Source organism: Zonotrichia leucophrys, unplaced genomic scaffold (assembly GCF_028769735.1).
Source record: "Zonotrichia leucophrys gambelii isolate GWCS_2022_RI unplaced genomic scaffold, RI_Zleu_2.0 Scaffold_355_52791, whole genome shotgun sequence".
NCBI classification, from domain to species: Eukaryota; Metazoa; Chordata; class Aves; order Passeriformes; family Passerellidae; genus Zonotrichia; species Zonotrichia leucophrys.
This window is the reverse complement of record NW_026992560.1, coordinates 1-52,791: the sequence shown is the minus strand read 5'-3', so window position 1 is coordinate 52,791 and position 52,791 is coordinate 1. Positions and strand designations below refer to the sequence as shown.

At 42.4% G+C, this 52,791-nt stretch overlaps 1 protein-coding gene across 1 annotated transcript; it reads right to left on the bottom strand.

Annotated features, from left to right (window-relative positions):
* Positions 1-7,484: 7,484 nt before the first annotated feature.
* LOC135441584 (unconventional myosin-VI-like) lies at positions 7,485-34,707 on the bottom strand. The gene is made up of 18 exons (XM_064701142.1): positions 34,686-34,707; positions 32,740-32,884; positions 26,831-26,988; positions 26,188-26,279; positions 25,656-25,728; positions 24,679-24,806; positions 23,535-23,630; positions 21,918-22,091; positions 18,176-18,214; positions 16,450-16,543; positions 14,956-15,086; positions 14,766-14,843; positions 13,720-13,849; positions 12,875-12,965; positions 11,495-11,645; positions 9,922-10,130; positions 9,474-9,552; positions 7,485-7,760 (listed from the first exon to the last, which is right to left on the bottom strand). The coding sequence occupies exons 1-18, from the start codon at positions 34,705-34,707 to the stop codon at positions 7,509-7,511; spliced, it is 2,142 nt and encodes a 713-aa protein (XP_064557212.1). The 3' UTR covers positions 7,485-7,508.
* Positions 34,708-52,791: the final 18,084 nt, after the last annotated feature.

Below are 52,791 nucleotides of genomic sequence, written 5' to 3'. Positions count from 1 at the left end.
CCCTGGGCTCTCTCCAGCACTTTCTGCTGCAAGGCCATTCCCCTCTGGAGCCCACCCACAGCAGCCCCACTCTGCCCACAGGGGCTGGGGGCAGAGGCACAGCCTGGGGGGGCTCCCCTCTGGCCAGCCCTGCTGGAGGTGGGCACGGGCCAGGCCAAGAGCCAGCCAGTGCTGCTTCTGGAGGCGCTGGGAGCAGCCAGGGAGGCAGCACCAAACAGACAGATCTGAACGTCTCTTCTGGCCTGGATGGATTCAGGAATTGTCCCCGGCCAGGTGCAGCACCTGGCACTTGGCCTTGTGGGACCTCGTGAGGTTGTCAGATGAGGCTGTCTCCCACTTCTCAAGCTTGTCCAGGTTCCTGTGCATGCCCAAATCTTGCCATGGTGCCCCTGCCCCACTCAGCTCCCCCATCCCCTGCAAACATGCTGATTGAGGCACTGCCTGTGTCATTGGGGAAGCCACAAAAGAGCCCCAGGGCCAAGGCAGAGCCCTGAGAGAGACACTCCCCATGCCCAGTCTGATCCTGCACACGGAGCCACTGCCCACAAGTCCCTGGCTGCGTCCATCTGGCCAAGGGCTCGTGCCCACAGCAGCCCACTCTGCCAAGGCAGGGCTCTGCAGGGTGCAGGTCAGGCTGTCAAGTAGGACCATGACACAGTGGGTGCACTGTGGGACTGCAGGAAGGGCCTGGGCTCCATGCAGCTTCCAGTGGGCTCAGCTGCTGAAGGGGCACTGGGTGTGGCCCTTGATGATGCAGGACATGGTGGTGCCCAGAGACCATTGTGACATCAGAGGGTTCCACCGTGGCTGAGGGTGTATGGAAGGGGCGCGGAGCCCTGGGGTGCCCAGTCCCGTGAGAGCCACTCTCATCGAAGGAAGCAGCTCCCGGGATCTGTCTCTGTCTCTGCTACAGGAGCTCCCTGTACAGCAAGAAGACAACAAGAAACCTCAACTCCTTCCAGTCACCCAGCCCCCTGTCCAGCTGGGGTCAAGACCAGGCCCTCAGCAGGCACTTGGTGGGGGCACTGGGTGCCTCAGTCTGGCCACAGCCTGACACTGAGGAGGAGGAGAGACCCATCACAAAGAGAAGAAACACGACATGGCTGACAAGTGGGGAGATGTTGAGGCCCGAGAGCTTCATCTGAGCGAAGACATGAGAAGCTGTGAATTCTACCCACTGGTACCAGCAATGACAGCAAAGGAAGCAGCTGTGAGGGTGCTCTGGGGAGATGGGGCAGAGCAACAACCCTACCAGGTGACTGACCCAGAGCTGACCCAGCAAGGGGAAGGAAGCGTGAGCAGCCGGGAAAAGCAGGCACATTCTCCTGCCCCCAGTGAAGAGGTGCCATCAGCAGGGACACAGAGCCCAGTCTCCGCTCCCGACAGCCCCTGCTGCCCCCCCAGCCCCTCACGCAGCCCACTGGGAGCCCAAACCCCCAGGGAGCAGCTGGAAGAGGCAGAGCAGGGGTCGCTGCTGGCAGAGGAGGAGAATGAGGACGGGAGCTCAGACTGGGAATACTGCAGCCAGACTGAGCTTTCCGAAGACCGCCAAGGTGAGGTCGAGCAAGAACCATCCCAAGGAGAGTTCAGCAGCTCCCAAGACCTCTCTAGCTGGGACGACTGCAGTGAACCGGAGCTCAGAGATCTCCGAGACTCCGTGGAGGAGGACAGCACCATCACAGACCTTCCACAGGACTGCAGTGACCATCTAAGCGTCTTCAGCTTCGGGCCCACTCCCTTGCTGTGGGAGGAGGAGGACGAGGCCGACTGGGATGAAATCAGCGTCCTCGAGATGTATGAAGCAGAAGGCAGGGCCCAAAGGCTGCCAGATCCTGCAGCAGATGAGCTGCCCGCCCCTCAGGAGGTCTGGTTTGAGAGGCAGGCACCGGAGTTCCTGTATGGCTCGTTTCCCTCCCTGTACAGCGAAGCCTCCGTGGGCCAGCAGGGGCCCGAGGCAGGGCCACAGAGCCCTCGCGGCGCCCCAGCTCCGCAGCCGGGAGCGCAGGCCCGCAGGCAGCAGCCGCCTGCCCCGAGCAAACGGCCCGGCCGCCTGAGGCGGGCGCTGCGGGCGCTGCGGGCGCTGCTCTGCTGGCCCTGCCTGGCACGGCAGCTGCAGGAGTAGCGCCCGTGGCCCTGCCCAGCCCGCGCCGGCCGATGGCGGCTGCTCCCCGCGCGGGGCCCCACGGAGCCACACGGGCGGCCTCGGCCTGGACACGGCCCCGCAGCCTCGGCTGCCCTCGATCATCTCCCCAACAGCCAAAGTCGCTGCTGTGACCAGCCCCAAACAACACCCATGGGACACAACTGGTGCCAGAGCGCTCAGCAGTGAATCCACAGAGTCATCGAGGTGGGAAGAGACCCTGACGCTCACCCAGTGCCAGGACTTTGACTCGTACCATTCTTCCAAAACAAGTTAAAGTTCCGTTTAAGAAATGGTAGTAGTAAAAAAAAAAAAAAAAAAAGAAGAAGAAATAGTAAATTTAGTAAGAATAAGAAGAATAGGAATAAGAAGATGAAGAAGAAATAGTAGTAGCAAATTTAGTAAGAATAAGAAGAATAGGAATAAGAAGATGAAGAAGAAATAGTAGTAGTAAATTTAGTAAGAATAAGAAGAGTAGGAATAAGAAGATGAAGAAGAAATAGTAGTAGCAAATTTAGTAAGAATAAGAAGAATAGGAATAAGAAGATGAAAAAGTAGTAATGAATATAAGAATATTAAGAAAATAAGAATGACATAGTAAGTAAGCATAACAAGTGAATAAGCTTCATTAGAACGAAAATAAGAATATTTTAAAGAAGAAGAAAGAAGAGAAAGAAGAAGAGAAAGAAGGAAGAAGAGATAATAAGAAGCTCTCTCTCTCCAAGACCTCTTTTGTACTTCTATCTCCCTAGCTCCCATTTCTTGTTCAATAAAATCCATGTCCAAAAAAATCTGGTTTTGTTCTCCTATGGTCTCATTTGTGCCTTTACTGGGGCAGAGGCACCTCTCCCTCATGGCACCTTAACCCTGGATGGAACCATAGCCAGGTTCCTTCCAGCCACAAGCATTCCAGGATTCCGTCAGGGACTCCCTTTCCTTCTTCCCTCTGCTTTCCAGCTGCAGAATGTGCAGCAAAGCCGCCTTTGCTGTCTGCAGCTGCTGCAGCCTGACCCTGCCCTGCACAGCTCCCTTGGCTGGCACGGCAGGAGCAGCGCCCTGGCAGCCTCAGCAATTGCCCTCTGACATCTCTGGCACTCACTGCCATGGGCTGCAATTCCAGCTGCCAGCAAGGAAAATACGTTCCTGCCCTTCAGGGCAAAATTCTGAAGGGGCCAAGACACAAGTGGAGCAAGATAATACAAAGACATTTCACTGCCAGCCTCCATAATTTCATCCAGGGCTGTTTTAGCACCTGGATTGGGAAGGGAAAAAAAAGTCAGGGGAGGGTCTTTGGCTGGGAGCTGCCACAGGTAAAAAGAGACCCTGGAAGGGAAAAAGAGCAGACAAAAGAAGGCACGAGAGACAGAAGGACACAAATGACAAGCAGCAGAGAAGGTGGCACTCTGAAAACTAAACCTGAACTTATGGAATACAAATGGGACAGAAATGAAGAATTCTGAAACTTTATTTACTATGCTTCTCTGAGCAACCTGTGCCAGGACTTCACCACCCTCACAGGGAAGAAGTATTTTCTATATCAAACCTGAATTTCATCCCTTTTACTCTGAGTCCAGTAAATCACAATGAACTCATTTGTGCTCATTTTCATAAAGGTCCCAAGCTCTTTGTTCCAGCACATCCACCAGGCAGGACAGCACGGGAACCCAACTCACGGCTGAGGGACTCAGAAAATCTAAACACCAGCAGGGCACATTTCTCATTTTTGCTACAATAGACAGCATTGAAAATGATAGGTAATGACAGCCTCCTTATCACCCCAATCCCTTCCCCCTTTTAAACTTTCTCTGAAATAACCGAAACAGCTCTTAAAATTTCTTTATCGTTGTCAATCCCAGATCTTTTGAGAGCAGACTCAGGAAGAGAGCACAACATGAATATGTTGTTATTCAGACATGGCTTGTTGTCCATCTTTCCCTACTAAATGACAGCAGTAGATATTGAGAATAACCAGGTATCCTGAGAAATTTTTCCTGCAGCAAGTTATTTTGCTATCACGGTCCATCTGTAATTTTATTACTTTTTAAAAGTCCACTATAAATACAGTACAGCACCTTGCAATTACTCCCCCTTATATTTGTAAACCTCAAAGTCTTCCAGGTCTTAACAACAGGAAAAACCCTGTGTCACCCTTTCGGGATATTAACATATTTAGGGTTTGGACACATCCTCTGCAGGACTAAGTAGGAAAGCAGCTGAAGCTCCAGCAGATCCTTAATAAACTTTTGCCTTCTGGGTAGCAGGAATAAAACTGTGTTATTTCAGTCTCTTGATTTTTTATGAATTTAGTTATTATCTATTAATTTCTTTTCTCTTTCTGACTTTTCAAAAGCTGATGTTACACAAAAATATGAGCTGTGGAAATCTGAAGCAAGCGGGGCAATTAGGGCTGAACTGCTCCATCTGCTTCACAGAGAATTTTTATTTGACCCCAGGAATGCTGGTTACTCACGCAGACTAAACAACTTTGATTCATTTCAGCATGTGAGGAGTGGGGTGTGCAGCTCCAGTCCAGGCTGGCAGGGTTGAACAGGAATTCCCAAACAGCACTGGAGTCATGATTCCCTGAGCTTCCCCTGCTCCACCCGACCCCAGCCTGCTGGGAATCAGACTCAGCAGTAAAAGCAGGAATTCTGAATATCTCAGGATTGCTGTACAAGGCAGAATGATCAAGCTCTCTGATTCCAAAATCCCATCTCGGGTTCTGATCTGGGCTAAAGGCTGTATTTTGGGTCAGGAACAGGCTGCCTGACCTGGTCCCAGCTATCTTTGATAGTTATCAGCACCTGGCTGCTCTCGGGGTCCACAGGAGCACAGAGCCACAGATAAACCCGGCACCAATCTGTTTGCCTAGAGACAAAACTTATTTTCTTCTGCACACCGAAGTTCCTTTCATGCCACCTGGTTTAGATAAGCTGCTCAAGTTTTGCCTGGTTGGATTTGAACAGCTGCTCCCTGAAGATGAAGGGACAAGGCCAGGAATAGTTAATAACTTTCTTAACTGGAAACACTGTTGAATCATTCGTTTCCCTCCCCACAGATTGCGTAAAGCCTCCTCAGTGTTTGAGTCCAACCAACCTTTTAACTGGAAATAGCAACCCTTTGTGGGATCTTCCTGTCCTGGCACCAGTTTCTCTCAGAAGTGTCCACCTGGCTTCTAGCCAGAGGTATAAACTGCATTTATTAAAGCCAAATTTTTAGATAGGGGAAGGTGTGGGTGGAAAATTCAAGACAACAATTGAACTCTGAGTAGGTTTAGACCTACAAAGCACTAGGGTCATCTCTGTTCCCTAATTCACATTATTTCCTATCCTGCCTTTGACTTCAACACTCATTCTCTATACCAAAAATATTTGTTCTCTGTTGGCTTTTATATATACTTATAGAAAAGTCAGTGATTTTAGTGTATCACATGCTAATATGTCAGTCTCAAATGTAGAAGACCGTAGACTATAACTTCTTTAGACTCCAGCAAAATTTTGATTGGTATAATATAAAAGAAGTCCTGAGACTTTATGTTTTAATATTAGATTACATTATTTATTCTAACCAATAGTTTGCATTTCACCAAATTTCTTTAGCTGCTACCTTTAAGGCAACTCCTGAAATTATATGAAAATCCTCTGATTTCAATAGAAGATACTGGGGCCTGGGTAAGGTTTTAGTCTGATTTTAAACAAACCAAATAAAATCAAATATTAAATTAAAAGCATTCTGTTCAGGTTTTGAATGTGCAATGAACTATTTGAAGTAGACTTTGGAAACAAGGGAAAAAATTTGCCAATGAGATAAAAAAGATCTCATGTAAGCAGGAAAATCTATCACTTCTTTTCTAGATTTAGGTATTATCTTGCTCAAGAAATTATTTCCATCTCTATACTAACATGTTCAGACCACTGAGTACTTTCCAAACACTTAGAAGGGTCTTCAGTCACCTACCAGCTGCACAGCAGAACTGGGCTAGCTACACAGCAGAGAAACTGGCAGTCAAAGAGTTATGATGACAATTAGCTCATCATCCATTCTGGGATTATACAAGAAAGACCAATGCCAAAATCACCTATGAGCAGTAGGAAACCCAGTGGAGGTTAGAGCTTCACTGACAGAGAAGTTACTGAATTCTCTGAGCTCTTGACTACTGCATCCCTTCTTTCATATTTAAGAGAACTCTGCCAGGTTGCAAGACTAGAGTGACTTTGTGTCTACCTTTAAAGTATTGCACCAAAATCCAGACAGGGAGAGTGGTGAGGCACTGGAACAGCCTTCCCAAGGGAGCTGTGGCTGCCCCATCCCAGCTTGGATGAGCCTCTGAGCTACCTAGTCTAATGGAAGGTGTCCCTGACCATGGCAGGGGGCAGGAAAGAGATGATTTTCAAGGTCCCCTTCCAACCCAAACCATTCTGATTCTGTGAATGGAGCATGTCAGTCTCAGTCAGAGACAATTTGACAGCTATTGCAGTACCGAGGGAAAAAACACAACCATTTCAGTGGAACTGCCCAGAAGTCAGTATTGAACATGACAAAAAATTACCCACCTATCTCAAGCAAGCATACAGTTATTAAAAAAAGTATACATTTAGATGAAATTTGGGTAGCAAAAGAAATACATCTAGGAGCTTGAAATTTCATGGCAACACAAGGGATTTTCTTGCACTCATTTCAACAACAACAACAGAGTAGAGTCATATTAATGAAGTCACCAAGTATGTGACCATGTTCACAGGTCCCTTCATGCAACTTGACCAGTAAGTACCATTTTTACTGGAACTTCTAAGTTGCTTCTAAGACATCACCTTTTACACATGAAGAGTTCTTGCTCTGCAGACAGGCAGTGTGGTTCTGTGTATCAAAGGTTAAGCTCATTTTATCGCACATCAAAAATTGACACAAAACAAGACTAACATTTAACATTTGAACTCATCTATGTTAGGTATTTTCATTCCACTTGAAAAAACTTACCAGTCAGGGCCCAGAAATTACTTTTATTTCTGCAGTTAAAGAGAGCTTCTTCTTTAAAAAAAAAAATCCCACACAAATTCACTGTAAAAATGGAACCACCATCAAGACCTAGCAAAGATGTATTTTATTATTACTTACCACTGAAGAAATTCTATTCCCTACTTTAAATGAGTCATAAAAATCAGAATTCTAAGTTGGCCATCCTTGTTAGAACTCAAAAAAAGAAAGAGACCTGCAGTCATGTCCACAAGCACCTACAAAATCACTGATGTAGCAAGACGCAAAATGAAGAAAGTCTAAGCAAAAGCAATCTAACAAATTTCAAAATTTAATTTGAAAAACATTCCAATATACTGACTTAAAAGCTCCATTTAATGAACACAAAGTTCCATTAACCAAACAAGAGCATAGTCTTCTCCAAGGGAGCAGGATGGGGAGAAAAGAAAGCACAGAGAGGAAAATGTAACTCCTTGACTCCATACCTGCGCAAACCTAAATCCAGCTGTGCCTCATCACTGATGAGCTCTGCCTCGCTCTGGGCAATCCTCATTGCCAGCTCGTGGTCACGGCGCTCCTGTTCAAGCACGGCCTGGTGCTGCGTCTCCTCCTCTCGCTCTCTAGCCAGCTGAGCCTCAATCTCAGCCTGTTTGAGAACAGGACACCTTTAGCCTTACCCAATCAAAACCAAAATGCTACATGAGCAGTATTTGAAAAAAATGCTATGTTGTGTATTAGCTTTTGGAAACATGTACAGTTTACAGAAATGAAAAATTAACAGCATTAGTATTTAGTTAGACCCAAGAAAAATGAAACAGCTACAAACTGAATCTTGGTTTTCATATAGTTTATCAAATATTGTCCACCACTTATATTAACTTTTTAAATAAAGTGCCAAGTAATTTTTTTAATATATGAATTATTTTGTTCATTATTATAAAAACTAATGTTCAGAAGTTTTCAGAATCATTAAAACTCAAATGAAACTGAGGCTATGGCTGCTTCTCCATAGCACTAACACAATACTTCCTTGATATTCTGCTCTTGGCATCACAGGACTTTGTAACAGGCACTACTTTGGATACAGGTCTGTATGTCATTTTGAAAAGGGATTAAGACAGACACTGGAATTCTCTGTGGAACTGATCTAACATGAATTTAAGCAAATGGTAAAACTTCCAACTTAGTGCAGTGCAGGAGCAATTCAAATATACTGCCTCTGCAGAGTCAAACAACAGCAGCAGTTAACCATCATTATTTCACAAAAAGCCTTGCACACACAGTAAATAAAACAGGACCATCCAATTCATACCTTCAAAAGGCACATACACCAAGTTTTAGCAGTGCCCCAAAATTAACAAGGAAACAAAGCTGCTTCCCACCCATCATTGTGAAGTTGCACCACTAAAACACTGAAAACTGTACCATTACACCAGTGACTTTACCTTATGAATCTTGTTTTAGATTAGCTGATAAAACCAACCAGCAGGAGGAAAGATAATGAGAAAGGAACTCTATGTGGGAGAATGAAACACCTTACAGGATTATATATCCACTTGGATCCAAACACAGCATTTTAAAGTAAAAGTGTAAATTACATTCTGCATTGCAGATATCCACAGCTCAGAACCCAAGAAACATTGATAAAGACAATCACTATAGATGTTCTTTTTTCATAAGACTGCTATCCCAGGTCACCCAAGCAATTTCCAATAAAAAAGGAAAAGAGGGATACAGGATCCAAACACACCTCCGAAGGAGAGCTCATTATGAAATCAGTAAGAATTGCCATAAATCAAGGGGAAAGGTGGAGGAGTGGGGTTTGAGCTGCGTGTATTTAGTGCAGCCAAAGGAGCTACCAAGGACAGTCCTGCCTCCTCTCATTATTACTGGCACTCTCAAAGTGTTTGCAGTTAAGCAAGTAAACAACACAATCAAAGTCAAGATGTGACTTTAGTAAAAGAATGCCAAACTTGCCTGACATGAACCACCCACCAAATCTTCAAAGGCTAAACCAGGATTCCCCAACGCTGCATATTTTTAAAATAACTTTTAAAATCCTTTAAAAACAGATGCACCTCCACTCAGAATATGTGAAGTTGCATAGGAACTAGAAATAGGTGATCTGTCTTGGCATACGCTAAACATGACATTTGCCCTATATTTACTAATAAAGCAACATTGGGGAATGACTCTGAGAAATGCATTTATAGAAAGAAGCCATTGGACTTGGTGGAGAACATAAGCTACAAAAAGCATTTATAAATAAGTAAATGAATACAAGAAAATAAACACACAACCCCAAAACCATCACAGTAACAAGAAATCCCCCAAAGCCACACACAGCTAAAGCATTAACCTGAATACGTTTTTCTTCTTCTTCTCTCTTTTTTCTCTCTTCCTCTCCCTGTTTTCTCTTTGCCTCAATCTCAGATTTCCTATTACATAAGAGGAGAAGAAAATGAAAATGTGTTATTATGACACAAATGAACAAGAAATAGTAAGAAATACAAAGTCTCTTTCATAAAACTGATTGGTACTCCACAAATCAGTACAGTTCTGATGACAAGATACTACATGTAAATTATGAAATTTTTCAAGTTCATCTGTATTTCCAGCTGCATCATATAATTTCTTCCATATGCTCTTCTGTCACTTGCCTTACAAAGGAAATGTTTCAACACTGCACAGAAATACAATCCAAATTATTCTCTAAGTGAAAGTGTATCAAAACCAACTTCATTTAAAAGCCTTTCCTGTTTTCTTCTCATTCTATAACCAGCAACTTATTCAAATTCAAGACTCACAGGCGTCTTTCCTCTTCTTCCTTCCTTCGTTTTTGGTCTTCCTCTTCACGTCTCTTCCTTTCCTTTTCCATTTCCTCCTGGATGCGTCGTAGCCTCTCTGCTTCGTCCTCTTGCTGCTTCTTCTTTTGCAGTGCACTCAGAAGCTGCTCTGAGCTTTTAACTAAAGCATCATATTCTTTCTGTATCTGTTCTCTAGTCATTATAGTGGTCTGCAAAAATAATAAGAGGGTAATTGTTTTTTATTTGTACTTCACTTCTGAAAGAACATACTTAAAAATATTAAGTGATATGAGATCACTGAGCACTATATTTAAATCATATATACACCTCAGAGCTGGGAAGCTTGAGTCCACTCTTCCCTTTTTTTCTACAATCCTGAGGACCCATTCCTCTCCCCTCTCCTATAAAACCATCCAAATTCATCTCCATATCATCAGTGAAATTAACTTAACTTCCTTTCAAAACATACCTTCACATTTTAAATCTTGCAGTTTTAAGCAACAGAAATTAATTCTTAGCATGCTAGGATGGAAATTAAAGCCTTCCCAGTGTATTTTGCATTGTGCTCTTATCTTCTTTAGTGGTTATTTACAGCTCCGCTTTTATGTCATACATGAAATAGCTTTTCTTAATATTTCTGCTAGCACTCAGAAAAAATACTGCACTGTGTTGTGACTAACTTTTTCTAAAAAGTTATTAGTAACAAATTACAGGTTGAAAATGCTTCAAAAATAGCCTTTGCTAGACACGTTTTCAAACCTTATTGACAGGTACAATTTAATTTCATTTTACAATTCACATCTTACTAATAAAACTGCAATATGGGGATTTGCTGACCTTTTCTGATAGTGTATCATGATGATAATCACATGTTATAATTTTCATTAGAAAAGAGAACCCTAAGCTGATAGGTTAACTCTACCATCTTTTCAACAGCGATTTTAAATAGAGAAGTCTTAATATGGCACACTAAGAAAGCTATAATATTGCATGAAATATGAATTCAAGAAACCAAACTTTTTCTAACATTAATAAATGCCAGTGTGCCTTCATTTTGTCTTTGTGATTCTGTGGTAAGAAAGAGAGGACTACAGACCTGAAGCATAATCAACAAGCTGAATTCTCTTTACCACCAAGTTTGAAAAACCTCATAACTGGAAATGTCTCTAGTCTGTGATAAATGCCTTGTTTCAGCCCTTATTAAGTTAAAATATTGGCAATGGTAATTGGCATTCTGATAATGGTAATAATGGTAATTGGTATTCCAATAGTGAAAGCAACAAACAACTTATTGACAGCACTTGTCTCGTAATACCAACATGCATTTTTTCTTTAAAACCTTCAGTGCCAATTTTGACACACAGATACCAAAGTCATACGCACCTATTTTCAGGATTCACTTCAGTTATATTTACAAATAGTTTTAAACAGGAATTACCCAGTGACTGAAAATTAAGACCACAATTTTAAAGTATATTTTCTGTTAAAAAAAATGCATTGGCCTTCTCCTTTAGATGAAGCTTTTAAAAGATTCCAGTACAAAGATACTTTTTCTCTCATTATTATCACATACCTTAATTTTGGTCATTGATGCATCAATAGAAGCCTCCAACTCCTTGACCTGCTTGCTTGTCTCTGCTTTTCCCTCCTTCAGAGCACTTACTACTTCATTAAATTTATCAAGTCTCTTCTTCAGTGTACGTACTTTTATCAGGCCATCAATGCTGTGAAGGTAAGACAGCTTATTTGCTTATTTGAAATAATTTTGGATGGTGATACTTTTAAAACTCCACAAATCACTCATGTAAAAAAGGTAGATGGGGAGAGAAGTTATGCCTTCTGACAAAACTCTCCCTCTTCTTTGAAATTTGAACATTATCACATCAAGTAACTAAGCAATGGAGCCTTTTCCAAGCAGTAACTAAAATTACTTAGCAAACAGTGGCTCAAAATGGAAAAATGCATTTTTATTTTGAGAATTAATTTGGGCTGGCTTTTTGTTTTTCTCACAATAATAAATGGATACTAATGATTATTAGTATCCACTAGAGGATTTTAACTGGAAAGGATAAAGGCTGAGTAGCGCTACTTATTCAAAGAGCAGTAACAGAATTAATCAGATAAAACTCTACTACACAGTATTACATCCCAGAATGAACACCGTCATTACACCCCAAAGGATTGAGAAAGCAAGGCTGGGGAGGAGTTCAGGAAAACTCAAGAGTTTTTTTAAGAACCACTATTGAAGGCCCCACACAGAAGTTACAAATCTGCAGACAACCTTCCTAAACAGATATCACTATACTGGGATTTGCAAATCAACACACAAAAGTAGAAACAAAATCAAATCATTAAAGATGAGCACCAATTAGCTAAAAAAAAAATGTCAGAAATGCCAAGATTCAAAATGAAACATAATTCTCAAAGGATGTAAAAGAATTTATGAGAGGCCCACAACTAGAACAGAGCTATGTCTCTGTCAAAGAACATTAAGGTGTCAGCAGAGCTTAATTACTGAAGTAGTTTTTCCATCAGTATTCCCTGCAATCAGATAATGGAATTAATTTCATGAGGAGATAAGACAGTTATTATTTCTAAGATAAAAATGAAAGGGAGCCTATAAAGGAAGGAAGGTGTGAACTTGTAAAGGACAACAATTAACGACCTTAAATTAAATTAGACAGACTTAATAAAAAATTTTTAAAAACAAGGTTGTCACTGAAGGATTTTATGAACAAAGAGATAAAGAAACATCTTTAGGAAAGGTTCAGATTTAGTCTATGCATCCTTGGAAAAGAGTGAAGGAACACAGAACCTCTCAGTCTCCTTCAATTGTACTCAGCATCACTCTATGATTTCAGATAGATTTAGTTAATAAAGTAAACCTCCTCTTACAGTCCCAAGAAAATATTATTTAAAACATACTTCCTTCAACCAAGGAATATCTTCTTACCGTGGTTTGTGCTTTCTCTTGCAAAGCCACATACGAATAGTCTTTTGTATTTTAATGCAGGCACTGGCTCGATATTTTATCTTATTTTTCACTGTAAACACACATAAGACAGAATCTTAATGTTTTATACAGTTTAACACAACTACTATCTTCCTTATACATTTGATGTCACAAAACTGTATGCAGACTATGTGTGCTTGAGAGCTTTTTGTATATTGGAACCACAACATTTAAGAAACAGAATAGCAGAATTCACAATCTTGTGCCAGGCACAGAGGCTCCCACCCAAACCCAACAGGAACAATGAAATGTGTGCACACTCATACACCCCTCCAGATTCACAGATACCAGTAACTTTTGTTAAAAGTTAGAGCACACCCAAGATTTTAGTGTTACAATCTATGATGTCTGAAATCTCCTAAGAATTCAGAAATTCTATTTGCTTCACTATAAACAGCAACAAATAATAATCAGTCACAGACTGTGCTGGCCCAAATGCACAGCCATGTGTGCACTGGCATAAGGCCTTTATGCTCTTCTTCCCCATTCTAATGCAGTTTTCACCCTCCATGTTATCAGAGACTGCTGACATTCTGCATCAGACCCTTCCCAATCTCCCAGGTACCTTTTCTGAAGCACACCACAAGTGCCAATCTCTATTGCACACCACCTTATTACTACTCAGCAGAGTAACTTCAAGAAAAATCCCACCAACCTTGAAATCAGTTACTCAGAGTTCAGTATGTATCTGCTATACATGTCCTTGGCCACATTTCAAGGTGTTATTAATTGCTTTGCTGTATTTTTAACCAACATTTTGAGTTAATAAAACATAAGCCACATACATTTAATCACCGAGAGAGAACACCATTGAACTTTTTTCCAACGACTGCAGATAAGCCAGCGGTTCACTCGTTTAACCAGCTCTGCCAAGTGATCCGGATCAGACTTCATTATCTGATCAAACTCTGCAAACTAAATGGCAATTAAAACAAGTTTTACATATTAGCAGGACAGAGAGTGTTAGATACTATTGTTTGAGATCAGGCTGAATTAAAATTTTTTATATAAACTGTATGTCATTATATCAGCTTTCAATTAAAGTCAGCAGATAATTTTCTTACACTTTGTTGTTTAATGATAACAGAAATTACAAGCGCAGATTTTTTATATGTTTGCTGTATGGACGTCCAACCCTTGGCATTTTGAATAATATAACCGTTTACTAAACACCAAAAATACTTATTGTCAAAATTTTTAAAAATCAATTGCTTTTATACATCCTGGAGATGAACTCTGGCCTTCCACAACTTCAAAACACATCTAATTATGTATCTGTGGAAAAAAATAAAAGCTGAAAGCACTTCTCAATTTTTAACCTTTGTATAAGTTTCCCATTGAAGGCAACGTTTTCTGAAAATCCTGCACTTCTGCTTTTCAGTAAATATAAGACAGGAAGAACATTTTTCTGGGATTACAATAATTTTCCTTTGTCATCGCAATAGCTCTCAACTTCATCTCCTTACTCTGAATAGAAGCAGCAATGTTCAGAATCACAGAAGGAGATTTCAGTTATAAACAGATTTTACTAGAAAATATTTCTTCTTGGCTCTGACTTCATCTTTTTAAAAGTCAACATAATTCTTGGAATACAAACATTGCATTAGAAATACTGCAGCATCAGCAACAAGACTATAAACCCAATTGTATCCATACAAATTTTGTGGTTTATTCAAAGAAAATGAACAAAATTATTTATACAAATCCTGGGCAACCTTATTTAGGTTGGCCACACTTTTACCAATGTGTTAAACAATGTTACTTTCAAATGTCCTTTTCAAATGGAAATTATTTTAAGATTCATAATCATGAACTCCAAGAAAAAGATTACCTTGCCAGGTCTAAAAAACACCTTGGTTAGTCCAAATTTGTAATCATTTTCATTCAGTCCCAGGGCTTTAAATAGGGCCTGAAACACAGAAACCAGAAAGGATTAAATTCTGCCTCCTTCAAAGAAACATGAAAACCAACATCACAATATATTTTCTCATGTGGATGATACAGAAGAATTATTTTCTTACTTTGCAAAAAAGCCTAGGGTCCAGTCGAGCCAATTTTTCAGGCAAGTATTTCTTGTACATATTATACAGTTCATGAAATGACGCTCGTGACGGGAAACCACCTTGCATCAAATCCAGAACTGACACCATCCCTAAATTCACAGACACATACACAAAACCTGGCATCAGTAACATGCAAATTAAGCTGTGAATTTTATGATAAACAGTAAGTAGGTTTATGACATAAGACTCAAAGACATTGTTCAGAGACTAAACCACAAAGTGCAGCTGGGATTTGATCAAGCCTGTAGCATTTTTTGATTATGTGATCAGTCACAAAAAGTTAATACTGAACACATGAGAAAAGCCCATAAGGTTTTCTCCCTATTTGAGAAGTAAGTAACACTCAATCATCCATATGATTTTTCTTCTAATATTTCTTCCAAAATCTTTTTTCTTTTTCAGCAGATTTGACAATTTCATTTTCAAAGGGAAGACAAAAAGACCCAAATCTACACCCCAAACCACCAAACAATGCCCAACCAGGCATTTATTTCAATCATGTGAATGGTATTTGTGAGACCTGGTGCAGATACAACCTCAAATACATGTGCAGGGCAGTGCTAGAACATTTAGTGTACTCGAAGTACAAAGTATCAGCTGCTAGGATGTAACATCAATGTCCCCAATAATGTTACAACATTTTGGCTGCAACTAGGGTATCAGTAAATCCCAGACACTGTCAGTAAGATTCAAATTACTTCAGCAGCACAGGCTATACCAGCTTTTACCCCTATTTTACATATTCTTATCCACGGAGGCTGCAGGTAAGATTTTAAGTTAGACCTTAACTTGTGGTTGCTGTCATAAAACTTAATCTTCTGCATACTTGCTTTCAACAGAAATTTAATTTGTTTATACTGTCTTTGTTTTTCAAAAAGTTCAGTGGGGCACGAGCAAATAAAGCTATACACTTGGAAAGCATCTAGCATTTCAAGAATAACAAAGATGCAGCATTTCATCCATGTTAGGTGTTCAGCTCCAAATCAAACTAATAGTGATATGAAGAAACTTTTGAGAAAGTAAGCTTTTGAGAAAGTAGTATAATTAAACTCAATCACAGTATCAAAAAAATCAAAGAACACTGGTGTGCATCAATCACTAGATATCTCAGCTAACAGTGACTGCCTCTAAAATCTACAGGAGTTTCTAACACTTCAACTGCCACAGAAATTTTAAATTCTATTGTTCCAGACTGAACTGGTGCCCTATTAATACTGTGGGCAACTCTTCTTTGCAAGAAGAGTCCTAATGCCAATTCAGATGAATTATTTCTAAAATGAATGCTAAGTCACTAAAAATCTAAATAGCTGTTTATAAGGCATAAATAACCTATCTTCTAGAAAACAGATCAAGCAAGGAAATACTGCTTTCATCCCACATATTTAAAGCTTACGGTAATTTTTAACCACCAAAGTAAAAATCAGAAGGAAAAATATCAGAGGCATACATTACCTGAACACTGAAGCTGAGAGAGGATCTGTCCTCCTTCAAAGTGGTGACTTGTCATCTTTAGATTAGGTTTGATACAGCGAATAAAGCTCGACCCCTAAGACCAAAGCAAGAAGTTAGCAAAATACAGATTTTTAAAACTCCTAAAATAATGGTTAAATAATTAGGACTTATGGGGGGGGGGAAGATAAAAATAATAGTATTCTAAAAGAGAAATGCTGACATTATCATAGAATCATGGAATGTTAATGGGTTGAAGTGAGCCTTAAAGGTAATCAAGTCCCAACCCCACCCTTTTCTCTCATATACCAGTTTTGCACTGAAATCTTGGTCTTTATGTAACTGATCTCAATGCTAAAACCATTAATTGGATCCTCAATTCTGTTGAATTTTCACTCAACTGTTCTCTTAACATGTATATAATCTATGATTTATGACTCTAGATCCTACTACCCTCAATATCTTCCACAGTCACAACACTAAAATGCCCCAGAGTTCACATGAGCAAACCAGACTCCTGACATCAGAATCATGCCAGATGAACCTGACCCTTAACTTCTACTTTTTACAACTTCCTTTGGCTCACAGCTGCAGTCTCCCTTCCCTGATGTTCCAGTCTGCTCCTCTGCTATGACCATGTGTGCTACAGTGCTACACCACTGCTCTCTCTGATGAGTTGACATTTAGCAAGGATAACATTTTGCCGAGCACCACCCAATTATTCAGATTTTCCTTTAACAGGTGACTGCTAATGACAACTTTGCATATTCTAAAACAAAATTGGGACTGAGAAAACATAGTATTAAGCCTGATTTGTGGCATATTCTCTCTTTTTCCATCTCTCAGTTGAGAATGAGACAGCACCTGCCAAGGGAACTCTACATTAACAATATCTCCCCAATCACAGATTAGCTAAACTCAAGAGTACAGCAAGCCTGGCCACACACTTTTTTCCCTGGACTGTATTTCAGTTCCAGAATGTTCTGGGTGAAATAGATCACCTTCAGACCAGTCTCATGACTGCAGTAAAATTGTATATGCTGGCTATACTCCAAGCACCCCACTCCTTTGTTTCCCTTAATTTTCCACACTTATTCTTTTTTTGACAGAGCATAACCTAATATCTATAATTGGTTAGAACTTGTGGTCAAGAGAAACAGCACTGTGTTCCTACAATTCCACGTTCTAAAGTAAAATGGCATGTTGTACATGGAGAATTTCACAAGCTATCTAATCATATCAGCCAAATTAACAAATATTCATTAGGGGACTCAGTTTCCTTGACCACTTGTGCATTTACAGCCTATCAAAAAAAGTAAAATGAAAAAATATTTTTAATGACTTTATGGAACATTAAAACAATAATTAATAATAAAGCATTTCTTAAATTACTTACTTCTAATAAACACTTCTAAATTTTCTATAAATTAGTCATCAATGATAACCAATGCACAGAAAGAAGTAAAAGAGACAAAACAGGAGATTGCAGCACAGACAGATTTCATACTGCTTATTCAGTTTTTTTAACTTTCATTCTACAACTTTTTTGAAGGTGGTTGGTTTTCCTTTTTCCAGTAAATATATAACCATTACATGCACAAGAAGATGTTCCAGTAGCTGCAAACTCCAAAGCAATTACTAATCACATTTATTGTAAGCCCTAATATTGAGATTATCTACTTTGTTTTACATCAGAAAACTGTGAACCTTCATCTGTATATATACTTACAGTGCTGTGAAGCTTCTCAAGAAGCAAATTTAACTGAGTCTGTAAAAGAAAACAGGTATTTCAAGAGCCTTACCATGGCATGAACAGAAATGTACACACCAAATAGAGGTACAGCATTACTGCATGCATGCTCATTGTTAGTGAGACAGAACTGATAAACCAAACATTCACCAATTTTAATAGACAAAATCATGCAAGTGTGCATGAATGGCCCTGAGGAAATTGCTTGTATTTAATTGCACAACAATACTGCATGGACTAGTCACTTATTACAACATAGTTATCACAAAAAGCATGCACGTCCTTTTGGGAAAATAAAAAATAATGACAGTGTAATAAAATTATATAAAAAATTAGACCAATCAGCAATCATTTTTAAAAAACACACTGAAATTTTGTGAAATCCCAAATTTAATCTATAACAAGCATTATTTGTGTGTTACACAATTAACACAAAGTATATTCCCAGGCTTTCCTTCTGGGTTTTTTTTTAATGTTATGTCAACATTTACCTGTAATGATCTATTTCTATTTCCAAACTTCCAACTTTTTAATTCTCTATTGATGACAAAAATTACACTTGCTGAGGTTACATTCAAATATACTGTGATGAGAAAAGCCTGTAATACTACTATTATTTGCAGTCAGGTTTTCAGGATAATCAGAGACTTAAACCTACCAGAGAAAACAATTTAGAGTTGGTATTGAAAGTAGTTGGTAGGGACTTTAAATACTCCAAAACCACATCAGAAAAATAGCAATATTTTTACTTTAGAGGTGTGTCTGGGTTTTGGTTTTTTGGGTTTTTTTTTTAATATAAATTACTGCTGGGCCAGCCTTTCTAGTTTTTTAGCAAACTTTAAGTATATAGACTGCAGCAATACAAAATTCAGTATGTCCTAACATATTCTTTTTCAGCACTGGAAGCAAAATTCAAAGATCTGACTTCTGACTGATTTTTTTAGCCAGATCTTTCAATTACCTTGAATCCAAGAAACAAGATCTGTATGGGTAGTGTGCATCACCTACAGCTGCCAGTTGTCCCTCTGGTAGATAAAATTGGTTTGGGATTTTTTTAACTTAACATGGATGTGGTTAGAAAGAGTGCCACAAGAAGCATGACAAACACTAATAACCTCCTGCTCAGTTCTCACTTATACATACTGTTTATATTTCAACTTGATCATAATAATTATGTTTTCTTAAGTCAGAAACACTTAAGTTTGCAAGAGACAGACTAATTTCCATCAACAGAATACATTTCTGCTTGAGGAAAAATACCCCTTCCTTATACTCTGTGATTTGACAAGAAATAAGCCAGAGACATTCTCAGGTGAACTTCTTCAACAAAATCTGTATATGAGCAAAACATATTGCTAAAACTACTGCTCTTTGAATTGTCACAATTTAATACATCATTAGCATAAGGTAAAATCATCTCAGATAATCTTGAAGAGATCCAGTGATAAATGAATCATTATTTTCTCAACTGATTAATGAAAATTAATTTTAATTAGTTATAAGGAAGGGATGTGTGAAGGATTTCATAAAGAGAAGTCCCTGCAACATCATCAATAATTGATATAATTAGAAGAAGTTCTAATTTCAGTAGTTCAGAAGACTGACTTACAAATTAATGCACAAAGAATTCTTATTCTTAAAGAGATGAAATATGTAGTAAGAGAAAAGACCTTATTTTGATGTCATCTGAAGTGAAATATTCAAGGCTATTAGTGTTCATCAGCATCACATGCTGTGTCTGGGAAGGTAACACTACATGAATTACTGAAGTAACACATACATTCAAAATGCCATGGAACTTGAAAACATTGAAAGAATTATAGATTGATGGGCCAGATCCAAGAAGAACATGAGTTGTGCTCTAGGTGGAGAGGGGAGTACCAAAGTAACAGAAGGAAATCCAAAAAAGTTCCCCACAAAATTTCTGCTTCACTTCAAAAATGCCTCCCTTTTAATTCACCTCTCCTTGGGCAGTGGTATAATGCACAAGACTGCACCACGGAAGGTGGGGTGCCAAATCCGAGAGAAACTGAAAATCTAGATGGAAGGAAGAGGAAACTATCTCAAAAGATCCCACAGTTGATTTCACTTTTAAAATACAGTTGTAAAAAATTGTGGATCCTAGCTTGATTTAAAGCAGACTCATGGCTGCAGGGTTTGCTCAGGACATGGCTTATCTGTATGCAACTTTTCAGACTACCTGATGATCATGTATTTTATATTAAACCAATTGCTGCACTTTAATTCAACAACTACTATAGAATAGGAAGGAGTTAAAAAGACTCATCAGAGCAAAACTCAAGAGAGCAGCCTGCCCAATTCCCAATTAAATGCCAAAACCACTACCTTACAAGTCAGGCCCTGTATTCTGCTCTTCGTGGCACCATAAACACTTTATTTCTGGCTACCTAACAAAACAACTCCAGAAAGGTGTAATGAGAATACCCTTTGTCAGACTGACCAATATCTTGGTGTTCACTACAGGAAATAAAATAGCCATAGAACACAATACAGTACAGACCTGAAGCAGAATACTATCGCTATAAAAAGCAAGTGTGCTGCTAGCATATCCTTCCTGGTTTTTAGCCCCTGCTGAAGAAAACAATTTTTTAGAAAACAGCTCCAAATGCTAGCCACAAAATGTGATTATGCAAGAAGGAATTGATCTTGCAGTCCTGATCCAGTACTTAACCTTGCTATGGAGCAGAAATGCAGAAACACTCTTCTGTACTGGCAATGTCTCACTCCATGTGCAGGTGTTTTGGACTATCTAAGATACCTGCATTCCCCAGGGACTGTGTCAGGAGTCTAGCTAGGAACATGAGGGAGGTTTTTGGTGGCCCTAGGTAAGATAGCATACCAAAACTGTTTCAGCACTTGACTTGAAGGCATATAAATCCTTCATTGGATCTGGCCCAGATGTGTTGAAAAGAGCTCTTGCTGAAATTGCTGCAGCTCTACCAACTGTAAATCCACGAGACTGAAAAATTTACCTGCAGCCCACGATGTGCCTGCTTTTCATCTCTTAATTCCCCTATTGTTCTCTTTCTAGCCATCCTGAGCTGGAATAGTCCAGCTAAAATAAAACTGCTGAATGAGAAAAGGATGCAGAAAACATTTGGAGAAGACAAGGTTTGAAGGTCAGCTTTGCAACATCAGAAGAAAGGAGAAAATGAGGAGAAGCATCAGATTCAGGTATTGGGAAGGGAAACATTCAGCACAATGAATATCTTCCTCTGTAAGCCATGACTAAGTATATATATATTTCAGAAAAGGAAAAACTATGGTTAAATTAGGTACTGAATTTTGAGAGTTTGGCCAACTGTAGGGAATCAATACATCTTCTAGAAGGTATAATTACAATAGGATGGAAGAACACATTTTGTCACATCTAGAAAATTTTAAAGTCCACCGAATCCAAATTTACATCTCAAAACCTGTTGAATAAAGACTTCTATGTGACTTTGAAAGATTCTGACCTAAAAATCCCTGTATAACCTCTGTAAGGACTATTATGGAAGATACTTTTGACAGAAACGCATAGCATGTAGCTTAAAATGCCAGTTTCTTATAATTCAACAGAAGGAAACCATCTCTTTAACCAAATTTTCTTCTGAATCTCAAATTACTGCTAGTTCTCCCAACCTTAGGTTCTATTTAATTCAAGTAACATAAAACTGGCATATATTACAAGATAGGACTCTTTACTCTATGATTTTACCTTGAATTTGTTACCCACACTGATGAAACTGAGTTTTCCAGCTTTTTGTTTGGGATCCTTGTTGTTGTTAGTGTTGGCTTCAAACAACTGTCGAACAAATTTGTCCTTGGATTCACATATAAGAGATTGAAGAGACATGTGCAAAGCATCATTGTTTTTTTCCACAAATTGCATCTGAAAATACAACCCAAGAGATAAAAACACATTTGTTTTACTGTCCAAGTTACTGCAGTCTAATTAGAAAACTAAAGGAAATATAGTTACATATTTAAAAATTAGCAAGAACACATGGGGTAAATATTAATATATTATTTCAAACAACTTTTAGCTGGATACACAAAAGTCTAATGCCAGAGAGAAAAGACATTCTTAAGTTTGAAGGATGTTGTTGGATTATGAAACCCGAAGAAAGGTTGGTGCCTTTAACAAGATCAGTTGTTTTTTTGTGGACTTCCACTTCCAGCACTCAGCACATCATCATCTCTTGGGAGTTCTGCGAAGCTTAATTCTTCACTGCCTGTAATATCACTTAAGATCTATTGTGAAATAGGAATTAATGTGCATGCTTAAACTACACAGTTTGGAAAATGAAATGAAAAACAGGTTATTTTAGAAGTACTATGACTATTATGAACACTTGATTTATTAAAACATATTGTCACTTCCTACAAACTTTATATATCTGGTTTATTTAAATTGGATCACTAACTTTGAGAAGAACAATATATTACAGAGAAAGTCAAGAGGTCAATATATTAGTATCCAATTTCCCATTTACAAAATCCTCAACAGCTTTTGGTGCAACTTAATACAGACTTTGATATTAATGAACAGAAGATGCCAGGACTGCTTTGAAGAAAATACCAGATGTCCCACAAAAGGGTGGGATTCTTCTTTGATAAGAATCAAAGGATTAACACAGGCCTCCAAAGTTTCCTTGGGCCATGAAGACACAAGAGAGGAATATGTATGCAGCCAAGTAAGTAATGCAAGTAGCATCCTTCATACATGGTGAAGTTATACAGACCAACAAAGCCTTATGGACCTTCATTTTAACTTAAACTTTCATTTTTGAAAATTGATGGTCTAGATACCGGCTTCAGGTCTTACAAATGTTTTTGTACAATAAGTAATAGCCAAAACAGCACAAGAGTCTGGAATGTATTTTGAGGGTAGCAATTTCAGGTATTTTGTATTTTTACATGAATGAGTCCATTGCCAGTAGAAATGGAAAACACAAAGTACGATGGGGACTGTGTACAAGGATAATCATGTGTCCAAATACTCTTCACTAACAATACTTTTATATCACAGTTTATTCTTCTCCCCAGGATGTAAACACCTTTTGATGCAAAATTTGCAGTAGGCTGTGAATCAATATATTTAATACTGACACCATTACCTGTAGATTTGAAACAAACTTTTACACAAAACACATGTCATTAAAATGGGCTGTAGCCTGAAAAGTTAAAAGAAATTTGTCAATTCGCAAAGACATATCAATGTTTGAACTTCTCTTTTGATCACAAGAAATTTTGTCATTGAAGCTATATGCACTGAAAACATATAAATGTTCTACAAAACACAATAAACATAGTGTTCCACAGATAAAATTACCGTCTCGTAGCACACTGCTCCTGCAAAGTGTCGGATAATGAAGCCTTCATCATCTCGGATATTTCTGTGAACGGCCAATTTAGACTTTCTTGGAATCTGGAATTAAGGAGTTGAATTACAAAGAAATATTGCAATGGAGACTAAGAAAAAGTTTATTCTTAGAACACCATCGTGATCTGCCAGGAGCACTAGATGCTAAAATCATATTTCCTGTAAATACAATTGTGCTGATCATTACCATTCCTGTCCAAACCATGATGTTCTAAAAACCCAATTTCAAACTCTTCACACACTTAAATACATTGCATTCAAAATACATGTCACCAGGATTGCTAATACCAGCCAGTTGATTTTGGTTGTGCCTTTAATCAACACTTTCTTTATCATAAATTTGACAGCTGATGAAAAACCTTGTTATGTGAATAGGATTAGACTGAAGCTCAAGATATGGCTTTAGATGGTATATGTTAACAGGCAAGCACTAGCTGATCATACACACACCATCAGAATGTTTCACTTCACACCAATTCAGGCAAGCAGGATTAAGTGGAAACTTAGCACAAGGTAAATGGATGACAATTTTTGTAAATGGATTTTAAATGATGGCTTCCTTTACTCATATTTTTAGGCATTTTTTTAAATTTCAACACAATTCATGGACATAAATTTCAACAATTTGCCTTAATCTTCCAGACAGTGCTGTATGTTAAAAAATAAGCAACAAAAAAATTTTCCTAGTATGATTCCTATATTCATCTCTGAAGTGCTAGCTAGACACTAGACATGAGTCAAACGTTCTCCAAAGCAAGAAATTTTTTAAAAGAACAACAAAATAGCTCATCTGATAGGAAACAATCTAAATTAAAATGTGTTTTTACTTCCTTTCATGTTTTACATGTTAAACTTCAAATGCAAGTCAAGAATATGGCTTTAGTTTCAGCAGGATATTAGAATTGCTTGAAGTCTTCAGTGAACTTTTCATCAAATCTAATCACCAACCTTGTCCTTAACAAAGAGGTACAGACTGTGCAGACTGGGCGGTATGAGATTTCTTATGAAAGATTTTCATTACAGTGAAGTGTTACTATCAACTGTTCCAAGAACTGTTTCATTAAAACAAGACAGACTACAAAAATAAACCTACCGAGAGCCTGAAATGGTCCTTGTGTTTTTGATGCACAACTGAAGTAAAATGCTGGTCACTTGGTTGGGGAAGACGATTTTCTTCATCCAAAATATCCAGTACACCTACTAATTTTGCTTCAATCAAATCTGTTAATAAAAAAACCCCATATATTTATGGAAATTGAATATATCAACTTGTATCACTGAAAATTACACACCGAAATGCTGCTGATCTGATTCTCTACAAAAGTACCTATGGAAAGCCATTAAACAAAATACAAGAAGTCACAGCAAATCAATTCTGTAGATCTTAATAGGTATGTATAGGATATCCATCAAATCTAGAAGTTCTACGCTTGTGGAACAAGGGAGAAAAAGATCAGGAACTAATTGTTTGATTTTAACTCTTAATCTCAAGCTGAAATTAGTCATCCAAAAAGTGCCTAAGTCTTCTTACAGTACGATCCTAGGTCTAGCTTCAATTGCTGGGGGAGATTTTTAAGCTTTTCATACACATTTTACCACATGTCAAAACTAAAAGGTTAATATTTCCATTTGACAACATGACTCAGTGAGAAGTAGAATTTGTTTTAGGAAAGGCAGACCAGCATTTAGCAGACAGTGGTGGTTTCACAGCTTTTAACAACTGAATTGCCCTGACCTCTCACACAGATATTCCGAAGCCCTTGAAAGCTGACACAGAAATTCATGCTCTTGAAACTATTAGACACAAACTTACAGTTTTGCAATTTTTTTTCATTCTCTATGAAACTGCTCTTTTAAGAGGAATTTTTACTACAAACCTTTTCCTGTGGAAAGGATGAAACTGCTATTCTTGTACTGCAGAAATGCCTATGAACTCTTAAGATTGTGAATTGAATGAGGATATATATAAAACCATATAATTACTAGTGCTATGCATATTTCACCTCCTCTGCTTGAAGGTTTTTTCCCCATGACAGCAACAAAAAGCTTGACAACTCAAGAAGTCCATACCTATACAGTCCTGATTATCTACATAACGAACTTCATTAACCCCCAGGCCTTCTTTCTGGTAAAGTTCTTGTTCCTAAAGTAATTGAACAGAGAAAACACCATTCTTAATTTTTTTTCTAAAAAAAAAATCAAGAAAAAAAATATTTTTTCTAATAAATATGAAACAATTTTTAAAAATATAGCAGGAATCAACACACATTTAAGAATTTCCTTACACAGCTTAATGTATTCCAACTTTAATGCCTTAATGATAAGCCTGTTCAATTCAATATTTTCATTAGGTATTGGGGATTATCCAATCTCTGGATACCTCATCGCTGGTTTTCAAAAATCCACATTCTTTTCTGACACAACCGGATGTCACATAATATGGAAACAGTATGTCAACTGATTTTTTTTTTATTCAAACATAAGGTGTAATCTTATGAAAAGTAGTTCTATTTAAAGTATCCCTTCAGCAAAAAAAAAAAAAATCCTCAAATATAATAGTTAAAAAACCAAATCCTCAAATATAACATTAAATATATCATACCTCTTTCAGAATTCTTTCATTTAAAAATTGCTGCAGTTTTTCATTACAGTAGTTTATACAGAATTGTTCAAAACTGTTGTGCTCAAAGTACTCTGAAAGACAGAAGTTAAACTTTTATGATAAAACAGTGTTCCAAGAGTTTAAATTAAATAGTAAATAAGAGAAGCTTCACAGTGCTAATATTTAAAGATGTGTTCAGATCTACAGTCATTTCTTTCAGCAAAATGAAATCTTTTACAGATTTCCACGTTGTACACAAGCCATCTAAAACTACTGCAGCAGATAATATTTCTGAGATAAATGACAGACAGTTGGCAGCAAACCAAAGCAAGATGCTACCAGACAGTGAAATTGTACCAATACACCCTCATGCATCTATGATACAGCAGGCTAGCAGTAGATACCAAAACTCTAAAAACCTGAAAACCAAAGGCTGTTCCCCTGGACAACCTTGGCAGGACTAGAGCACATCACAAAACATGCCCTGTTTTGAATTTTAGTGAGTCAAAGAAGCAAAAAGCAAAAGCTTTACAAGAACCATCAACACCAAAAAGAAAAACCCTCCCACTCTTCATTACAGAATTTGTTATTGAATCTTTGGTGGAAAAAAGTGACATCTAGAAATTATTTTAGGTGTACTTACCAAAACCAGCTATATCTAGAACTCCAATGAAGAAAGAAGAAGTTTCAAATGGAAAGCACTGGTTTACCCTTTTCACTACATGATCAAACAGATGACTGTACACGGTTTTAGCCAAGGCATCGCAAGCATTGTTTGCTTGTTCCACTTTCAAGGGTACCCTAAAAAAACAAGATACAAACCTTATCTTTCAGAATTCCTTACTGTGAAATGCTGAGATAAGACTCTAAACCTAAAAACAGCCTGTCCAATACCATAAATTAGGACCTAAAAAACCTTCCCCGATCTCTAGGCCAAGGCAGGAAACAACCTTGCCAAGTTAGGCTATCTTAGCTGTAAAAAACAATAATGTTTTGCTACCATCAGTAGAAGTGAGACTAAGATGCTTTCATAATTGTTTATTAAATAATTAGAAACTCTACTGACAGTTTCCAGAGAAAGATATTTAAACTATATACAACACCATCTACAAAAATATTTCTATTTACTTATGATTTGTTATGTTAGAATAAAGCCTAAAGTTCAGTTTTTGCTCTGACATCTTTTCTGCTCCTCACCCCATCACACTAGCAAGGAGGCTGAGGGTGAACAAGAAGCTGAGAGGGGGACACAGCTGGGACAGCTGACCCCAACTAACCAAAGGGACATCCCCTATCATATGGCATCAGCATCATGTTCAGCAATAAAAGCTGAAGGAAGAAGGGGAAAAGGGGAATGATTCTATGAATTTAAAATTTTGTCTTCCTAAGTAACCACAACATGTGATGAAGCCTGCTGTCCTGGGGAGCTGAACACTGACCTTCCAGCAGAAAGTAGAGAATGAATTCCTGGTTTTGCATTTCTGGCATGTGTAGCTTTTGCTTTACCTTTTAAACTGCCTTTATCAATAACCAACATGTTTTCTCATTTTTACCCTTCCCCTTTTCCTTCCACTGGCAGGGAGTGAGTGGCTACAAGGGGCTGAGTTGCCAGCTGGAGTTAAACCACAACAACAGCTTATCCATATTGCACAATTTCCTTCACTTCCCAGAATTCATAAGCACTAAACTAACTAACTAATAATTACTATTTTTTTATTTCTTCAAAGATAATACTCCTTATGGAGATCACATTCTACTGTGACTGGTAAGGCATGGAACCAGAGTCTCCATTCCCAAAGGACACTTGCAGCTACATTACATTTGATAGTAATTAGCTTTAACACACAATCTTGTCTTCCACTAAGTATCTATCTCATCTTAAGGTAATGAGTACTGACAGAAATCTCAGCTTATAAATAGAAGGAAGGTACCTTTGCATTCTGTTCTGATACGTTTAAGAGATCAGAATACTAATTCCTGTCAGCTGCAGACCTATTACATAATACAATATATTAAAATCATTTATGTTTTTCACTTACTTTTTTAAACAACATGACAAATAGTTGTACTGCTAAAGCATGTATTTACAAAATGGTCCTAGTGTTCAAAATAGCAAATTCTGCCACTGTTAATTAAGTGCAATTCTAAAGACTGCACAAACCCTTGCTGCTAAATTTCATAGTATGCAGCAAACATGCATGGAAAGAAAATGTAACCCTGCAAAGCATTTTGCACAACTGAAAGTTCAGAACCACTAAACAACGCTGAAAATGGCTGAAACAGTAGATACACAAGAGCCCCACCACAGAACTGATGTTCAGAACAAGCAGCTTTCTTTTCATGAACTTGCTTTCCCTCAGCTCCTCCTTTCTTTGGTCTGCACAAAGACAAATGAATCTCTTTCTTTCTCTTGTTTCTTGCCTGAACAGGAAAAGATAAATTCTCCTTCCTCCATTTTACCTTCTTTCCCTCTCCTGAATTTATCAGCTACTTGAATGCAATGGAGAAAAAAATTGCCAAATTCTAAGTACTTTGGTAAGGCTGCAAGAAAAACCCTTGTTGGTCTTCATGCCAATTTCTTCAGGAAGGTTTCCAATGATCTAGAGTTTGAGCCCTAGGGGAAAGCATGGATGGGGTAGATTTAGTCTGTGGACAAAATCTCTCCATGCAAACTCCATGCAGTTCCCAAATATATTCCAGAACAAATTAATTAAAAACATGTCTAATTTGCCCATGGTTGACAACAACTGAGGCAGACAGCAGGTGAAGTGATATCCATCAATTACTGTCATCCAATATGGTTACTGGTTCATAAATAAAGTAGCCTGGATTAAGTAACCCCACCTAGTTAAATACTCCACATAATTAAAGAATATAAGCAGCATATTTGTAATTTGAAAAAAGCCAAAGTTCAAAAAAGTTTTGAAAAAGTTTTTACAATGGACACTTCAGTAGCATCACTAAAAATAATGCATTTTGGTAGAAAATGTACTGCAAAAGAAGCTGGAGGAACTGGAATGACGCAAGTGAATTTTTTTCACCTTGTAAAATAATTTAGTTTGTGATGATGGAGTCCTGTGTGAAAGACTTCTTGGAAAAGAAGAAACTGAGCAAGAGAAAAGCACAGTAGCACATTTACAGTCTAAGAGAAGCACCAGATTTTTGAATCCTAACACATTATTTCTATCTGTAAATACACTTCACATGGATGGCAAAAACATCATCCAGCAAGGTAATTATTTTGGGGTTTTGGGAGACAAAGACAGATAGACGTAGTGCAGCTGTCAAGTCCCCCAGGCAATTCACTGCACATGATTATTTAATAAAATTCAGAGAGATTGCATTTAGCATCACCCTCCTACTGCTCCTTGTTGGCTCCACTGTGCCCAGCAGAACAAAGCCTTTGTTATACTCTGAGCACAGTGATTTCAGCTGAGCTATTTATTCACTGTGACCTAATAGGACTCACATGATCTACTTGCACACAAAAGGTCCCTAAGAAAGAGAGAGAAATGAGCAGCTCTTTGGTTGCTGGAACAAAAAAAACAATGTACTTGTCAAAACTCTAATACTGATAGCAGTCAAGTAGTTTCTAAACCACACTACCATAGAAAAATTGTGTCTATGTAACAAATGTCTAAAATAGTCCAATCCACTTTTACGTGCAGTAAGCCATGTGAGATGATGATATTGGTGTATTTATTAGAGTATGTCTGATTTTAGATGCACAAGTTTATAAAATGCTAGCAAAAGAGGCTTAATGCAATAATCATTGAGAGGTGTAAGAAGTCTGCTGAACTCATTTTTGACATCCTCAAAATAAAACACAGGAAAAGTAAGATCTGCTGGCATAAAAACATAGCTCCTTGTGTCTGCAGACTTCTGAAACTGCACAGTGCAAATAACACTACAGGCGTATCAGGATAAATTCACTGATCAGAAAGTCTTTACAGTTTTAATCCAAAGTAAACTCAAAGCCGTAACAAAAATTAAGAAACATTCCTTGACAGTGTCACTTGAGGAGTGAACACATGGTCTGCCTCATAAAGGTGGTAGCTTGGAATGTCCCACCAAACATTCTCAAAAGGAAAACATACAGACAAGCCTTATGTCTGTGTTACATGTACAACAGCCAAAATTAAGCTTCTAGCCTTCTCAGAGGCTGAACCAGCAGTTCCCTGAAAGCATTTCCAGTGGGGTGCCATCTGAATCTGACATGGATACAATTCATTCAAAGCCCTTCTGCTTCTAATTAACACTTTCACTTAAAAGGAATGTGAAACTAAGGGTATTCTCAAAAAATGGGCTCTAATAATACTGAAGTAACAAAGCAGAAAATCTTGTAACAAGATTAGCATACAAGATTATTTTCCAAAAAATTCATAATGTAAAAATCCACAAGACATATTTCAGTAAAGGAAAGTGGGTGGTAGTAAGCTGAGAAGAATTTAAAAATGCAAATGGAAGACGGAGAATAACCAGGTAAGCAGTAAGTCAACAGAGAAAGATCAGCAATGATTGTGCATCCCAACTTGAATTAAGTAAAAAATGTTATTGACTTTCATAACCTGTAATGTTCATATTGTCATGAATTACTGTGAGTGCCATCTGTACTGTAAAATAAGAAATTTTCTACTCTAATGTACTGATAAAGCTTCTCCTGGATGAATATATCAAAGATTTTGCTGTCAATTTAGACATGGCTTGGAAAAGAGCAAATAGTAAAAGCTGGGTCAATATTTTCCACTGGAGACACTTTTTCCTGCAAGACTGACATCTTCCTATACATTAAGCTTGTAATGAAGGGGGAAAAATTACTTGTAACACTCCATATCATCTGGATATGACAACGACAAGCAAGATGACAACGACTCAAAGTCCCCAATTTCTAGTAACTTCTGGAGGAGAGAGGGGAGGAATTTACATTGGGCAGGGAGAGAAGAATTTACTCTCCAGAAATGGACTTTTGAATACACAATTAAGAGGTTTAGATCTTGAGCTTTTAACTGAATGTAGAGTAACACATCACCCTCTCCCACTTCCCCCAACATTATTTACCATTTGGCACTGAATTAGAATTTTTTCCATAATAATAATTTCTGTAATACATTTCCAAAGAAATTGCAAATACAAAATATGCAAGGAACTCAAATAAACCCCATTAGTACAGAAAATGATGAGTTTCATATATTAAACATTTGGTGTAATGTGAATAAAGTATTTCCAATTCACTAAAACAATCACACTGTTTCCATAGATTAATAAAAAGCACACCTATATTCTTCCAAGGAGTGAATGTTTATTAGCTTCCGAATTAAAAGATTGATACATTCAGCTGAACGCTGAGAATTACTTTAATGTACACAAAACTGCTTAGTCCAAGCTCAGTCTTTTATGTGAACTCCAGAAAATACTCAACACAGAAAACTAAATATTAAAACACACAATTCAGTTGCAGGCATCCCTGACAGCTTGCATGCTAGGATCAATCTCAGCAAGAGAAAATTTGTGGTAGAAGCTAGAGGTTTTTCATAAACAAAAGGTAACTGCATTGTCATTTTCATAAAACTCCGTTTTGCAAGAGTTATAAATTTCATGGTTTTGAAATGTTATCACCAGTACCATATTTATACAGGCTCTTTGCCCCTAATTCTTTTCTATGTACATACAGAAAGGAACCATTATCTTGCTTCTGTGCCTAGGAGGCTACCTGGAGAATAGCTTCAGAAAAAAAAAAAAAAAAAAAAAAAAAAAAAAACAAAAAAAAAACCCACACTTTCTATCTGTGTTTTTGTGAAACATTATTTACAGTCAAGATTAAATGTGTGTTTACCAAAACCAGCAAAAAAGCAGCAATTTCTGGATTACCATTTGCAGGGGTGTTTTTAAAGTTAAAACTTGATTTCAGAAGAATTACGTATGACAAACACAAGGACAGTGATCACTCAGGCATTAAGAAGGGGGGGCCATCCTGCCCTCTAATTAAAGCATCCCAGCCCTAATTATTACAGGGCAGCACTCACGGGAGCACTGCGCAGCCCTCAGGAGAAAGATTCAAGCGCCTTCTGAAAGACTTCAGGCACCACATTGACATTCCTTAATAGAGTGTATCTGAGAAATGATTTAGCATATCAAATTTGCTGTGCAGGCTGTGGATTTAACTGGCTGACTGCTATACTTTCTTTGGCCACACAGCGTACTCACTAACACGAGAGATTTTATACAGCACAGGAGTTACTTATTCAAAGTGCTGTAAGCCTGCTAGCCTTCAGCTAGTGTAAGTGTACAACTGTGATTTCTTTACGACCAAGGGGGTGCACCCGTGCTCGGTGAGCCATTAAAAGAAGCGCTTTAGGGGCGCTTGGTGCGAGCGCACCTCAGTTCCGCCCGGCAGCAGGTGAAGCGGAGCTGGGGCCGATTGTGCCGGTGGGTGACCAGGGGCGGCGCGGAGCCGGCCCCCGGCAGGGCAGCAGCGCAGGCGGCCCCTCACGGGCGGCCCCTCACGGGCGGGCCCCTCCCCGCCCCGCCCCTCCCGCCGGCGCCGCCACTCACTTGATGACCGTGCCCTTGGCGCCCCCTGCCGTGGTGAGCATGACGCGCGAGGTGAGGCTCCCGCGCAGGTCGTCCTCGTCCAGGCCCAGCAGGGCCGCGCAGCGCTCCAGCGCCGCCTGGCTCCGCGCGCGCGGCGTGCAGCCCCCTGCGGACACACAGCGTCAGCGGCCGCTGCCCCTGCACAGCGCCTCAGAGCAGTGCGGGGCCCAGAGGCAGCTCACAGAGCCCAGGGAACCGCCGCAAAACAAACACAAAAATAACATCTCGCCCAAAAACTACACGTGAAATTCGGTATTTCTAGAACACTTTCCAGGCTGCTTGTAGGGAAGAACTACCCCAAAATGGAGAAGTGCTAACCCCTACAAACTAACTCTAGTGACTTAAAACTTTTGAACTTAGATATTCCTGTAATCCTCCAGGCTCCCTTGCAATGCAGCAGAAGCGGCTGCTAGGGCAGGCTCCTGGCACTTGGATTTTTCAGATAAGGCTCTGTACATGTGCCAGGTAAACAACGGGAGGTGCAGTCCTGCTGCTCTGCACCTGCCTTGGCGCCAGGGCACGGCCAGCAGAGATCTCCAACTGGCACACCACCCACTTTAATAAAATCTAGCACTTATTTACATGCGTTTGCTGTTGCTTGCAGTAGAGCAGCAACAGAACTCTAGAGGGTCTCACCAGTCTCGCTCTGGTAAGAGACTGCCTGCAGCAGTTCAAATGCACATCCTGTGTCTAGACACACATGGTGAGGGAAAAACAAAACAGGTATTTGGAATTTAGAAGTTCAATACATTCATTTACATTTCAGAAATGCCTTTACATTTTAGAAGATCTATAATTTATTCCTGAAAAAATGGGTCTGAATTTCAGTTTTTAGAGGTCATAGGTTCTCTGGTGACATTCTGTTCTCTAAACCCTGACTTTCCTCACCATCTGTGGTTCCCACTCTTCTCATTCATTTCTTCCTCAAACTCACATTTGCACCTCTTTCACTGTTTAACCTGGTTCAATGCCTACATCACAGCTCAAAAGGCCCAAACAGGGAAGCTCTCTGGGAAGCTTACTGCTTTGAGCTACATGAGGCCACTACCCATCTCTACACCTGCATCTTCCCAGATTCATTCTCATTAATCCTGTTCATTTTTGTCATCTTCATGAAGATGGCAACAGCATGAACTGACACTGGGGAGGTTGTCATTTGATCTATAGAGTAGAGAGAGGAAAACAAAAACCAAAACCAACCCACCTCTCTGCCAACCCTAAGCTACCCAATTTAAATTCAGCACTGGCCCTGATTTGACACATGAGACTGGAGCCCACCCAAGATCTCTTCTGAACAGAATGTTTTGTACAGTACTGTGCTGATTCTGTACTTGGGGTCAGGAGCTAGTGAACCTGTAAGGTTAGCACTCATTTAATTCATCATTCAGAACACTTTAAAATGTTTTTTGTTCTTTTCTTCCAAACAACTGCACCTACAGCTATACATATTTGAAGCAGGACCAGGAGAAACAAATTTCACTCTGTCTTGCAACTCATTTGTAGTACATCCAGACCCAGAGGAATCAGCCCTTCAGGAATATATGGACAGCAGTTCTCAATTTAGAGAGGCTGATTTCAGTAGTAAGGTAATAAGGACAATTCCCAAATCATTAAATCTCCTTCATCAACCTTCATGCACATTCTGCAATTAAGTCCCAAGCACACTTGTACTGCTTCACCTTGTGAGCAACGTCTTGAAATGAGGAAGTTATATTTACCTATGTTTTTGCTGTAACTTTTTTTTTCATTTCTCAAAATACTAACTGAAACAGATAAAACCTCTTGTTCGTTACACAGAAAACCTTAAAAATAGAAGATGTGATTAAGTGTTTGTCTAGCTTGCTACACAAAAAAAACCTCAAAAATAGAGGATGTGGTTAAGTGCCTGTTTGATTTATTTAACTTACATAATTCTTTTTTTGCCTGCATAATTGCGTGGTAATCATAAGATCTTAAGTAAGTTTTATAAGAGAAAGGGCGAAGCTCTTCTACCAAATATGGAATCAGGTCAAAGGACACAACCGAGGAAGACTACCAAGACCTTCATCATCGACCACCAGGAGGTGAGAGAAGACCCCCTAGCAACAATCAACGCAAGCGCAGAGTACTTCAAAATGACACAGCAGTCCGGAAGCACTAAGAACTTAAAAAGGGGGACGTTGGGGATGAGGGTGCGGCAGTTGGTGGAGCGGAGACTCCCTGCCGTCCAGCGCTGAAACTTTTGCTTATGCTGTATGCCTTGAATTAATAAATTCAAATTGGAAATTTCACTCCTCTTGAGTCTATTTATAACAAATTGGGGCCGTGACTCGGATGGGGGAGTGAATTGGAAAAGTTGTTCCAGAGAGGGGGGCGCCCCACCTAACCTAGTTAGGTGGCCCTCTGGACGACCTCCACCTCCCCCACCGACGAACCTAAACTATACTCATAAGCAAAAGGGAGACACCGGTGAACCCCTTAATCTTCTGTGCACAGGGTCTGGATGAAGACGCAGGACGCGTAAGTATAAACAGGTTGGGATCCCGGAGTCGAGGGCACTCCGGAAGAATGGGATCCGTCCGGTTGGGGTTGGGATCCCGGAGTGCGGCGATGTGATGTGTGAATGAGAGGAGGACTGGTAGCCAGATCTTCCAAGCGATTGCGGACCCTCCAGTAGTGCGGTTCCCGCAGACCCGCGAGGGCTCGGGCCACGAAAGAGGGGAAGTGAAAGATACGTGTGTGTAAGAAGGCACTCCGGAAGAATGGGACAGGGGAAGAGTAAGCCCCCTGCACAGGTTAAGCTCCCTCCATTTCAAGGGACAGCCCCCTGGGATACTTGCTTAGTAACTGGAAACACTTCCCAGGAACTGAAAGCAAAGATAGGGCTAAAATGATACACTATTGTGTAGAAGTTTGGGGCGGGAAGGAAATTTCTAAGAATGTATATTGGCCCATCTTCGGATCATCGGAAGATTGGGTAAGACAGACATTAAACATTTGGGTAAACTCTAAAGAACCTATCTCGCCAGAAGAAAGCGAGTATGCAAAAATCTGGGTGTTTAGACCAGAAGTATACATCTTTAAGCTAACTGAGGAAAATAAGGAACTGGATAAGAAAAAGGAGAAGAAGGGAAAAGGAGATGAAATTATAATAGTACCCCCTCCTTATGTCCCACCCCCACCTCCTCCAGTGCCAAATGCACCGGTGCCCCCACCTCAAAGTAATGATAGTGACTCTGACCAATCAGATTACCGGAGTCCAATCACTAGGAGTCGGACTAAAAAACAACAGACGGGGCTTTTTCCCTTAAGGGAAATGCCGATGGGGGTCCGCAGGCAGGAATAGGATTTATTTCAGTCCCCCTGAGTTCGACCGATGTTCAAGAATTTAAAAAAAAAAGAAATGGGACATTTACTAGAAGATCCTTTAGGAGTAGCTGATAAGGTAGATCAATTTTTGAGTCCAAACATGTATACATGGGAAGAACTCCAGTCGATTTTAACAATTTTATTTTCGGCTGAAGAACGAAATATGATTAGGAGAGAGGGAATGCGTATCTGGGATGCGCAACACGCCCAGTGTCCCGCCGCGGATACTAAGTGGCCTCTGCAGAATCCGCAATGGGATCATCAAAACCCAGCCCATCGAACGCATATGCAGGATTTGAATAATCCAAGGAATTAGGGAATCAGTCCCAAGGGGCCAGAATATAGATAAAGCTTTCAACGATAGACAGAAAAAAAGATGAATCACCCACAGATTGATTAGAAAGGTTAAGACGGAACTTCCAGCTATACTTCAGTATGGATCCTAATGGACCAGCCGGAGAAGCTCTTTTAAAGGTACATTTTGTTTCAAAATCATGGGAAGATATAAAAAGGAAAATACAAAAGATTGAAGATTGGCAAGACCGAGGGCTGGATGAACTTTTAAGGGAAGCACAGAAAGTGTATGTTAGGAGAGAGGATGAGAGTTATCGGAAGCAAGTTAGGCTGATGGTGGCAGCAACGAGTGGGAATAGGGGGTGTGAAAGACAAGAGAGGAAGTTTGGGGATCCCAGAAAGGGAGAGCCCAAAGAGACAGCAAGTCAGAGGATTTGTTTCTATTGTGAAAAAAGAGGGCATTTTAAAAAGGAATGTAGGGTTAGGATTAAAGATGAGAAGGAATTCCTGATGGATTAGAGGGGTCAGGGGCTCTATTTATTGGGGACCCGAAAAACACCTAAAGAGCCCTTGATAAAACTTAAGGTGGGTCCCCAACACCAGGAAATACCTTTCCTGGTAGACATTGGGGCCGAGAGATCAACTATTCAGTTTTTACCAAAAGGATGTAATTTGTCTAAAGAAGTTGCAATCGTCATTGGGGCAAAAGGGGAACCATTTGAAGTAAAAATTATTAAGGGTGTAGTAATAGAAACAGATTCAAAAATAGGGATAGGGGATTTTTGTTGGTTCCCGAATCAGAATATAATTTATTGGGTTGAGACATGATTATTGAACTAGGAATTAGGATTGATGTAGAAGAAAAAGAGCTTAGAATAAAACTTTGTCCTCTGTGAGTGGAGGACGAGGCAAAAATCAATCCCGAAGTATGGTACACTCCTGAGAGTGTTGGGCAGTTAAAAATCACTCCTTTTACGGTAACTATTAAGAATCCAGATGTCCCGATTAGAATAAGACAGCACCCTTTGTCTCTGGATGAAAAATTACTTTTAACAAGTACATTGAAGGTAATGTCTCCCCATAACATTAGGGGGGGGTGCTTCAGCAAAAAGCTGACAAATGGATATCTGATGCTCGACTTCTCAAATACGAAGGAATCCTAATAGAAGCCCCAAATTTAACAATTGAAACCACAGCCTTGCAAAACCCCGCTGAGTTCCTATATGGAGAATGAGGCGCAGAACCATTAGAGCATGATTGCATAATCACTATAGAGGAACAAGTAAAAATAAGACCCGATCTGAAAAAAAAAAAAAAAGAAATTAAACACAGGAGAAAAGTTATTCATAGATGGGTCCTCAAGGATTATAGAAGGGACGAGAACATCAGGGTATGCTATCATTAGGGGACCTGAGTTGCAAATACTAGAGTCAGGGCCACTAGATAGATCTTGGTCAGCCCAAGCGTGTGAACTATACTCCTTACTGCGTGCATTAAATTTTCTGGAAGGAAAAGAGGAAACTATCTTTACAGATTCCAAATATTGTTATAGAATAGTACATACATTTGGAAAAATATGGGAAGAAAGGGGGCTGGTCAATTCTCAAGGAAAAGATTTAGTTCACAGGAATCTTATTACGGAAGTTTTAAAAGCACTAAGGAAACCCCGAAGGTTGGCAGTAGTCCATCTAAAAGGGCACCAACGGGGATTAGATTTACAGAGTAGGGGAAATAATGCAGCGGATCGAGAAGCAAAGCGAGCAGCACTACGAATCCTGACCCTGAAGGGAGACAAAGACATCACTGATTTAAAGGGCCAGGACCAAATTATAAAATTTAGGGAAGAAGAAAAGAAAAAGCTGCTAGAAATTGGAGCAACCGAAAATTCTGAAGGGAGGTGGTTTCTACCCGATGGGAGGGAAGTATTACCTAAAGTTATGGCCTATAGATTATTGGAAAAAGTTCATCAGAAGACCCATTGGGGATCACAAGGATTAGTAGATTATTTTGCCACCAAATACATGAGTATGGGGATCTGGGACATGGCTAAACAAGTAACTAGAGGTTGCCTTCTGTGCCTACAAACAAATAGGAAAAACCTAAGGAAGTTGCCAGAGGGAGGGCGACCTCTGGCAAAGAGACCTTTTTCGCATATTCAAGTAGATTTTACTGAACTCCCGAAGGTAGGAAGGATAAAATATCTATTAGTCCTGGTCTATTAGACCACCTTACTCACTTTGTAGAAGCATTCCCAACCCCGAGGGAAACTGCTAAGGTAGTTGCGAAAGTATTACTAGAAGAAATAATTCCTTGATATGGGGTCCCAGAAGTTATAGATTCTGATCGGGGACCACACTTTACATCTCAGATAACCCAGAACCTATCCAAAGTTCTTGGAATAAAATGGGAACAACATACTCTGTGGCATCCTCAAAGTTCAGGACGAGTAGAAAGGATGAATGGAGAAATAAAGAAACAACTAACTAAGTTAGTAATGGAAACAAAAATGTCCTGGGTAAAATGTGTCCCTTTAGCCCTATTAACTATACGGACCACACCTAGAATAGATATAGGGATATCTCCCTTGGAAGTGCTGTATAGAATGCCATACAATCTTGAGGGACCTCAGGAGCACCCAGTTATTAATGATCAATGCATGAATAAATACTTAGCAGAATTGAACAGGTTTAAAAAGGCTTTATGAAAAAAAAAAAAAAAAAAAAAGGGATGCTTGCACAAAAACCCCCCTTAGATTTTACCTTACACCAGGTGCAACCAGGGGATTGGGTGTTGGTCCGAAGCTGGAAAGAAAACCCCTTGATACCAAAGTGGGAAGGACCTTACCAGTACTTATTGCAACAGATGCAGCAGTCCAAACTGTTGAGAAAGGGTGGACTCACGCTAGTCGTATCAAGGGACCAGTGAAACCCCCGGACAGCTGGAAGGTCTGCAGTGTCCCTGGAGAAACCACAATCAAATTACAGCGAACTTCATGATTTGGATAATAGTCTGGGTAGGGGACAATCAATATCTTCAAGACCTCTTAACAAGAAACGGGCGATCACCGGGATATTGTAAAAGATTAGAGGATGAACTGGGTAAGCCTTACTTTAAGTCTCCTCGCCTCAAATATAAAGGACAAACCTGGGGAGGGGAGTCAGCCAGATGTGAAGAAATAAGACTAAAATGCAATTATTTGGACTGTGATTGTTACCCATTTTTATGCTTTTCTTGTAAGCTGTGTCACGAACCGTGGTGGACTCATTGTCGGAGAGGACGGGTTCCTAGGGGCATTTGCGGCCCCTGTTATACTAATGAAAGGAGACTAACTTCTATGATCCTTAATTATAAAGTAGACTCGGGAGAAATAAAACTTGGGTCAGATCAGTGGTGGGAGACCTTCTCAAAGGGTATAAACCCCGAACGGTTCTGTTATCACTCAAACGAACCGGCCCCCTTCATCCTCGACATTCTCGAAGTGGTGTGCAGGAGAAGTATTCCCACCATACGGTGTGATATCCCACAAATAAAAGCCTCCCACAAATAAAACTGGGCTGCTAGCACAAGGAAGTGGGAGCGAGATTACCAAAACTGGGCTGCTAGCCTAGAGAGAAGGTGGGGAAGAGACAATCATAATTATCCAGCTCCTGAAGAATACCCCTGCTGCCGAGAAGATGGTCATCCTCGAGGCTCGCAGCAACCGAGTCGTCGAGCGAGGCAGAGGGGTAATGGACCGTGGAGACAATCGGAAGTCTCGACCCCTCTGTGGGAAGTCCAGGAGATGCTGGCAGTCCTACCGCAAGATTGGTGAGCCACCACTAAGGGGAGGGGAACGGGGAAAAGAAAGACAACAAAAACAAATTTTTAAGTCCTATTCCAACCATGTGGACCACCCGGTTTGGACAAAGCTAATACTGATGTGTGTAGTGATTAAGATATCCTATGCTCAGACCCATGAACCCTTTAAGTGGTCCCTAATTAGATGGGAAGATCAGAAAGTTCTAGAAACAAAAATTACTTCAGGAAAACCTAGCTTTTTGCTTACATTGTGCGACATTATACCTGTGGAACCATGTCTGAATCGAAATAACTATTACTTCTGCCCAAGCTCAAATCCTGGAAAGAGTTATTGTAATTATCCTGGGCATTATTACTGTGGTTACTGGGGTTGTGAAACTATTTCTTCAGGATGGGGTAGCACTGATAAGTTTATCACCACTGGATGGGGACCTTTTTGGTGCACGACATCAAGTCTGAATGCAGAGCCTGGCAGAATAGAAGCAGATGACAGCATAGAAAACGGTAACTGCGATCACATTTACATCAACATTACCAATCCCGATGATTCTGTGTGGTTACTAGGGAAGATGTGGGGGGGGCTAGACTTTACGAGCCAGGAAGAAAAGACAGAGGGGGACATTTCCTGATAAAGAAAAGTCCTATACCGAATGACCCACCAGAAGCTGTGGGACCAAATCGGGTGATAAGAAATAAGATGGTTAAAGAGCAGGAAAATTATTCCAGCATTGATGTAAATTTTACACTTCCAACCCCTACATCCAGTTCAACAGGAACGGGAGATGACAACTTATGGAAAATTTTGCAAGCCACATTTAAAGTACTAAATGAAACCCACCCAAATTTGACATCAGACTGTTGGCTATGCTATATACTCAAACCCCCTTTTTATGAGGCAATAGGATTCACGGCAAAGGCTAAGAGAATAAATGGCACCAACCCTGCGAGATGCCTGTGGAAGAAAGAGAATACTCAGAAAGGAATAACTTTAGCAAAAGTCACAGGGAAGGGGAGATGTATAGGACAAGTACCCCCAGAAAAACACCACCTGTATGCTGAGTATGGGAAACTTAGAGATCCAGCAAAGCCAGCACAATGGCTACTCCCAGCAATGAACACAAAATGGGTTTGCAATACTTTAGGAGTTACTCCTTGTATAAATATAGAAAAATTTAACAGAACCAGTGAATTCTGTGTTCAAGTGTTAATCGTGCCCAAGATAACTTACCACTCACCTGACTACGTTTATGATCAATATCAGGGGCCAGAGCATCATTTAGTAAAAAGGGAAGTCTTCACCACTCTCACGGTAGCCATGTTATTGGGAGTTGGAGCAATTGGAACAGGAACAGGAGTAGCCTCATTAGTACAACAACATAAAGGGTTTCAAGAACTTAGACTATCTGTAGACGAAGATTTAAGCAGAATTGAAGAATCCATAAGAGATCTCACAGAATCCTTAGATTCCCTGGCAGAAGTAGCACTACAAAATAGGCGAGGACTAAACCTTCTATTGTTACAGCAAGGAGGGCTATGCATGGCCTTACGAGAGGAATGTTGCTCATACGTCTACAAGAGTGGGGTCATCCGAGACTCAATGGCAAAACTTAGAGAAGGGTTAGAACAGAGGAAAAAAGAAAGAGAAGCTCAACAGAGCTGGTATGAAACTTGGTTCAATTACTCTCCCTGGCTTACTACTTTGTTGTCAACTATTGCAGGACCAGTAATACTGTTAATGTTGGGACTTACGTTTGGACCTTGCCTTTTTAATAAAATAGTGAATATTGTTAAAGGGAGGCTGGAAGCAGCTCACCTTATGGTGATACACTCAGAATACGAAGCTTTGCGGGGAGCCGAAGGGGGAGAATACTTAGAACTAAGTCGATACGCATTGGCTAGGTTTGACGAACAAGAGGATAAAAGAGAAAGGGGGGATTGAAACAGATAAAACCTCTTGTTCGTTACGCAGAAAACCTTAAAAGTAGGAGATGTGATTAAGTGCTTATCTAACTTGTCTAGCTTGCTACACAGAAAACCTTAAAAATAGAAGATGTGATTAAGTGCTTGTCTAGCTTGCTACACAAAAAAACCTCAAAAATAGAGGATGTGGTTAAGTGCCTGTTTGATTTATCTAGCTTGCACAATTCTTTTTTTTTGCTTGCATAATCGCGTGGTAATCATAAGATCTTAAGCAAGTTTTATAAGAGAAAAGGCGAAGCTCTTCTACCAAATATGGAATCAGGTCAAAGGACACAACCGAGGAAGACTACCAAGACCTTCATCATCGACCACCAGGAGGTGAGAGAAGACCCCCTAGCAACAATCAACGCAAGCGCAGAGTACTTCAAAATGACACAGCAGACCGGAAGCACTAAGAACTTAAAAAGGGGGACATTGGGGATGAGGGTGCGGCAGTTGGTGGAGCGGAGACTCCCCTGCCGTCCAGCGCTGAAACTTTTGCTTATGCTGTATGCCTTGAATTAATAAATTCAAATTGGAAGTTTCACTCCTCTTGAGTCTATTTATAACAGTAGGTGTGGCCAGTCCATGGTTGTCCAAAGAACTCTAGGGAGGGTTCTGCTGCTGCCCAGAGCTTTCATTGCCCTCCTAATTGCTGGGCCTTGTCCTGGGGGGCCTGCTGGGGCTGCAGCCAGTGCTGGCTCCCACTGAGGCTGCCTGGCCAAGAGCAGCCCCAGGGGCACAGGGCAGAAGAAAGCACGGTGGGGTGGAGAAAGAGCAGGGACGAGATTGCCCTTGAAAGGCAGAGGCGCTCTGGGGCCCACTCCTGGCCACGGAGCCTGCCCAGAGCCGTGCCCTGCTGGCCGGGGCCTTGAGGGGCAGCTGTGCAGCTAGGCCAAGCTGTGCCGGCAGCTCCAGCCGTGCTGGGGAGCCTTGCCAGCTCTGGGCCCTGCTGTGCAGGAGGGTCCCTGTGTGCCACTGGCAGCTGGGGCCTCAGCCACCTCCTCTCTCCACAGGTGCTCCTGTTCATTGTCAGAAGAAGAGCCTAACAACTCAGGCAAAGTTCTTCCGACCTCTTATCCCAATTCTCCATATCTGCCCCTATCTGCCCTGCCATGGCTCCAGCACCATCATGAACCCTTCCCAAAACCCACCCCTCCCAAACAAGACCCTCTGCCTTTGAGCCCCCTGGTCCTGTTCCCCGGCCAGCACTGAAGCTGGCCAGCCCCTGTCTGCCAGGGCAGGGCTTGGCCCACATTTGATGTTTTAATAAAGAAATGGAGTTGTCACAGCTCTGTCCAGGTGGTAGCAGCAACAAAGCCCACCCAGCGGAAGCACAGGCAGAGATCCATGGCCAGGAGCGGCCGTGGATGCCCACGGTGTGGGCAGGCAGGAGCCAGGCAGGGGCTGCTGTGACCAGCGGTGGGGTCCCGAGGGCTGGGGGAGCCCATGCTGAGCATCCCTGGGCTGAGGGCACATTGCCTTCTGGGGGATGATCTGGGCCTGAACCTCATGAGGCACAGTGTGATATTTTGGGATCTGTGCTCAGAGGTGAAGGGGTCCCTCATGAGGCACACAGTGATATTTTGGGGTCCCTGCCGAGGGGTGAAGGGATCCCTCATGAGGCACACATGGATATTTTCGGGTCCATACCGAGGGGTGCAGGGATCCCTCATGAATCACAAAGGAGTATTGATGGCCTCTCCTAAGGTGTGCAGGCATCCCTCATGAGGTGTGCAGCGGGGTCACATTTGAGGGGGTTTTTACCCTTCTCAGCACAGCAAAGGGTCACTTGGCTGAGGTTTTGCAAAGCTGGGAGAAAGCCTCTTGCAAAGCCTTGGGCCTGGCTGCGGGCACAGCGGGCGGGCGGAGCCCATCCCCTGGGGCCAGGCCGAGCCAGGCTTTGGTCTCGGAGGTCTCTGGCAGGGAAGGGCCGTGGCCCTGGGCTCTGATGAGGCTGCTGAGCTCCGCCCTGGCCCTGTGCTGCAGCCCAACACATTTACAGCCGGAGCCATGCAAGGAGTCCTGCCAAGAGCAAATTGTTCTAATGTTGTCTCTAGGACAAAAAAGGAGCAAACCAACCCGGCTGATAGGTGTGGAAAGAGAATTCAAGTTCATTTAAAGCGCTGCTCAGTTCAGGGTTGGCTTTCGTTTGACTGAGCTGATGCTAAGAACTATTTTCTCACATATGGTGGCGTTTCTCTGCAAACAGGCTTTGATGAGAAATTTCTGACCACATTTGCTTTTGCTCTTTAAGATAAGTCATGACCATGAGTAGCTTTGTTGAGGAATGGAGAATTGTTTGTAGCTCAGGAGGAACCTTACATTTTAGCACAGGAGGAAGGTAAGGCACAGGTTTAAAGGCTTGCTCCTCCTGGAGTGACACACTTTCAGGAGAGTCTGTGAGGAGAAGTCCCCTTACAGCCACTGCCAGGGCTGTCTGCCTCCTCTGCAGGCTCAGTATTCTGGGAGTTCCACGAGCCTCAGCTGCCAGTGAATATTCTTCTGAATATTTCTTGTTGTGCAGTACAGAGGAAGAATATTTGGTGCTAGATTCCCCTCTGGGCTTTGAGGTAAATCTCAGTAAAGCTGGTGATTTTTATGTCCAGATGAACTTTTTATGGATAGTAAGGAAAAAGGGAAGAAGTACCGTGGAAAATTAATTGCTCAAAATGTGAGTGGCCAAATCACACCAAAAATGAAATCAAAACTGAAGAATTTTTTTATTTTTTTACCCTTGACAGGTAAGGCAAAACATGCAGTGCTAATAAAGTCTTTAAGAGATGCAACGAGCTCCCAACTGTATGAAAATCAAAGAGGTAAAGGATGAGAAAGGGCATGGGAAGAATCTTCAGCCCTTCCTGTTGAAGGTCCAAGAGTATGAAAACGGACTCTGGCTGTTGCCCGTAGGGAACACGGGCTAATTGTAGAGGAGGGCAGGTGCCCAAGCTGTTGGTGGCCCAAGCCCTGCGTGGCTAGCCCAGTTGCAGTCCTAGTTGGACCAGGGCGGCGGGCTCGGGAGGGGTGGAGGTGGGGGGACCTCAGGAGGCTTCCGCTTCAAGGCCGGGCTGGGGGGCCGTGGGGGAGGCACGGAGGGCTGGTGCTCTGCTTTCTTGGGCAACTCCTGCTGCCGAGGCCTCGGGTGAGAGCTGTCAAAGGTGACAGTCTCTGGGCTCTCTGGGGGAGAGGGAGAGGCACGCCTTCTCGGCCGGGATGCTGGAGCGGCGGCAGCGCGACTGTGGAGAGAGGAGGTGGCTGAGGGCCCAGGTGCCAGTGGAACACAGGGAGCCTCCTGCACAGCAGGGCCCAGAGCTGGCAAGGCTTCCCCAGCACGGCTGGAGCTGCTGGCACAGCTTGGCCCAGCTGCACAGCTGCCCCTCAAGGCCCCGGCGAGCAGGACACAGCTCTGGGCAGGCTCCGTGGCCAGGAGTGGGCCCCAGAGCACCTCTGCCTTTCAAGAGCAATCTCGTCCCTGCTCTTTCTCCTCCCCACCGTGCTTTGCCTCTGCCCTGTGCCCCTGGGGCTGCTCTTGGCCAGGCAGCCTCAGTGGGAGCCAGCACTGGCTGCAGCCCCAGCGGGCCCCCCAGGACAAGGCCCAGCAATTAAGAGGCCAATGAAAGCTCTGGGCAGCAGCAGAACCCTCAGGAGAGTTCTTTGGACAACCATGGACTGGCCACACCTACACTGCAGCCTCTCTGTTCCCTGAATGTTCCCTGACTATGTGCAGCCTTTAAAGAAGCTGGAGGGTAGAGATGGGCCAACACTTACCGTTTCTTTCCCTTCCACAACCGGAACCCAGCATAGCACAGTACCACGGAAATTGGAACAGTGAACAGTATCACTACCGTGCCTATCATGCAGGACCTGCGTACGTCCTGGGGGCAGATAATTCTTGGTGTTTTCCGTGGATTCTGGGCGTCAGTGTCTGACTTGCCAAGCACTTCTGTGGGAGCAATGGGGAGTGTCAGCCCGTGCTGTGCTGCACTGCTGAGCTGGCAGCACGGTGGATGCGGGCAGGACGTTCTCCGTTTCCCCCACAGCTGGGGCCTGCAGGCACCTTGCCACCCCTTGGCACAGGCTGTGCCACCCAACAACGCCCAGCAGGCCAGGAGGAGAGCCCGGGGCCAGCGCAGCTGCTTGGGCAGTGGCTGCTTGGAGGGACACGGGCCAAAGCCATCCCTGAGCAGCCACTGCCAGCCCTGGCCCTCCCTGCCCCATGACAGCTCCCCCAGCCCCAGGGCACAGAGTCAGGCCCTGGCAGGAGCCAGTGCAGCCCCTGCCCAGTCGGGAGCCAAGGCTGGCTCTGGCCCTGGGCTCACAGCAGGGCTCCCGCTCGGGGCTGCTCCTGTGCCTTGGGCCTCTGGGCACTCAGGGCCAGCTCCAGAGCAGCTGCAGCGGGAGGGACGTTGGTGCACGAGTCCCCCTATCCTCGGGGCTGTGAACAAGCTCCAGAGGCCTCCAAGCCTCCAGAGGCCTCCTGAGCTTTTGCTGCTTTCGGGCTGGGCAAGGGTAGGCCCGGGGGGAAAGAGCTGCTGCCACACAGCCCCACCAAGGGCTGAGCCTGGTGGAGCAATTATCTCCTGTACCTGTGCCCATGTCTGGCATCTCCTCCTTTCCTGCATCAGTGGCTGGCACAAAGCCATTGCTTCCTACAGGATATGGCCCCACCTGCATGGACTTTTGCTCCACTGCTTGAGAAAGGAAAAAGAACAGCTGGGTCAGATGGAATCATTGCAGGAGTTGGCAACTTCAGGAGACAATACTTGTCAAGTCGTGGATAAGGATCAGGAAAATGGCCAGGTTATTGGGGCTGGGCCAGAGACCTCCCTGACTGAAAAAGCCCCTACACCTGATCTGACTGGAGATTAGGAAACTGCAGGGGATCTCCGGGCATCTATGGCCCATGGTGTAGTTTGGGCTGCCTGTGAACTGATGCCAAATGCCTTCCTGCAGAGGCTGGGGAGAAGCTGCAGCCAGGCCAGGCTGGCAAACAGCCCTGCAGGGCATGGAAGCAGCAGCGGGGCAGCGAGCCTGCCATGGATCCCTTCCCGCTGTGCTGGGCACGGCGTGTCCAGATGTGCCGCCAAAGCCCCCGGCTGCTGAGCCCCAGGACAAGGCTGAGGGAAATGCACCCACCACGGCGTCTCTCCAGGTCATTCAGCATCTGCTCCAGACGTTTGGCTGCCTCCAAGGATTTCGTGTCTCCTATGTCTCGGTTCTTCCATTTAGGAGGACCTTAATGGGAAGTTCCATTTCTCCTTCAGGCCCAAGTGGCAGTGAGTGCACCTGGGTGATTGGTGCCCTCCAAGGCACTCCCTTGGCTCTGCCTTCCACTCAGGAGCAGGGCCAGGGGCACCTCGTGCCTGCAGTGGCCCCACACTGGGATGGAAGGAGCCCCTTGTGGGGCAGTTGGGGCAGAAAGGACTCCCTGGAGCTGCCAGCAGCTCCAAACCCAGCCCCAGGCAGGGCCAGGGCTTGGCAGTGGCAGCAGGAGCAGGTAAGGCTCCCTGGGGGCAGCAAAGGAGCTGAGAAAGGCTCAGCCCCGGGGCACAGCCCTGGGCCCGGCCCCTTCCCTCTCTGGTCTTCTCTGTGGCTGCATAGAGCACACGGAAGGACACAGTGGCATTGCACACGGGAGGAGGATGGACAGCTAAATGCTCCTTCCTCCCACTGACAGCGATCCTGTGGGATCACAGAAGGGAGCAGGGCAAGATTTCCAGATTCTTTAAACCCAGAGATTATGTTAAGGGACAGGGCTCATGACTGAGCCGTTGCCACATGGACACTGTTTATTTTTCAGGAAAGGAACACAGAGAACGTGCCTCCACCATGCCCTAGAGTCTTCATACTGTCGTTCACCAGCTTTTCCATATAAGCCATCTCATCGTTCCAGTCTAGAAGAGTGCAAAGATCAGGGCATTTCCATGGTGTGCTGGGATCCCCCACTGCTTACAATAAATGGGCACTGCTAGGGGGTCATGTAAGGCTGTGGGAGCCAGATGTGAATGCACAAGGCCAAAGCTGCACAGGGGCCTGGGCAGCTCTGGGCTGGCTCCTGGTCACTCTCCACCCTCTTTGCAGGCCCTGTGACACATCCCTGGAGAGGCAACAGGGGCAGCCCCAGGGCCCATGGGGGCTCTCTCCCTCCCCCAGAGGAAACCCTCCCTAAAGGCCTGGGGAAAACCATCCCCAGCGCTTCCCGGGGAGCAGGGAGCGCTGTCCCAGGGAAGGGGAGCCAGGCTGCCAGCTCACCTGCTCGCCACGCTTGCAGCGGAGCAGCCTGGGCAGCCCTGGCAGGCAGGGCCAAGGCCAGGAGGAGCAGGAGGAAGAGGCGCAGAGCAAGGGCCATGGTGCCTTGCCCTCTGCCAGTCCCGCAGCGCTTGCTGCCACCGCTGTCCTGACACCGCTGTCCCAATGTCAGCACCACTGCTGCCACCGCCGCTGCTGCTGCTGCAACAGTTGTGCTCAAGCACTGACTGCTCGCTCCTTGTGCTGCTGTGCAACCACGGGGTCTGGCACCTCTGTGACCCCTGAGCCTGCTGTGACCTCATGGCCAGGGTGGAGTTGTGTGGGCACTGAGATCTGCCTTCTTTGGCAGGGAGCTGCTCTGTCCAAGGGCTGTGACACAGTCCCAGCCCAGCTGATCTCACAGGCTGGGCCATGAAGGGATGGAGAGCAGCTCTGCCAAGAAGGACTTGGGGGTGCTGCAAGATGAGAGGCTGCACATGAGCCAGCCATGTGCATCCAAAGGAGAGTGCCCAGCAGCTTGAAGGAGGTGATTCCACCCCTCTGCTCTGGTGAGACCCCACCTGGAATACTGTGGAAGAGGTTTTACAAGGACCTCTGTGAGTCATTGAGAAGTTTGATTAGAGGATCCATGTTAACCCTGAAAGAATGCCTACCAAGGTTGTTGACATAGAAACCAAGAAAGAAAGAAGGATAAATAAGATAAATCTGCAACTGCCTATTCCAAGAAGCACTTTGCTTGTCTCTCGTGACCAGTGAGTCAAGTGTAAACTTATGAGCTTTGTAAGAATGTAGAACAAGCATGCATGCTAGAATAAAAACAGGCTTTGAAGCCTTCTGTAAACAGAGTGTGTTGCTTTGTACTCTCTTTGTCTTTACCACGACAGAGTACTGCATCCAGCTCTGGGCTCCCCACACAGGAAGGCCATGGTCCTGTTGGATCTATTCCAGAGGAGGAACAAAATGCTCTGAGGGCTGGACCCCTTCTGCTTTAGAGACAGGCTGGGAGAGCTGGTGGCGTTCAGCCTGGAAGGGAGCAGACTCCAGGGAGACCTGATTGCTGCCTTTCAGTACCTGAAGGAGGCTTGTAAAAGAGATGGGACAGAACTTTTAGTAGAGCCTTTTGTGAGCAGACCGAGAGGGAATGCTTTTAATCTAAAAGATGGTGAACTCAGACTGGACAAAAGAAACCCATTCTTTCACTGTAGGTTTTGAAAGCCTGGCACAGGTTGCCCAGAGAGGTGGACATCCATCCCTGCAAACATTCAAGCTCATGCTCTGAGCAACCTGACCTACTTAAAGGTGTCCCTGCTCAGTGCACGGCATTGGACTAGATGGCCTTTAAATGTCCCTTCCAAGCCAAGCCATTCTGTGTTCCTGGGCACTATCAAAGCAGTGCTGGATTAGTGCTGGGGTGATTATGTGGCATCTGTATTTTGGTAGTTGGGTCCTTTAGCAATTGGCCCTGAGAGCATTCATGGTCTGGGCAGTGAAGTCTGCAAACAACAGACAGTGTGCTCAAGGAGAAACAGGGGAGGAACACTGCTCCAGCTCAGATAAATGCCAGCATTTTGCTGCCCTTTCCTAGTTAAGAAATAAAGGAATGTCCTGAAGATCCCTTCATGTGGGTGCATTTTTGGCTATATCAGTACTCGTGTTCTGTAAAACAGGGAAGTTGTTAATGCTTCTTGCCCCATTTATCACTGAATGAAACTCAAATACTGCATTGCTCCTTGTCTACTTGCTTCCAAGTCAAGGCAAATTTTGGTCATGATTGAGTGGGACATATTCACCTGTTCACAAGCAAATTCTTCTTGCCATTCACACAGAGGCAAGATTGTTTGGTGGATTTGCTCTAATCGGACAGGAATTAAGGCCTACCTCTCACTAGAACTAAAGCTGATGCATTAGGTTGCAAAATCTTGAGTAATTTTTCCTGGTGACTGGCATTGTAGAGAGTTGTTCTGGAATTAAATGACACTTGAAGACACGTGTAGTCTACCAGATTTCTGGCATACTAGAAGTGAAAAAACAGCCTTTGAAACATGATTTTATCCTTTTTTCCTCCTCCTCCTCCTCCTCCCAGGAATTTCAATGTCTGAGGTCTAAGCTCTTCAGCTGCCTCACAAACATTGTTTTAATTCAGACAGGCATCCATGCCTTGAGCCACAAATCATGACTGTGGCTGTGAAGCTTGAAGCAATGTAGGTTTATAGCACTAAAATAATAACCCATTCCCAGGTTAAGCCAAGCATTTCCCAAGTAACTCTACCTATCCTCAGGGATGTTTCAAAAAGGATCATTGTAAAAGCTGGGAATCAGGAGAAAGAGTGTCATCAAAATTAAAAAGACAGTTTTCTGAGATCTTTATATTCCTATAAAAACAGATTCAAAATTGTTCATATATGGAACATTGACTAAGAAGTGAATGACAGATTGTCAAAGTAATTGGGGAACAAAATACCATAAATAAAACAATGTTTACATGTAGATAATAAGTAAACCACCTTGCTAAGAAAAAAAACCAGACCTGCCAATACTAAAACCAAAAAGGCTGTTTCATCTGTCTCAATACAAAAAAAAAAAAAACACTGAAAAGAATCAGAGGTCATTAAGACGATTAGTATATACAGAAAATTCCAGGGATTGGGAAAAAATGAAGGAAACTGTAGAGCGCAATTCGCAGAGTTAACCTGGAATTTATTGGTGGATTTGTTGCAAAATTTCTGAGAGCAGGCTGGAGAAGCATAGGGGCTGGTCAGCCCATGGGTGGGCATTTAGAGCAGCCTGAGGGATGTTTCTGGGACCAACTGCAGGGAAGAAGAGCAGCAGACAATCACTGGGACAATCTCTTTGCTGGCTGTGGAGTTTTTGTCAGTCAGTTCCCTGGGGCTGGGGGAGCTGTCACGGGGCAGGGAGGGCCAGGGCTGGCAGTGGCTGCTCAGGGATGGCTTTGGCCTGTGTCCCTCCAAGCAGCCACTGCCCAAGCAGCTGCGCTGCCCCCGGGCTCTCCTCCCGGCCTGCTGGGCTTTGTTGGGTGGCACAGCCTGTGCCAAGGGGCGGCAAGGTGCCTGCAGGCCCCAGCTCTGGGGGAAACGGAGAACGTCCTGCCCGCATCCACCGTGCCGCCAGCTCAGCAGTGCAGCACAGCACGGGCTGACGCTCCCCATTGCTCCCACAGGTGCAGCCGGCCCCACCACATGTGTTCTGGATTCCCAGAAGGGGTGTGAAAAATGGCAATCACTTGTTTGTAAAATTGTAAAATTTATTATTAATAAATTGGTTATAAAAATAGCAATATCATTAGAGTGCTAAAAATTTTGGACAATTTGGATTAGGACAGTCGGAGACAATAGAAAGATAGAGTTAAAGACATCTTGGTACCTATTTTCTGGGCAGCATAAGCTCGAAAAAGGACAGACATTAACAGAGGATTAACCGTTAAAAACAATAACCTGTTGCATATTCGTCCATCTCATACATGATGCATAAATTCCATTCTAACACAGGATTTTGTCTGGTCCTCGTCAACTTCTCCCTCTTAATCCTAACTGGCTTCCTGAGGGCTGAGCGACGCAGGAAGAAGTTAGTTTCTTCTGATAGGAGAGCAATACATTCTTTTTCTCTGACAAATTGCAGTGTTCTATGGCTGCTATATTAGCAAAAAGCCAATCATAAAATATATATTTCTCAGAGGACCTCGGAATGGGTTGCTGTTGGGGAACACTCTGTTTGCATGGGATAAGAGCAAGTTTGACCTTCTATTGATGCTGGAAAGGATTTGGAAGCGCTCAACACAGCCCTGACTGAGAGCTTCCCTGTTGCAGTGCATGTTTTTGATTGTAATTCGGTCCTAGTAGTCAGTTTTATGACACCCCCTTATTTGGTATTGTTGTACCATATTTTATTGCCAAGAGGTTGGTCCTTCCCACCCCTCCCCCCGCCCCGTGTTGTTGGCTTTCCCCTAGTTGTCCATCTCCCCAAAGTCCTGCCCTTTTGTTCCCTGTTCCTCCTCCCATTCAATGTCAATCCCTCCCCAAGCCTGCCCCTTTCTCTAGAAACTTCCCTGTCCATTTGATATCCGTTGAAACCCTATTGGTTTGTTTAAGTTGTCCTCCTCCCCTGTAATCCTCTATTGGTTTAAACAATGTATTCCCCGCCTTGTGTTCCACCCTCAGTTTCTCCCAACTGGCTAAAGACTGTATCCTCCCCAGGGACCTCCGCAGTTTGGAAATCAGTGGAGGCCTTTAATTCAGTGTCATTCTGTCGCTGACTCTGCGGGGAATAAACATACAGAAGACCTCTCCCTGTTCCTTGTCCCTACCCCAGCGCACTCCACCTGTGCTGTAAAGCAGCCGTGCCCTACAG

Excerpts from the sequence above, each read along its gene's own strand:
- LOC135441584 (XM_064701142.1), bottom strand. The coding sequence starts at position 34,707 with ATGCAGGCAAAAAAAGAATTAT. Across the intron at positions 16,544-18,175 it reads TTGAGAAGCTTCACAGCACT|GGGTCGAGCTTTATTCGCTG; the intron begins GTAAGTATATAT and ends CTTTGGTCTTAG. Across the intron at positions 12,966-13,719 it reads TTCTCTCTCGGTGATTAAAT|TGAAAAATAAGATAAAATAT; the intron begins GTATGTGGCTTA and ends GTGTGTTTACAG.